The sequence below is a fragment of the Lynx canadensis genome, chromosome C1 (assembly GCF_007474595.2).
Source record: "Lynx canadensis isolate LIC74 chromosome C1, mLynCan4.pri.v2, whole genome shotgun sequence".
Taxonomy (NCBI): domain Eukaryota; kingdom Metazoa; phylum Chordata; class Mammalia; order Carnivora; family Felidae; genus Lynx; species Lynx canadensis.
Genome location: NC_044310.1, coordinates 90,025,629 through 90,097,717, shown reverse-complemented (window position 1 = coordinate 90,097,717; position 72,089 = coordinate 90,025,629).

Here is a 72,089-nt window from a genome sequence, read left to right as displayed (position 1 = left end):
TTCACTCATGTGGAATCTAAAAAACAAATGAATAAACAAAAAAATATAAAAACAAACTCAGACCTATAAATACAGATAACAAACTGATGTTTGGTAGAAGAAAAGGGAGTAGGGGAATAGGAAAAAATGGGTGAAAGAGAGTGGGAGATATAGGATTCCAGTTATGGAATGAATAAGTTAAAAGCATAAAAGGCATAGCATAGGAAGTATAGTCAATAATACTGTAAAAGCATTGTCTGTGGATGGTAGCTATCCTTGTGGTGAGCACAGCATAACATATAGAGAAGTAGGATCTCTATGTTGTGCATCTGAAACTAATGTAATGTTGTGTGTCAACTGTACTCGAAAAAAATTAAAAGGTATAATATCCCAAATAAGACTAATCTTTCAAATTAGAAACATTTCCTCAGTGAATGAAATTGCAATGGGTAGACATGCAAAAAACAAGTCTGAATCATCCATTTCTAACACAATCAATAATAACATAATTTAAATTTAATTATGGATAGTACCAGCCATATTAATGTTAAGGCAATTTTGATCTATTCTTCCAGAAATTAGCATTGTATATTTTGAACACTCATTTCATTTTATACATTAATTTATTCACCAAGAAAAAAAGTAAAGTTGTATTTATGCCAACATAAAAATCATCTTAAGGGTAGTTATAGTTCATTCAGTAGCTAAAAAAGGAGAAATTATAATTTCATTTTTGTAAACTGAATATATTACAATCTTTTTCTGTCACTTGGCTTTATTCCCCTCCATATAAGAAGATATAACATGGGGTGTCTGGGTGGCTCAGTCAGTTGTCTGACTCTTGGTTTTGGCTCAGGTCATGATCTCATGGTGTGTGAGTCCATGCCCAGAGTCAGGCTCAAGCGCAGAGCCTGGTTGGGATTATGTGTCCCTCTCTCTCTGCCTGCTCTCTCTGTCTTTCTCTCTCTCAAAAATAAATAATAAATAAACATCTTTAGAAAAAAGAATATACATCGTATGAAATAGGTGAAGGGGATTAATAGGTGCAAACTTCCAGTTATAAAATAAATGAGTTATAGGGATTAAAAGCATAGGATAAAATACATACAAAACTAAAACTATATATACAATTAAATAAACATTAGCCATATAATAAAAGCTATGAAAATACTAAAATGACATGTCAATTTCTGAACACATTCTTATTTAGCAAACATTATGAAAAATAGTTTGCCACTGGCAAACAATCTAAATTTTGTATTGACACTGAAACATCATGTGATATTTAGCTAGCTATCAACTATAAAACTCGAGAGTTGAAATATACTATTTATTGAATGTATTATTGAAGTAAAGTATCATCTTTGTGTTGTTTGTAAGAAAACTAAAGTCATTATTGCTCTTTATTACAATCAGAAATATAAATGGAGAAAGCCTATATAGAGATTCTGTAAATTTTTGGCCAAAAATGGAATTTTATCTATATATGAAAATTAATAGATAGTGGTTTACATTACAATGTTTTTCATTAAAATTAACAAATTAGTATGAACAACATAATAATTTTTATAAAGATTATTTTAAACTTATGAACATGCAATGCTTCACTGGAGATATCTAAAAAACAAAGAAGCATATATCACATGACAGAATATAAAAAAGGAGGCCAATAAAATTTGAAACTGATAAAAATTAAGCACTAAGGAATTTCACTCCAGTAGGAGCTGGAGATTATATTCTTAACACATTGAATTCAAATATAATGCAAACATCCTCAACTTTGTGTCTCATGGGGTTTATATAATTGAGGTTTAGATCCTTAACTCTGCAATTATACCACTGTCAAAAATCAGTTATTTTTTAAACAGTTTTATTAAAGTATAACTGACATATACACAGTTTTACATATTTAAAGTGTACATTTTGATGTTTTTATGCATGTATACATCCATAAAACTATTACCAAAATCAAGAAAATGACATGTTCAACACAATCCTTATAGTTCTGTCATTCCTCACCTCTCTTTCTTCCCCAGGCAAACACTTATCTTCTTTGTCACCAAGGATCAGTTTGCCTTTACTAGAGTTATATATAAATAGAATCATAAAATATGTACTTTTTCTCCCCCTCACTTCTTTCAGTCAGTATAATTATTATGAGATTTATCTTGTTGCGTCTATCAATAGTTCATTCTGGTTTATTGCAAGTAATATTCCATTGTATGGATATACAGTGAATTCTCATTATTCTCATTATTCATGATATAGAACATTATTTATATTCTATAAAGTTCAAGCAAAGACTGAATTAACAAATACTGAGTCATTGCCCCTGGGGACAATACAGGGTTAGGTTCCTGCCAGCATCTGGTCACAACATTTTCATCAACCAATCAATACATAATCCTGTTTTATATGAGTTTCTGTTTAAGGGCACCTTATTTAATATATATTTTTATTCATTAACATTGAATTTATGGCACTATAAGTCATGGTGTAAAGAAGCTTAGTTGATATGCATATTTTCTCCATGAGGCACAGCATTAGACAGTGCTTCAGTACTGTTCGGGGGCCATTTAAACAGCAAAATCATCAACAAAAAACACAAAAAATGCAAAAGACATGGCACTAAATAAAGAGCAGAAAGGAGACTTGCTTATATTATGACAGCTGAAACAAGATCTTGTTCAACCTCAGCTAGAAAAATAAGCTCTTTGGGCTACTCAAATGTTTTCACTGCTCTGCGCTTTCATGTGTCCACCAATGCTTGTGAGAATGCCAAGAGGATTCATTTGGGTGTTACAAATACAATTTAGTTGGTAGCAGAATTTGCACACGGGGAATTCCCAAATATGGAATCCTTAATAATGAGGTTGACTCTACCATATTTGTTTATCCATTCACCCATTGGTGGATATTTGTGTTGTTTAATAGATTTCATCTGTTACAAATAATGCTATCAGAAATACTCATGTAATATGATTGGTATGGATGCATACTTTCTTTCCTCATAGGTAAATGACCAACAGTGGAATGGCCCAGTGGTATAGCCTATGTAGGCTTAACTTTTAAGAAACTGTCAAGCTGTTTTCCAAAGTGGTTGTAGGATTTTCCATTCTCATCAGAGTATAAAAGTTTCAGTTGCTCTAGAGCATCGCTAACATTTGGTACAATCAGTGTTTTTAATTTTATCCAATTCTGCAGGTGTCAGGTTGCATCTCAATGATATTTAATTTGCATTTTCCTAACAAGTAGTGATGTGAACATCTTTTCATCCGCTTTTTGCTATCCTTAATCTTCTTTGTTGAACTGTGTTTTCAAATTCTCTGCCCTTTTAAAAACTTAAATTATTTTCTTATTGACATTTGAGAATTTGACTATATATTCTGAACACAAGAAAGATGCTTAGCAAGTATTTTCTCTTAAACTTGTCTTTTCATTTACTTTCTAAAAGCGTAAGTCTGTATTTTTAGAAAGTCTATTTCATCAACGTTTTTATACAATGAATTAATCTTTCAGTTCTGTATCTAAGGAATCTTAGCATAAACCAAGGTAAAGCAAACAAAAATGTTCTCTTATGTTTTATTTTAGGACCTTTATAGGTTAACGCTTGACACTTACATCTATGATACATTCAGAGTTAATTTTTTGTATATACGGCAAGTAACAAACTCAAGTGTTTTTTTGTTTGTTTGCTTTTGGTGTTGTTTTTTTTTTTGAAGATTTTCAATTTTTTTGAAGCATTTGTTGAAAATAGTTAACTTTTTTTAAATACTTTTTTTCATACTGAATTGCTTTTACAACATTTTCAAATATAAGTTGTTCATACATATGTGGATCTATTTCTAAATTCCTTATTCTATTTTTTATCTATTTGACTGCAATTTTAAGTCAAAACCACATCTCTTTGATTAGGGTTGCTTACTTCTAGTCCACTAATTTTTTTTTCAAAGTTATTTGAGCTGTCCAATATCCTCAGCACTTCCATATGAATTTTCTAACAAAAGCATAGAGTTCTATAAAATAACGCTGCTGGGACTTTTATTAGGATTGTGTTGAATCCATATATTTGGGGAAAATTTATATCATAAATACTGAGTCGTTTAAACCAGAAACATGGTAAAAATCTCACTATTTAGTTGGGTCTTCCTTAAATTATGTTAGCCATGTTTTATAATTTTAAATATATAAGACACATGTACTTTGTTAGAATTATCCCAAAGCAATATTATTTTATTCCATTGAAAACACTACTTTTAAACTTCTGACTGTTCATTGCTAGAGTAAAGTTGTGACAGAGCTGATATTTACATATGTGATGTTATATCCTGCAACTTTGTCAAACTCACTTATTCCAGCAGCTTTTCTTAAACATAGATAATGATGTTTCATACAAATAAAACTTTTCTATTTCTTTTTAAATTTGCCTGCCACTTATTTTATTTATGCCTTATCTCACTGATTACAACTTCAGTACAATGTTGAATAGAGGGGCTGAGAGCACATATCCTTATCTCATTCCTAATCTAGGGGGAAAGCATTCAGTCTCTTAACATTAAGCAGTGCCCATTATCAGACAGATGAAGTTCTCTTTTATTGTTAGTTTCCTGATATTTGTTTTGTTTGTTTGTTTAAAAGGGAATGGACGTTGGATAAGTCCCATCTGGTCATAATGTTTTATTCTAATACATATTGTTGGATTAAATTAGCTAGAATTTTTTCTAGAAGTTTTGCTCCTAGGTCTGTGAGAATTATTCTTTTAGTTTTCTTACTCATAGTACTTTATGTGATTTGATATCAGAGACGGTCTCAGAGAATGAGTTGGGAAATACTCTTGTTCTTGAATTTTCTAAAAGAGTTTGTGTAGGATTGGTATTATTTCCTTTTAATTGTCTAGTAGAATTAGTGTACGATGTGGTCCTTGAATTTTCTTTATGGCAAGATTTTCAAATTAATTATTTAATGGATATTGGGCTATTTAATTTTTATCTATTTCTCCTTGAGTGAGTTTCGCCAATTAGTATCTTTTAAGCAATTTGCCCAGTTTAACTGAGTTGATATATTGTTATAAAATTGTTCATAATATTCCCTTAGTATCCTTTAATATCCATAGAACCTGTTGTGATGACACCACTATTATCCCTGATATTAATATTGTTTTGTCTTTTCTGGTCAGTCTGAGTTATTGTCAATTGCATTAATGTCAGAGAAACAGCTTCTGGTTCTATTTTCACCAGTGTTTTTCTATTTTCCATTCAATTGATTTCTGTTCAGTTTGACCTTTATCATTTTCTTTGTATTGCCTACTTTGGGATGGATTTCCTTTTATTTATTTATTTTTTTTAAGGTGGAAGCTGAGACCCTTAATTTGTGACCCTGCCTACTTTCCAAGACAGGTACTTAGTGCTATAAATTTCCTGAGTGCTGGGTTATTCTCATTGTCATTCAGTACAAAATACTTTCAGATTTCCTGTTGATTTCTTCTTTGTTCTATAGGTTATTTAGAATTGTGTTTTTTTGGGTTTCCAAATATTTTGGGAAAATCTTCAGAGACCTTTTTGTCATTGATTTCTGATTAAGAGAACATACTTTGTATGGGTTGAATCTTTTTTAATTTATTGAAATTCAACTTATAGTCCAAATTTTGGCCTATACTGTACTGTGGATTTTGAGTTGAATGTGTTGTCTCCTGTTGTTGGGTGGAGTGTTCTGTGAATGTCAAGTAGGGCAAGTTGGCTAATAACGTTGTTCAGGTATTCTATATCTTTAATGATTGTGCATTATTCTATCAATTATTGAGTAACAGTTATGAAAGGCTCTAGTCTGCCTGAAGATATGTTTATTTCCTTCATTTGATCAGCTGTTGTTTTTGCACGCATCTTGAAGCTTTTAGATACAACAGCAAAAGCACCTTTTTCCATAAAAGGAAAAAAAAGTGATAAATTATAGTTTATCAAATTTATGAACTTCTGGTCTCTAAAATATTCCTAAGAATGAAAGGATAATCTAGATACTGGAAGAAAATAATTTCAAGTCACATATCTGGCAAGGGACTTGTATCCAGATTATTTGATAAACTTGAAACAGGTTAATATAAAGATAACCCAGTCAAGAGGTAGGCAGAAATTTGAATAGATATTTCATCTAAGAGGACACAGACATGACAAACAATTACATGAAGAGATTTGAGAATCTCTTATAATTATTCATTGGGAAATGCAATCTAATTCACCTATTAGAATGGACTAAATTTAAGAGATGTGCCCAAGCAAGTGTTGGAGCAAATGGAGTTCAGGTACCCTGCTGGTGGAAATGCAAACTGCAATCTGGAACACAGCTTGGCAGTCAGGGAAACACAAATACCATACGGTTTCACTCAAACGAAGAAACAGACTCTTAACTATAGAGAACAATCTGATGGTTACCAGAACGGAGGTGGGGTGGGGGAGGATGGTTAAATAGGTGATGGGGATTAAGGAGTTCACTTGTCATGATGAGCAAAGGGTGGTGTATGGAAGTGTTGAATCACTGTATTGTACACCTGAAACTAATATTATAGTGTATGTTAACCAACTGGAATTTAAATAAAAACTTAAAAAAGGAATTAATTATAAAGTTACCAAATGATCAAACTAATCTACTGCTAGCCACTTACTGAATAGGAATGAATGCATACGTCCATACAGAGACATATATATGAGTATTCATAACATATCTACTTACAGTAGCCAAACATGCAAAACAACTCAAATGTCCATTAACAGCTGGATAAACAAATATGACATATCCATATAATGGAATATTACCTAGCCACAAAACAATGAACTATTAAAAAACAGCATGAATAACTCTCAGGATAATTATGCTGAATGAAAGAAGAAATAAAAAGTACATTTTAAAATGATTGTATGTATTTGAGGGGCGCCTGGGTGGCTCTGTTGGTTAAGCGGCAGACTTTGGCTCAGGTCATGATCTCACGGTCCGTGAGTTTGTGCCCCGCGTTGGGCTCTGTGCTGACAGCTTGGAGCCTGGAGCCTGCTTCTGTTTCTGTGTTTCCCTCTCTCTCTCTGCCCCTCCCCCATTTGCACTCTGTCTCTGTCTGCCTTTCAAAAATAAATCCTAAAAAAATTTTTTTTAATGATTATATGTATTTGAATTCTACAAAAGACAAGTTAACCTATACTGACAGAAAACAGGTGAATTGTTGCCTGGGGATAGGAAGAAGGAGCTTGAGAGAAGGATTACCAAAGAATATGAGGAAAATTTTAGGGGTGATGGATATGTTTACTATTTTGGTTTCAATGATGTCTATGCATATTCAAACATGCCTAAAATTTACTTTAAAATTATGAGTTTATTGTATGTCAATTATATCATAATAAAATTGTCAAAGGCAAAATTAAACCAAAAAAGGAATATAGGACTTACATTTTTTCCCTTTCATAAATATCAGCAACTCAAAGAATAAGCTTTTAAGCTTTTAACTATATGTAAAACCATAGTGAGACTATCATAGATGTATTACAGACATGAAGAGTCAGATGCAGTAAACTCAACCTCCAATTCAGTGAATTAATTACAAATATTATACATTTTCATTATTAGTCATTCAATTATTATTTCGGTTTTATTTTACTACGTAGTTTAATATTAGTGATATATTTTTCTTAATTATTTCTGCTTCCTCACTTTATGCAGTGATAATATTTTCCAAGTTGTCTGCTATATAACTAAATTTTATTCAACCAGTATTTCATGTACATGGAGAATGATAGTGGCAATAATATTTTGGCTCCCTCTTTCCATGTATTTGTTCCTCAGTGTCTCATCCCTTCCCTCCTCTCCTGGTCTCCTCATACACAAACAAACTAAACAAGTGTAGAGAGATTTCTGCTCAGATTTGTCACATCTGAGGATATGCTTATATTTTTTGTTATCATTATTGGGTTGTGGTTACTGATCCATAATGATCAAAACCAGTACTTGATGTGCAGTTACATTCCTGGCGTGGCTGAGTAGACAAAGTAAGTTCTATCTGTGACAAGAACATAATTACTCATGTTTGTAACTCTTCTGCTTAGTATAGGATCTGGTGCGTAGTAGGCATTTTTTTTTAAATTTTTTTTTTCAACGTTTATTTATTTTGGGGACAGAGAGAGACAGAGCATGAACAGGGGAGGGGCAGAGAGAGAGGGAGACACAGAATCGGAAACAGGCTCCAGGCTCTGAGCCATCAGCCCAGAGCCCGACGCGGGGCTCGAACTCACGGACCGCGAGATCGTGACCTGGCTGAAGTCGGACGCTTAACCGACTGCGCCACCCAGGCGCCCCCGTAGTAGGCATTTTTAAATATCCGTTAAATGAATGAAAAGAATGTTAGCATTCAGTTCAGGAAAGATTATGCCAGAACTGATATTTCCACATTGTTACTGTCATAAACTAGTAGAAGTGACATCACAGAATAAGGTAAGTAAGCATGGTAAATTTACTCATTCTCATCTGCCTTTTAATTGCTGTTTAAGGACTTTGCAGAAAGAAACTAGTTATTGGGCACCTTCACTGAGTTCACTGCAAGAGATTTTACACGCATTGTTACAGATCTTTGAGCTGGCTCTATAAGGTAGGTAGTATTTATACCTTATCCTCCAGGAAAATGAATCCTGGAAGAGGTAGAATGCGTGAACCAAATGCAAATATTATGAGTATGTGTGTTCTAATATTTTTTTTAAATTTAAATTAAAGCACAAAATGATAAAGGTAATATCATGTACATTTACTAAATAACCAGGTAATCTGGAAGTTGAGATATTTTTCAGTGCCACATCCTTTGGGAAGATTAGTTTTTTTAAACCTAATTACATCCCTGTTGCAGCCCAGCATTTGTGGGAGTAAAATATTGCCCTGTCTGAAGTTTATTTTTTTCTTTCCTGGTCTACTCTTTCCTATCAAATATTCGTTCCCACTTTTTAGAACTTAAATTCCATACCTCAAAGGAAAATACTACTTGTATTGTCGCATGCCCTCTGGGAAACATCCTTATGCAAATACAATATTACCCAAGTGTTGTAAGGCGGTTTGCACATGCATTCCTAACTCTCTGGCTGCGGCATCTTGCTAAAAACCTATTAATCTTGGCCACTTCATTTCTCATAGGTCCTCAAATTCGACATTGCAATCCCACAGGTAAAGCATTTTCTCCTGGCCATTAACTGATATGATAATACATTTAAATATTAAATCACTCTGATATATAGGATTATTGAATCATTGCATTTTATACCTGAAACTAATATACTTGAATTAAAACAGAAAAATTAAAAATCAATTAAAAAAATAAAGAACTCATCTTAAATGAGCATCATATTCTTCTCAAGTAATTACACTAGACTCAAAGGTAAGAACATTGTATCTTTCTTTAAATCCATTCATAGAATATATAGTTTTATAAAAATACATTTTTCAACTGAACAGTTTTATGCACATTGAAGATGTATAGGATTGAAATTTCAGATGGTGAATTGCATTAATGTGACTCAGGATTGCAAACAATAAATGTCAGTAAGAGCCATCTATTTTCATCAAAAGTACCTTGAATTCGAAATATGCTATAATTATTATTCAGTTAAGTATCCATATAATTCGATTTAAAATCAAAGTAAAAGCACACTACTGACTTATGTGTGTGAGCTTTATATAAATAGGAACTTTATCCTGCAGTTTAGCAGCTAAAGACATATAGTAAATTGAATTGATTTGCAGTTGAGTTTTCAGATACGCTTCTCTTGTTTCATGTGATGATCAAAAGGGGACATATTACAGGAGTTAAGAGCTAAACTGTTAAAGAAGATGAGCTGGATTTCTAGCCATCTGAGAACCTGTGGTAATGCCGTGTATTTTCTTGAGTTTTATCAGACTGTGTGGTTCCACAATGTAGGCCTCAGGTCTCTCAGGAACTGATCTGTAATAAATATTTTATTTTACTAATACTAAGAATTGTGGCAATACACCAAACTGAACAAACCACTGTTATGTGATTTCCAATACAATGCTTTATATTTATGTGCCATAAAAGCCAAGGGTAGACATATCTAGAATATTGACCCATAAAGCTTAACTACTGAATCAGAGTGGAGAGACAGAAGTTGTCTAAATAAGTAAAAAAAGTTTAATAGAAACACTTGCTTTAATTTCTTTTATTTTTATAAACCCTATGTTCTGAAGAAAAATTTTAAAATTCACACATTCCAAAATATAGCCAAATCTCTTCATGCATGCCCCATCTTGGCAATTAATGAAGGTTTGTATTACAGTGAAATATGGTGTGTCATTTCCAATTAGCTTTTATAAAATTGAAGACCAAACTCCAATAATGCTATTGTTTTTAAGAGTCATATTGTAGGGGCGCCTGGGTGGCGCAGTCGGTTAAACGTCCGACTTCAGCCAGGTCACGATCTCGCGGTCCGCGAGTTCGAGCCCCGCGTCGGGCTCTGGGCTGATGGCTCGGAGCCTGGAGCTTGTTTCCGATTCTGTGTCTCCCTCTCTCTCTGCCCCTCCCCCGTTCATGCTCTGTCTCTCTCTGTCCCAAAAATAAATAAAAAAAAGTTGAAAAAAAAATTAAAAAAAAAAAGAGTCATATTGTAGAGTTATAATGGTTTTTTTTTCTTTAGAAATTCATAACAGTTTGACTCCAATACTCTCTTACTTAATAATTGAAGTCTACTAGTGCAAAACCAAACCCAAATTAGTTAAGAGATCCTGAAAAATTATGATTTTAGCATAAAAATGTAACCAATAAAATCAGGCAGCAGTCAATGGCTAGCCTTCATCCATAGGGAACAATGTTTGTGGGTTTTGTTTTTTTTAAGATTTTATTTTTAAGTAATCTCTACATGCAATACAGGGTTTGATCTTACAACCCTGAATCAAGACTCGCATGCTCTACCCACTAAGGCAGCCAGCTTCTGCTGTGGGTTTTTCTTGAGATTAAGTTTACTTTGAACATTAACCAAACTCTCCAATTCACGTTACATTTTGCTAGAGATAAAAAGAAAAACTACCTAGAATTTGCCATTCTTTTTCCTTCCCACAAAATTTTGTGTCTTTTCAGCTATAGTTGCTTTTAATTAAGAAAAATCTCAGTATGTTTACATTCATGTTAATTATTTTTAAAGTAAGTAAAAATGAATATAAGTATCTAAAAATGATAGTTTTCAAATTAGAAAAATAAAAAAGCTAATACTGTTACTACATTCATAGTAATTTTTTCTTTCTTTCTTTTTTTTTTTTTTTTCTGGTCATTGTAAATGCTTAAAGACCAGGTACTCTTTTGTGGGATTTTTCATGTTGCTTATTTTTAGCATTGTACTTTTTATTAAAAATCAACACAAAATTATAGGTCAGATACAAAAATATTCTCTAAAAGGTAAGCAATGACAAGTTTAATATTTTTAAAGGGTATAGAAATATTTGCTTTTTTGCTGTAGAGTGGAAAAGTTATGCCAAAATCTAGTAAATTGTTCATACATTCTTCATCTTTGTTTTCCAGCTAACATGTTTAGGGTGTTATCAAAGGAATTACATGAAGTTGAGGAGGTAATAAGGAGATAAACGCTGATGGCATGCTTTGGAAGAAAAAGGCCATCTAGAGATAACTTCTCTGTGCTTGTCGTATTGAAGTCCTCTCCTTAATTCCTCACCAAATTTACTAATCTCTGCCTATATCACACTGCATCGGAAATCTGAAAGAGATGAAATTAGTTGTCATCATGGTCATTTTTCTTCAACATTTCACTCTTTATAACTGCAGTGTCTCCTGGGACTGTCAGGCCGAGTTTACTTGGGAGCATTTCTTAAGAGATATAATAGAGATCAATAAAGAGATTGTAAACACTGTGCTGCTAGTCTAAATATTTCAGTCAAGAGGAGGAGACAAAGAGTATTTCCCCTCTGGACTATGAGATGTTTGAGGACAGCAATGGTGCTTCAATCCCCTTGAGCCCTCTAGCTCCTATCCTAGTACCCAGATGTGTCAGGAGCTAAAGTTTGTTATACTGACTTCAAACTGTGGCTTGCCAGATGAAGTGGTGAAGCAAAGGCGGAACCAGCAAGTGGATCACAGTGCAGAAGCTTGGGGGTAGGGCTAATAAAACCAAGAAGCTGTAATGATATGAAGGCAATGACATTGGGGCAGGGCACAAGTGCACAGAATTCTTAACTTGGGATTCAGGCAGCAGTATCCTTGCTCTAAGGAGATGGTGGGATGTTTCAGGGAACAGTTTCTGATTCTGCTTTTGTCTGTGCTATAAACATTAATAAGGATATAATTTCTCTACATTTCCCTCACCATATAGCCCCAGCGAAATGTCCTAGTCAAGTCAAGCACTGTAGTTGACTCCATATCCCAGCATATCATCCTCTACCTTTCCGTTGCACCCATCTCTCTTAAAGAAGTTACCAGCTGGTTCCCCCTCCCCTCCACACCTTTTCCAGGTTGGGGTCTGCAATAGAGTATGTGGGTGAGCACCGGGAAGAAAAAATGGTAAAGATCCTGTGAAATGATTTGATTTTTTTTCTATGGTTGGGTTTAAGCAGGACTCACTGTTACCAGAGAAGGGAATGTGATTCTGGCAATAGATTTAGTGGAAGGCAGACAGAAAGAAAGCAGGAAAGGGAGCTGCCAAGAATGACCAGCAAAAACAGAAAGACAAAACATCTGGGGCCAGGAGAAAGAAAAATAAAGAAAACGGACATCTGTGAGAGAAACTGAGGAAGAGAGGAAGAGAAACATCTTTGGGGATACTTCCAGAGTGTCCACCCTGCCATTTTTTTAGAGTTGGAAACTCTGAGAATATTTTTTGTAATTTGCTTTATTACAGGTAATTACATCTAATAAAAGTCACCAGTGTTACGTGTATAGTTCTGATATTTGACAATATATGGAGTCATGTGACTACCAACACTATCAGAAGAGAGAAAAGTTCCACCAATCCAAAATGCTCCCCACCATGACCCTTTGCAGGCAATCTTCTCCTCACCCCCATCCCTGGCCTCTGTCTTTCTTTTGCTATTAGTAATCCTATATTAGAAAATAATTTTCAGAATCCAAAAATATGTAACGAATAATGTAAAAACTTGCCCACACTGTTACTGACTGGCTTTGTCACCCATAGCACTTTATATTTGCTCTCTTTTTAAAAATCCAGTATTACACATAGAGTTAAAATCCATGTTCTCCCCTTTCAAATTCCTCTCTTTCAGGTCCTACTTTTGCATTTTTCATTCCTGTGCATATTTTATTAATTTACTATATACCTCTGTGTCTATGAGTCATGTATGATCAATTTCTATTTTTAATCTCTATTTCTTTTGAGATGTATTACTGATGCCTAGTACTATAGATCATTCACTTTATCCACTTTAGAATATTCTGTTCTACTCCCATGTATTTATCCATTCTCTATATGGATCATTCAGATTTTTTCTAATGTTCTACAACTGTAGCTTATAAAACAATAAACGTTTTTCCATGTATATTCTTTTTAAAATTTTTATTTGAGAGACAGAGAGAGAGAGAGAGACAGAGAGAGAGAGAGAGATGAAGGGGGACAGGGGCAGAGGAAGAAGGAATCCAAAGCAGACTTCATGCTCAGTGAGGAGCCCAACACAGGGTTCAGTCCCATAACTCTGGGATCATGACCTGAGCTGAAATCAAGAGTTGGAGGCTCAACAGACCGAGCCACCCAGGCACTATACATATTCTTGTACACAAATACAAGAGTTCCTCTAAGATGTACATCTGGTAATAAATTACTGACCCATAGAATATACTCCTCTTAAATTCTCCCAGATGTTGATAAATTGCTCTCCAAAACAAAATGAAGATATTTATACGAATTCAAAAGTATCTAGGGGTGCCTGGGTGGCTCAGTGAGTTAAGTGTCCAACTTTGGCTCAGGTCATGATCACTTGGTTGGTGAGTTCGAGCCCCTTGTCGGGCTCTGTGCTGACGGCTCAGAGCCAGGAGCCTGTTTCAGATTCTGTGCCTCCCTCTCTCTCTGTCCCTCCCCCACTCACACTCTGTCTCTGTCTCTCTCAAAAATAAACATAAAAACATTTAAAAAAGTATATAAGGGTACCTGTAGTTCTATATATTTACTGATGTTGATATTGTTAGTTTGATATTTCAATGGGTATGAAAAAGTATCCCCTATACGTATATATAAACCATTAGTGTCTTCTTTTTGAAAAGCCTTCATATACTTTGCCATTGAGTGTATTATTTTTTTCTTATTGTCTTGTAGCAGTTTTAAAATAGGTTCTAGATACTAATTGTCTGCCATTCATATGAGTTGCATCTGTTTTCCTTCAGTCTTTGACACAGATTTTCACTTTGACTCTTCTCCCTCCCATGGAATTAAGGGCACCCGGATAATCCTCCCTGGAGGTGGTGGCATCAAGTCTTAAACAACATAAAAATATCAAGGAAAAAAAAAAAAGAAAGAAAACTGTCAAGGAAAATGCCTCCTCCATTGTTGGCATTGATGCAATTCTGTTGGAGTATTTCAGGCCACAGTATTTCTTTTCCTTCTTTTCTTTTTTTAATAGGTGTACACAAAACAGAGTTCATCTCCTGAACCTATCTAATGGGGAGAAATAAGATTTCCCAGGCTCACCTTGTATTTTTCTATTAGAAACTATGCCACAATGAATAACCCTGAGCATATGTCATTTCATTTGTACAGGTAGAATTCATTATTTATTTTCTATTTATTACCTTTGATCTGCCTATTATTTCCTTAATTGTAAAAATATTTAATTTTAATGCATGCACACATAAAATTCATTTTTCTTTACATAGGTTCATTTAGGGTTTAGTTTTAAAAATGCTTTAGTCCTCAGGCGCCTGGGTGGCTCAGTCAGTTAAGCATCCGACTTTGGCTCAGGTCATGATCACTTGGTTCATGAGTTTGAGCCTCACATTGGGCTCTGTGCCAACAGCTCAGAGCCTGGAGCCTGCTTCAGATTCTGCCTCTTCTTCTCTCTCTGTCCCTCTCCCACTTGCACACACACTCTCTCTCTCAAAAGTAAATAAACATTAAAAAAAATTTTTTTAAATGCTGCAGTCCTCAACAGTCATAAACAGTTTTTCTACACTTTTGATTTTTTTTTAAATTTTTTTAAAATTTTTTTTCAACGTTTATTTATTTTTGGGACAGAGAGAGACAGAGCATGAACAGGGGAGGGGCAGAGAGAGAGGGAGACACAGAATCGGAAACAGGCTCCAGGCTCTGAGCCATCAGCCCAGAGCCCGACGCGGGGCTTGAACTCACGGACCGCGAGATCATGACCTGGCTGAAGTTGGACGCTTAACTGCGCCACCCAGGCGCCCCTACACTTTTAATTTTTTGAATTATTTTTGGTTGTACATTTCGGTCTTTAATTCAGTTGTAGTGCGACTAGGTCTACAGGAAAACATACAAATTTATTTAGTTTTTCTCATGCAAAGAAAAAATTATCCAAGCACTACTGACTGAACATTTCCCCACTGAACTGTAATGCTGCCTCTAACATATATTTGGATACTCTATATGCATGGGCCTGTTTTGCACCTATTGTTTCTCTTCCATTGGCTTATTGTCAAGATCACACAGTCTTATTAATTAGCATAGAATTAGGATAACTCCTGAAGTCCAGTAGACTAAATCTATCTCTCACTCTTCAGAATTCTCCAAGATATTCTTGGTCTTTTGCTCTTCTAGACACGCACATATATGTTAGATTTATTATTAGGAATTTTAAAAACTTTGTTTCTACTGTGTACAATATTTATTTACAGTTACAATTTCTAATGCTTTGATACTGATTTCTAGAACAAATATTACTGATTATTAATGGTAATGTTTCAAAACCTTGCTAATGTCTATAATAGCTTGTGGTACTATGGGACTGTCTATATGGGCTATCATTTTATATGCAAATAATGGCTTCTTTTCATCCTCTACAAATAGCATACTTTCTTTATTTCTTTCTTAATGTGTTGTTTAGAACCTGCAGGACAATATTGAATAAAAGTGGTGTTGTTAGTTATCCTGTCTCATTCTTGATTTTTAAAGGAAATGTTTCTCATGCTTCTTTGAAAATGAATTTGCTGAGGGGCACCTGGGTGGCTCAGTTGGTTAAGCATCAGACTTCAACTCAGGTCATGATCTCATGACCTGTGGGTTTGAGCCCCGCATCAGGCTCTACGTTGACAGCTCAGAGCCTGAAGCCTGCTTCAGATTCTGTGTCTCCCTCTCTCTCTGACCCTCCCCAGCTTGCAGTCTGTCTCTCTCTCGCTAAAAAATAAACATTAAAAAAATTTAAAAAGAAGAAAATTTGCTGAGATATAGAAGATCAATTTTACTTAGTTGTAGAAATTCACATCTATTACTAGTTTGCTAAGAATCATTTTTAAGTTATTAGTTATTTTTGGAATTTTTTTGTCTGCTCCATTTATCAGAATGATCCTATATTTTTTCTTTTTTAAATGGGTACATGTGTGATGCAGCTTGATTATAATTATAAATATGCATACCCATATAAGTCTTTCTATTTATACACACATACTTGCATATAATATATATGTGAGCATACACACACGTACATTTCTACACTTGGTTTTCTAAAATTTTGCTTATAATTTTTGCATCCATATTTACAGGTGATATTGACCTCTTTCTTCTCATATCTATATATAGTATTGATATCAAAGTTTCACTATCCATATACAAGTGATTTGGAGACATTCTCTGAATGAGTTTGTATGAGACAGAATTTATATGTTTCATTAATATTGGGGCATGTTACCTGTCATATAGTGGGAATAAAACAATAAAGTAAAACCTTAGATTGTGAGTAGCTTGTTCTGTGAGTTTTCTGCAAGATGAGCAAACATTTCCAATAAATTTTAACTTGATGAATGAGCCATGTCTTGCAATACGAGTAGTACGTGACACCAAACATCACATGATCACAACTAAGCCAACGGTTCTTCTTTCTCTCGTTCTTTGTGGGATTGAGGGTAATTTTCTCCCATGCTTGGATGCTCAGTGTCAGGCTGTGGTGTTTGGCAGAAAGCAGTAATTTTTCAGAACGTTGAAAGGTGCCCACAACTGGCACTAGTGTATTTTTGGTCACTTCAAAGCACCTATAGACAGCTCTTTGCTTTTCCATACAATAGTGAGCCTAGCTTTGCTCCTTCTAGGTCAGGCTGCCTGCAGATATAGACCCTTTCCTCTGCTGCCTTATTGCCAGTTACATTAAATACAGTATATGGCAAGAGTTTATTAATACTACACTGTAGTCAGCATCTGTTCGAGCGTATACAATGGTCCCCATGTAAAAAAAAAAAAATTCCACTGAGCCAACAGATAGCAGTGATTCCATTAGTGACAATGAAAATTATCCTACACAATAAACTTCCTCTCTCTTGTCTCACTCACACTAGCCACAAAGGTTTTCAAAGGTAAGTACAGGTTAATTTGTTTATTTTGATTTTTTGTATTTTCTTTATTATTTTGTATTATATTACAGTATTGTAATAATTTTTACGTGAATATTTTTTGGGGTGTGGAATGAATCATCTTGAGTTTCCATTATTTCTTATGGGGGAATTTGCTTTGATATACAAGTGCTTTGGATTACAAGCATGTTTCTGGAAAGAATTATGCTCACAAACCAAGGTTTTACTGTATATGAAGCTACAACATAAATCCCAAACCTCAGTAGCCTTCTAACCAGGGGGACCTACTCTTAATGTTACCAGCAGACTAGAGAGATTATCCTGTCAGTTTCCCTGTGAAACTCCTTTTATCATTTTTATGGTGAGATATTTCTGGCCTCTTCTGACTGTTTTGGAGTTAATTTCTGCTTCTAGGATAAAAGCCCAAAACATTTCTGAGTGTTTACTCCGAGAACACATAAGTCAATTTTAATGAATTCACTTATTTCACATACAAAGCTTACAGTAAGCACTTTATAAATATTTATTTAAATCTGAAAAAATTTTATGGGGATAAAGAAACTGAGGCACAGAGAGGTCAAGTAACTTCCTAAGGTCACTTAGCTCATAAGTCGGAGGCCGGAGTCAAGCCTAGGCATTATGTATCCTGAATCCCTGCTCCTGTATCCACACAAGATATTACCGCCCCTCTCAGTGTTCCAGGTATTGCCATAGCAGAACCTTACTAAAGTGCAGAGCCTGTCATGGGGCTGGAACTCAAGAACCTTGGCCTTGGCTGAAGCTGGAGCCACCCAGGTGCCCTTAAAGTCAAATTTTTGATACCTAATACAGGTCAGATGACATACCATATTTTCTAAATATTCATAATAAATAAGTTGATGAAGAGCAAGATGTTACAGTTATGGGTATTTGAATTTCAGTTAAACTAGAAATAAAAACTTTGCTTTGTATAAAACCAGTGCACTTAGTTGATGCAGAAAGCTTATTGTATTTAGAACATTCTGAGCTGAGAGAGAATGGTGTTCACACAGGGAAGTATATTGAAGAAGTTAAGAAATCAGGTACTTTATATAGAACGCATTGCACGTGTTTGTGATTTTGTGAATTCTTATTACTTTAAATGGCAAGTAGAGTTTCAAGGCCTCTGGAGTTGTTATTATTAGTTTCACATCTAAATAAACATTGGGAAGAAGAACCCATGTAGGGTACTCCCAATTTAGTGTGGCCCAGTTCAGTAGCATCATCCCTGGAGTCAACTCACTAAAAATCAAATGGATTAAAGAAGCATTCTGTATAGCAGATCCTTCTAGTTCCCAAGCCAGATCCTCTTACACTTTCCATCCAGGTCAGGCCCCTACTGTCTCCTGCTGGCCCCCGAGACTCTAGGATTGAAGACTTTTCTCAGCTGATACACAGGCCAGAAATGCTGAAGTGGTAAGTCTGCTATAAGTAGTCCAGTTCAGAATGTAAGTCAGAGCTCAAATACCTCCAGCTTCCTCACACCTTTATATGGTGATTAGGGCAGCTCTGAGGCATTTTCTACTCTGTCAAAGTCCTCAAAGAAAACTAGCCACAGTTTTACACAATGCTACCCTGTTCAAAAAAAATGGTTCACACCAGTTTTGAGTAGAGGGAGGGGTTATAACTTTTTTGTCTCTCTTTCCAACTCTCTACTTTGTGTTTCTTGAGATCACCTCCCAAGTAAACTGTCTTCTCATTACTACTATAACCTCCATAATTATTTTTTATCTCTAATATTCAAATTATCATCCTGAGCACCACTTATATATACCTACTTGCATATGGGGCTCATTGCAAAATGTAAATGCACAGCCCTTTGTTCAAATAGCAAGAAAAAAGTGCCCCTAATGTTACTAAAATGTAAAACCTCTTCTTTTCTTCTATTTCTCTTTCAATCTGTCAAGGTGTTTTTTATCTACAAGTTAATGTTGCAGAGTGCAGACACTCATTGCTACCAGACAGCCTCACCTTGTGACTCTGCATGTTCACTCAGTCCACTGATTGCTGGGTTCCTCTTCTCACCAGTCAACTGATATGCTATGCCCTGGCCAGGGACAGAGAAGTCAAGCTCCCTTCCCCATGGCATGGCTGTTCCAATTCACAGTTGGCAGGAAATTATGAAGGAATTATGACCTCTGCAATAGGAAACACAGGGTCCTTGGATTGGGGTTGAGCTAGAGGCTCACTCCCACCAAGTTCCCCACCAAACATGCTATGGTGTTATAAGCCCTAGAAAGGGATGGGCACAGCCATGCCCAGCTAGCTCTGAGATGCCATGGGGCATGCACATCCTGCCTTGGCTCTCTCCTTCAACCCATGCCCCCTCCTCTACCAAGGACAGAAGGCAGTAGCAGTGACTGGATGAGTGTAGGGAGGGGGAAGCCAGGCAGGGCCTGGAGCACCAGGGGCAGGAGGTGGGAGCTGTCATGGAGAGAGGGGAGTAGGTAGTGGGGAGGAAGAGGCCAGGAGGGGCACAGTGGCTAGTGATTGATGGAGCAGGCAGCACTGAACCTTTCCTGGAAGGGTGGAGGGTAGAGGGTTCAGTAGGAGGCAGGGCTGCATGCGAGTTGAGGCTCCAAGCTGTTGGCATATGTTTTATTGTCCCGTTGGACTTTACTCACAAAACACAAATTCCAACGTTAAATTATTGAGAATTTCATGAAGGTGACCAAAGAGCATTCAATGCCAAGTTCAGCACCCTTCTGAGTAGGAGCCCCTGTAGTGACTGCACTGCTCCTATATCCATGAAGCTAGCCCTGCTGAGCACAAATCTTTGATCTCATTCTCCCCTAATACTGCATTCCTCTCTTTCTCAATCGTATCTCACTGATCACATCCATCACCTTGCAAATCCCTTATGTTGTAGATTTTGTGATTCTCACTTACCAGTGGGATTAAAAGACAACACAGACAGACTATTTAGTTTACATTACCTACTTCCAAACCACTGTTATACCACTTCCCCTCTTTTTAAGTACATGGACTCTCTTACAACACTGAATTCCATTCTGTCTCTAATTGTCTATCAACTTAAAAAGATATTCTCCTACTGTCTTGATGCATGTGGGTAATATATATATATATATATATATATAATATATATATAATATATATATATTATATATATATATTATATATATATAATTTATATTTATATATAGATCTAGCTATATATAGCTAGATTTCTATGTCAAATACATTTACACTGAATACTTTCTTTAGTTCACAGCTAGATTCTTGAGGCCAACCCTTAGAGCAATGCTCTCATGATCATTCCTATTCTGTTTAAGGTCCTGAGCTGGTCACTATCATATGGGGTACTGTAGAGATGGTGGTGGCTCACCAGGTATTCACCTTTAAGAGGTGGCCACACATCCAGGGCAAGATGTGGAAAAGCAGGGTTATTCTGAAAATGAGCAGTCAGTGGGGTTGAAAATCTAGGGAGGCTTTTAGAAGGTTGTATTTCATCTGGGTCTTCAAGATAATTCCTGTACCAACAAGATCTAATTCTAAGGAACTTCATAATTCACAATATGTAACTCCCATTTTCCCTACTAAACAAGGTTGGAGACATACAGGAAACTGTCTCGACTAGCCTTATTATAAGTCTGTAGTTTCATTAATAATTGGCAATACTTTTGCTCCTCTGTAAGAGACTCCTTATTCCCTGGTTTGTCCAACTTTTTCTATTCTCATTTCAAACCTCTCCTCTTACTTAGCCTAGATAACTGCATGCCATTCTTCTGGAATCATCTCATCCTTCAGCCAGCAGGAATCTCCCATGGCATTCAAGTGCCAATCAAGTCAGCCACCAGTCTGGACTGGCTACTTTTTCCTTGGCTTCCAATTACTCTGTGAGTAATGGTCAACAGTGTTAAATGCACATGGTTCCTCAATTTAGTTATTTCCATCCTCATTTAAAAAAAAAAAAGTTTTGGTTCCAACTCTACTAAGAAAAAGTTCAGGTGACTGAAGGTGCCTAGCTTTGTCCTGCAAGTCCAACTTTCCATGTCTTTAACTGCCTCTGCTTCCTCTTTAAGGTTAACCAGTCTATAGTCTCCTATCATTCTGATAAGCAAGTAACCTTTTGCCTAATCCTGCAGGAAAAATCAAATTAAAATTGGCTACTAGATTATGAACTAAGTTGTAATCTATTAGGTGGAGCACTGAGGTTCATTCCACCTACTGGGAAAAAAATTAAATTGAAAATGATTTTATATTATTTTTAAAATATTGAGTAATATACCTTTGATGTATACATTTTTGGCACATTATTGTAGGCATCTTTAATGACACAGTGCTGAGTTCTTACTGGTTGGTTTTTTATATTCCGGTTTTTCTTACCAGAAATTCTTCATAAATGCATAAGTATATAGATGACTATAATTGCTGAAATGCTATAACTAATAGGATGCCTTTTGTAGGATTCCTTTCTTCTTTAAATGAGATATTATCTAAAATTCTTTTCTTACTTAGTTTTATTCATATATCCTAATGTTGGGCAACATAGATAAGACAGGGCATATGTAACTATTTTGATTATCAAAAGTGCAACGTAAATGTATGCTAAAAATTTTCTCTTTTATCTTTATATATTCCCTGAAGTGAAATGCTAGAGGTGATAAAGTGAGAGAGAAAGAAACTTGGTAATAATAGGAACTCAGCAGACAGCAAAGTTCACACTTTTCCACCTTCATGTTCTAGCACTTTTAGTCTGAACTGTTAATTGTTCTTACAGCCTAACTCCTTAGTGCAAAAAAAAAAAAAAAAAAAAAAAAAAAAAAAGTTAGGTAATATATTCTTGGAAAATACTTATCAAATTATCAAATAATTATCATTACATTTATAGAGCAAGAAAGATTTTCATTTTAAAAAGTTTTTCTTGGTTTTTGTTTACAAAAATAAATTTAAAATTTCACATACTGCCCTTTGCTAACCTAGTAGTCTGCAGAATGGTTGGAAGCAACTTAAATATTTTTTTCTTAAGAGGTGCTATAGAAAGATGAGTTATGTACCTGTGTCTCTCCTGAAATTAATTCCATAGAAACTAGAAAAATAATTTTCTTCCTAGTATAAACAACTTTTTCAATCTTGAAATAAAGTTCTAGAAAGATGAGTTATGTGCATGTGTCTCTCTTGAAATTAATTCCATAGAAACTATAAAAATAATTTTCTTCATAGTATAAACAACCTTTTCAACCTTGAAATAAAGTTCAGAGAGGTTAACATTTTCTTTTAATTGGAAACAAAATTCCTCAAAAAACAGCTTTGATTTTGTCAGTTCCTACTTAACCTTTTCGTTTTCATCAAAAGAACCAACCATTTTCTCACTGGATCTCCCTCCTTCACATCTGACTTTTTTCCCTCTTTAGATGACAGCATTCAGGACCAGCGGAGCCCTGTCTTTATCTGGTCTGCAGAAACCAGTTTGGAGTCTTCACAATCTCAGCTTCACACCATGCCAAAGTCAAGGCCCTTCCAGATGGCTGACTGAAGTGGTTTTAGGAGAGACTGGGAAGAAAAATTAAGGGCAGTACTGCAAATTATATAATAGAAGCCTAGAATTTAAGCATACACATTTTCATATTTAGCACCTCTTCAAAGGAAATTTTTATAATAGAACTGCTTTATATTTAGATCTGTATCATCCTTGGTTGCCTTGTCTTGTTCCAATCCTCTAAGGGTACTCTATAAATAATAGTGACACAGAAGCCTCAGCATCTTTTGCAGAAGGTAAATGTTCTCTGTATACAAAGCTGTTGTTGCAACTGGCTCATCCTTACTAGAACTTTTACTGTGCCTATTTTTAATGTGTCCTTGCCTTTGACTTTTGTAATAAAACGCAGAAGAAAATAGGGATAAATATGATTTCTGTAAACATAAAATCCATGATGTTTGCTCATTCATCTTTGAATGTCTGGCACATAGTAGGTGATCAATAACTATTTGTTGAATGAACAGGGCCATTGTGCTCTGACCAAGTTAAGACTATGGTCTTATCACAGTATGTTAAGTAACTAGGTTTAAAAACAAACATCCCACATTTCCTATTTTATTCTTCTTGAGGCTGTCTTTATTATTATTATTATTATTATTATTATTATTATTGACATTCTTATATAGTGCAAAGTAATGGAATGCATTTCTCATTTTCACTGATATATATTCTCACAGAGCAATTAATTCATTTATTTATCTCACAAATGTTTAATGGAGAATCTGTTAAATAAAATGCATGGAGAACATAGCCCAGTCTTTAAATAGCTTATAGTCTAGAGGAGACGAGGCAAATTAAACCATTACCTAAAGTATTTTAGTCACAACAAGTTCTATGAAGGAAAAGTTCAGGTATTATGATGGCATTAAATAGGAGAAATGTGCTTTGCCCTTATGTTCTTATTGAATAGATGCCACTTTAATGGATGACATTTATCATTTGTTTCATTTCTTATCATTTGGAGCCAAAGCTTATTAAAATACATTTCTGATAATTTTACAGCTCATTCCAATCGAGATGCTGCTATACAGTTCGCAGTAGTCATACTCTTCAATAGTCCTGTTAATATAGTTTTGAATATTTTACAGTACTTAAAATCATCATTTATGTGCTTTCTTATTTGAAAACTAAAACCTACTGTGATTACAGCAAAGATGCTCAGTTTTTACTATAACACCTAAGTTAGTCTAGCTACAGATAAGAAAATCTGATTATTCTTTAATTACCAACAAACTATAAAATGTTCCCTCATAGAAGGTCAGGTTCTTGACTGATACTCAATCTGGGGTCTGTCATGGTTTCCCCAAATCTTGCTCTCTACTCATGTGTAAGAAAGTGATGTTTTGGAAGGGCCTAAACTGTTGTCTGCTAAAATAGAATTGCTGCACAATGTCATACATACTTATTATAAACAGAGTTTTATTACTTTTATAGCATTTCATGTAGCTTTTAGGATATTTGAAAGTGTGTACTTTAAATGATCGTGAACTACTTCTTTCCAAGAACAGCTTTTTCAGAATAACAAAGAGGAAAAGTTCCCTCAGAACGCCAATTTACACTCTATCTCTTGTACCTACAAGTTTATCTTTCTCTGAACAATTTTCTGGTCATCATTCGAGACCTTAATAACTGAATTGCAGCCTTCCATTACATTGTTAGAAGACTGCTTCCCTTGGTTTACAAATTCTACAAGTATGTTACACTTGTACTCTGAAAGGGTGGTTTAAATTCTGCATACACCTGCATGATAAGATAGTAGCTTCTTATTATTAAAATTCATATATCTACCATATGACTTTTGAAGATTACATAAACATGCAAAAAAATACATGAGATTTTCAGAAGCTCATCTCCATTCATTATACTTTTTTCCCCAAGAGAAAACCATAGTTAATATTTGGTGTATATCACTTCAGGCTTCTAGTCATCTCTGTGTGAGCCTATGCCTTTGGACTGTGAACTTCACAAGTGTTTCTGTTTACTTCTTTCTACGTCCTTAGTTGGGACAAAATACTAGAGTGGGATGGAGTTGGGTATTTTCCTTTCCCAGGTCAGTTAGGCTCTGATAATACTTTGACAGGTTATGTTTTGGTTAATAAGTTTCCCCTGAGGGCAGGCCTTGTTAAGAACTCAGTATTCTATATGGTACTGGCATAAAAACAAACACCTAGATCAGTAGAACAGAATAGAAAGCCCAGAAATAAAACCACAATTATATGGTCAGTTAATCTTCAGGAAGAATATGCAATTGGAGAAAGACAATTGTCTCTGGATCCCCTGGGTGGCTCAGCTGGTTTCGTGTCCAACTTTGGCTCAGGTCATGATCTCATTGTTCATGAGTTCGAGCCCTGTGATGGTCTCTGTGCTGACATCTTGCAGCTCAGAGCCTAGAGCCTGCTTCAGATTCTGTCTCCATCTCTCTGCCCCTCCCCCACTCAAGCTCTGTCTCTTTCAAATGTAAATAAACATTAAAAAAGTCTCTTCAACAAATGATGCTGGAAAAACTGGACAACTATATCCAAAAGACTGAAACTAGACCACTTTCTATCATTACACACAAAACAAACTCAAAATGGATTAAGGATCTAAATGTGAGACCTGAAATCATAACAATCCTAGAAGAGAGAATAGGCAATAATTTCTCTGACATTGGTCATACAACATTTTTCTAGATATGCCTCCTTAAGCAAGGGAAACAAAAGAAAAAATAAACTATTGGGATTACATAAAAATAAAAAGTTTCTGGACAGCAAAGGAAACAATCAACAACAACAATTAAGGCAACCTACTGAATGGAAGAAGGTATTTGCAAATGACATATTCAATAAAGGGTTAGTATCCAAAATATATAAAGAACTTTATACAACTCAAATACAAATACCCAATTAAAAGACAAATAACCCAATTAAAAATGGGTGGAAGATATAAACTGATATTTCTTCAAGGAAGGCAGACACACGAAAAGATTCTCAAATCACTTATTATTGGGGAAATGCAAATCAAAACCACAATGAGATGTCACCTCACATCTGTCAGAATGGCTAAAATCAAAAACACGAGAAATAACAAGTGTTGGCAAGGATGTGGAGAAAAAGGAACTCTTTTGTACTTTTGGTGGGAATGCAAATGGGTGCAGTCACTGTAGAGGACATACAGAGGTTCCTCAAAAAATTAAAAAAAAAATAATCCTATGATCCAGTAATCACACTACTGGGTATTTACCCAATCACACTACTAAGACCAAGGGATATATGCACCCCTATGTTTACTGGAGCATTATTTATAATAGCCAAATTATGAATGCAGCCTAATTGTCCAATTATAGATGAATGGATAAAGTAAATGTGGTACGTGTGTGTGTGTGTGTCTAATAAAATATTATTCAACCATAAAAAAGAATGAAATCTTGCCATTTCAACAACATGGAAGGATCTAGGGAGAATAATGCTAAGCAAAATAAGCCAGTCAGAGGAAGACAAATACCATATGGTTTCACTCATATGTGGACTTTAAGAAACAAAACAAATGAACATGGGAAAAAAAAGAGACATACCAAAACAGACTCTTAACTATGGAAAATAGATGGTTACCAGAGGGGAGATGAGTGGGGAGAAGGGTGAAACAGACAAAGGGAATTAAGAGTACACTTATCTTGACAAGCACTGAGTAATATATGGAATTGTTGAATATTGTATACCTGAGAATAACGTAACACTGTATGTTAACTACATTGAAATTAAAGTAAAATAGGGGCGCCTGGGTGGCGCAGTCGGTTAAGCGTCCGACTTCAGCCAGGTCACGATCTCGCGGTCCGGGAGTTCGAGCCCCGCGTCAGGCTCTGGGCTGATGGCTCAGAGCCTGGAGCCTGTTTCCGATTCTGTGTCTCCCTCTCTCTCTGCTCCTCCCCCGTTCATGCTCTGTCTCTCTCTGTCCCAAAAATAAATAAACGTTGAAAAAAAAATTTTAAAGAAATTAAAGTAAAATAAACTTAAAAAAAAAAGAACTCAGTACTCTGGAGTACTGGCATCCCCTGATTTTCAAAAGTTCACATTATACCCCTCTATGAAAGACCCATTTTAGTACTTGTTTTCATTAATTGAAAGAATTCTGTTGAAGGTTTCCGCTTTTATGAAAAAAAGTTAAAATAGAGTTCAACGCCTTTTTAGCTGCATGTAGTACCCTGGGCAGTGAGAGTGGCCCCGCCAAACTCCTTGCCCACGAAACTACACTCAGCATCTCCGCATCTAGCCATGAGAGTTTTGAACTGCGTCCGTGAGCATCTGTGCTTTATCTTGATTTATTTTGTGCTAGATGGATTGGGAGGCAAGCTGGAGCCTTATAGTTACCCTAGTTTGGGATGAGAAAGCCCAGAGTTGGCTCGGCACTTGGGGATTGGCTGACTGGATATACTGTGTTTTGGGTCAAGTGGTAAAATAGAATTTATTTAAGTTTCAGTTTGCTAACACAGCACCCTGGGCAGGAGTGGCTCCATCTTGGGCCTAGAGTTATTTCAACACATCCTAAAAGATGTAAAAAGCTGAATAGACTGAAAAATTAGCAACTTTTTGGTGATCCATAAGGGAAAGGAGGACACAGGGCAGAAGACTAGAGAGATAAACAGGTCAATATAGGAAGTCACGGCTTCTCAGAGCAGAAAACATGACAGGAAGCAGTGCTAGGACAGTGAGACCTGACTATAATAGATGAGTTGCTGGTGAAAGAAACCAGAATATGCCACCCCAAAATATACCTTGTTGACATAAAAATTATTTTGAGCTGCAGGTAATTAAGAAGCAGTTTACCTAGAAAAAGTTTCCCTTTTTCTGCCTAAAGGCAGGATATAAATTGTCCTTCTCCTGGAGACAGAGTCCTTTCAATCAGAGGATTATGCAAAGAAACTTTACTCCATTAGTTCCCTCCTATATATTTACCTCCCCGAAGTCTGCCACTCTTGGGAAGCCTAAAACTGCTTTCATATCTCCTGCCATTTTTTTAGAAATTCTTTGTTGAAGATGCTAGATAAGCTAGACTACTTTGTGCCACTTTGAGTAACTTTTCATTTAGGTTTCTTCCACGCAATTCTTTCCTACTCTTCCACGCAATTCTTTCCTACTCTGGAAATTCAGTGCTGTCAAAGAAACAAACTGCACACTGAGAAAAGCAGACAGATGAGCTTATGGCAAGGGTTCTGACCTGCAACTCAAGGCAATGGGAGCAATGAATTCCGAGTTGTTCACACACTCATTGGGTTAAATATGTTTTTTTAATGTTTATTTTTGAGAGAGAGACAGAGCATGAACAAGGGAGGGGCAGAGAGAGGGAGACACAGAATCTGGAGAAGCCTCCAGGCTCTGAGCTGTCAGCACAGAGCCTGATACAGGGTTCAAACTCAAAAACCCTGAGATCATTGACCTGAGCCAAAGTCAGATGCTTAATCCACTGAGCCACCCAGGCGTCCCATGTATTTAAATATGTTTTAACAGGTGAAATGGAAACTTCCACACTCCCTACATGCATAACCCAACCAATGTAATTCACTCTTCTCTGTGCATTCATAAAAATGTATAAATATAGCTATAGCCACAAGGATACAACATCAACATCAGTGACTTTATCCCCTTTTACTTCACTGTATTATCTCCCCAGAATATTCAGTACAGATTGACACCATTCTTTCACGCATATAATATGCCATAGTGTTGACTTCAATGATATGTTAATTATGTTATTAATGGACATTTGTGTTGTGAGATCATCTCTTTATATTCTTGAAACATTTTAGTGGTAACTGAACAAAATAAGTGTTCTCTGCCATTTGGGATGCTAGGTAGAAAGGCCTTACCTAATGTTTTATGTGACTTGTACAGTAGACATCTCATTGGTTTTGCTATAATGAGCTTTTGCTAGAAAACGTTTTGTAATAAACTGTCTATTTTGGCATTTAGCAAGTAGGCGTTTGTAAGAGGTACTGCTTATAGGACGCAGCATGAGTGGTAAAAAGAAGTTCTGCATACCTGTCCTCCCCTCAAAATATCACTTTGCTTCACTTCTTTAGAATAAATCATTTTATTGAAACAATTTCATTAAGTATAAATGCACTATCTGCAACAATTTAAATGTACAGTTAACCCAAACTCATAAGTAGGTTAGAATATATGTTCCTGATAACAAAGTAGATAACTGGAGAGAATGGGATACATGTTTTTTGATGAAGGTAACTAGTGAACATTAATGCCTTATTTCAAAATAATGCATTTATTTCAGGGTAGCTAATTTTGGAGATACTTGTTTTACTATATTTTTCCTTACAGAACTTAGTAGGATTATCTGATATTCATCTTCTAAAAAAAGTACCACTTGACTTTACCTATTGTCATGTCTAAATAGATACATCAAATCAAATATTTTGTTCAAGTTTTATAAATTTTAGTATTGAATTTCAGCACAAACAATTATACTAAGTAATAAAGCTACTCTGATATAGCATACTAATTACTCTTCAATGTGATATATGATTTTCAGGACATCATATACCTAGGCCTTAGAGTATCAAATTACAGTATAATAAATTTTGCTATTTAATTGAAATTTAATGCTACGGAGGAGAGGTTGGCAAAATTTTACTTAAAAGGGTCAGATAGTAAAAATAAATTGTGCAATAAGTAAAGCAATACCTGTTGCAATAACTCAACCCTACCATTATAGGGTGAAAGCAATGATAAGCAATATATAAACTTATAGACATATCTGTCTCCCAATACACATTATGCATAAGACTTTATGCTGGATTTGGACTATAGGCCAAATTTTACTGATCCTTGTTATACCTCAGAGTGGAGACGGGATTATTAAATGGGTGTGGTTGGGTATAAAGGGATCCTCATCCTAAAATCAAAGTGTTAGGTATATTTTTGAGCTGAAATATTTTTACACAGCTCTTTGTATCTTGATATGAAAATAAACCAGTTCTAAAACACTGGTTTCAGATGATATCAGTGGGTCTCAAAAGAAATTATATCTCTATGTTAATACTTTGTGCTGAACTTTAATATAATTGGTAAAAAACATATATATAACAAAAATAAAGAATAAAAATAACCAAACAACAAAGTTACTCATTGGTCTCAAATTATTGTACTTGGCCATAGGAGATAAGATATTCTGAGGTTAACAGTATATACTGGTCTTCGACCAGTTCTGGATTCTACACCCCAAGGGTGAAATATGAATATTTTATTTCCAATCTACAGTACATTGCACCACACTCTGAGAGAATATTATGCTTCTCTACTTTATTAACATCAGGCTGTGGCATGAGATTTGATTTAGCCTATGATATATGAATATAAGTGCCATATGTCACTTCCGAGCACAAAATGTATGATCTATCAGTTGATTCTGCCATTCCTTTTTTTGTTCTATATGAGAATCTTATGTCACAGGTAGGATCTACTTCTCTGGCCTACATCCCAGAAAGAAGACATCTGGAGCAAAGTCACAGCTGACCTACAGCCAGTACGTTATGAGAGCAAGAAATGAACCTTAGTTATTGTAATTTACTACACTTTATAGGATATCTCCTTCCGTAGTATAACCTATTGAAAGTTGACATGAAAATGGCTTACAGAAGTTGTTTGCTGGTCTAATAAAAATACTAAAGTGTGAGATTGATTTTAGAGCCCAGCAGTAAGCAACAAAGGCTGGAAAAATGGCAACCTATGTTATGCATTTGGGGAGCATTGGATAAAACTATTTCTGCAACTACTTGAAAAAAGATAATAAACTGAGAAAGTTGGTGCCTTCAGGCAAAATTGTTGTGAAATGAACTGGTACTAATATGTGCTGGTAAACACTGGTTGTACTTGACAATACATAATGAAAAAAGACGATTCCAGAAAGAAGTAGATGGTTTATAACTGGGGTATAAGGAGAATCCAGAAATTCTGGGATTTATAGGATGAAAGAGGCAACTGTTTCTCACATATAACTAGTAAAAGATAAAAAAGAATTGTTTTAAATGAAAAAAATAACAGTTTAATAGAACTTTGAGATAGTTCTTTGCCTGTGGTAACATCTCTGAATGTTTTAAGATACTGTCTAGTAAACTACTTTGTTGATAAAACATCTCAAGAAAAAAAAATGACCAAAAGGTGTGGCTCTCCTATTTTCCTTTGCAAAGCTCATGGTATTGGTAAGATGCCTAGAGAGAGAAGCATATCTGGGAGATAATTATGGATGTGGTTTTGCACATACTGCTGATCGGAAGCAAAGACATTAAACCAAAGTTCTGAGAGAGTCCTATTTCTAAAAGAGCTATTCACTTGGATGAAACAGAATGCAATTGCTTGAGATTTAAGACACATTCTGAACCTCTAACTTTTCATGAGCAGAAAGCGTGATAATAAAATTGCTCAGCACTCAAGATTGGCATTTTCTCTAATAGTTTCTTCATATGTGGCCAAAAATTATAATGGTAAATGAGGACTACTCTAAGAATAAACAAAGAACTGTGTGGAGCAATAAGCTGAGGAGAGCTCTCCCAAGAGAGAATTTCTTTCTTTTGATCTTTGTTCTTTAATGCTTATCTATTTATGTTGAGAGAGAGAAACAGAGAGTGTGGGGGGGGGGGGGTAGGGAGAGAGAGAGCGAGAGAGATAGAGCAGGGGACAGTCAGAGAGAGAGGGAGAGAGAGAATACCAAGCAGGCTCCACAATGTCAGCACAGAGCCTGAGGCAAGGCTTGATCTCCTGAACCATGAGAACATGACCTGAATCAAAAATCAAGAGTCAGATGATTAACCAACTGAGACACCCAGGTGCTCCCCAAGACAGAATTTCTTAACACTGGTAAAGGAACATTTCCCACCTCATGGCTCCTTGCAACATTTGTCCAAGTAGGTTTTTAGAATTGCTACAGATAAGAATATATACTATTGTGAGACCCTGTGTATTCAGCTTCTGTCATGCCTAGATGGGACTTTAGGGAGAAGTGAATGCATTTTAGCTGAGGGAGGGAGAAAACCACTATTTGTGACCAAGAGGATAAATTATTTATGACCAAGATCATATAGTTGTGTCCAATCACTTGCTCTTCCCCCAGAACAGAATTATCTTTTTCCAACATACTTCTCCAAGCTTTGCTGTGGCCTTTTTGGCCAAGGAAATGTCAGTGGAAGAGACAAATGCCACTTCTGAGCAGGAGTTTTCACAGCTATCACATGGGCCTACCAATGCCCTTTCCCTCTGCCATGAGACACATGAAAACAAAACTAAACAAACAAAACAAAAAAACAAAAAATAGAGCCCCATCTTACAGTAACAGGTGAGTAAGAGCCAGCCACATACACTAAGAAACATCTCATCAGGCATTTCCATTCTACCAAGCATAATATTGTAGAAATTATCTAAGAAATTTGTAAAATCTAACAAATTCTACCAATACTTAGTTTAATTGGAAATTTAATTTGTTTATTTTTTCCTGCATACCTATGATTTGCTTATCTAAGTCATATAATATTAAATCACTAGATTAAAGGACATAGTAAGACCTGTATTACTAGAAATATTGAACGATGCACAATTCAAAAAATCTTAAGCATGTTGGTTGATGATTACTAAGAAAACACTTTTTTTTTTCCTTTCTCATTGTGGTCCAGGATGCATAGGAAGACAATCACTTTTTTCTCTATATAATTACTTAAAGTTAAAGCTGCTCTATGAATCTGAATTATTGAATAATTAAACCTATTTAAAGTTCTGAAAGAAGGTAATGCTGACTAGTTAATTGGTGTGTTCGCCTTCTATTTAAAGCTTTGCCAGGCTTTCTTTTTAAATACTCACATTAAAATTACTCTGAAGCTATCTAAACCTTGTTGTTGTTTTTAACAATTGAAGAAATACGTTTTTAGAGTGTATGCAGGAAAAATAAAACCTGATAAATTTAATCTGGACAATTGCATATATAGAACTGCCTGCACAATTTGCCTCTTCTATATAGTTTTAGTTTGTAAGTTACATCATAGTTCTTAAGTATTTATAAGCTAACAAAAATGGTCTCTTCTTATATAAATATAATTTTAAAAATCTTGGATAAAGGCTGTAAGGATAGCTATTTCCAAAGCCTGAAATAAAACCACAATTGGAAATCTGTTAGCTTGTGTTAACATTCTATTTGCTCGTGGCTTCACAAGAGCACTCAAGTTTATTTATGGATGTGTCTCCATCTCTGTAGTTCAACGATCTACTTCTCATTCTTTTCTGTTGTGATTATCTCTTTTTCTGAAAGTTAATACTTTGTCAATATAGCACATTTTTAGAAACTAGGTTTAGAATATGATCAAACTAGAAGTTGAAACAACACTAGAGCTCTCTCACAGAGGCATTTTTTTCAGAGTTTATGCCAAGGGATTCTTATACATAGATTCTTCTAGAACTTTTGGTAGCTGAAACAGTACGATATCAAATATTTTTTATGTGTTGAATTCACACTTCTCTCAGGATGAAAAGCAGCTACTGAGGACACATTTGTTTAATTGCAAATTCTTATAATCATTTACTTATCTTATGCCATTTGTGTCAGATTCTTGTCATTCTATCCTTTCTGTTCTTGAAAGACCATGTTGTGATTATTCTTATTACAATGTAGGTAGGGTAACCTACCTTTCTTTTTCCCAGTTCACTGCCAGATGATGAGCTAAAATTAAAATTAAAATTTCTTTTTCAGAAAATTCTATTTATTTTGGGGGATCACCAATAATTTAGAATTGAATGTAAACTTCAAGAAACTACTCTGAATATTCCTTCTAGAGCAGTGAGTAGTTATAAAGCAAATAAAACTAAAAAGAAATGCTTACCGAAACCATGTACCAAGTAGTATTATAGTAAAAGTTGCCTAACAGTTTATGTTTTAAATCCCATCTCAAAATGATTAACCTGGAACCTTCCAGTTCATCAAAAATGCTTAAAAATGTATATAAGATGGAGACTAAATGAAAAAGGCAACATTGTTTTTGCCTCACAAAAAAGTAGGTTCAGCATATTCAAGGTAAAACATATGGCAGCAAAATTACTTTTTTTTCCAGCAATCACAGTGTCTTAACATCATAACCTTATTTTTAGTGAATGTGTCAAGGTTGGTAAATCTTGGAGTAGACATGTATTCTATGTTATCCCTATCTTACAAAAATATCCATGTAGTTTTCTTTTCAAATAAACACAAAGTCAAATTATTCATGGGGAGGGAAAAACAGAACAATACAATAACAAACTTTAAAGAGTCTTGGGGTTATTGCCCTTCACAGAAAGAAGCCTTTCCTGAATGCTTGATTATACACCTGAGAAACAAAAATAATTATAAGCACTTATTCCAGTTTCAAAGATTCTGAGGGGCTGTTCAAAATAACTGTGAAAAAATTATTTTACCAGTTTTGAACATAAAATAGTGACATCACCCTGATTAAGTTTACTGCTTCTAAACTTGATATTAAACTATACTTAATTAGTAAGATGTAAAATAACACCTGATCTACCATGTTTTCTGTTTTCAGTTAGAAAGAGTTGCCATTAAATCTTTAATCAAAATATTAGGAATCCATTTCTGATAGTAACGAATATTTGTTCAACATTTGAGTTATATGATTTCATTTCAATTATGATATAATTGCAAAGTCATTCATAAGCTGCCTTTTATTACCATTTCTTTTCTTTTTTTGAGAGAGGGAGAGAATGCATGCAAGTGCACATATGCATGCAGGGGAGGGGCAGAGAGACAGGGAGAGAGAGAACCTTAAGCAGGATCCAAGCCCAGCACGGAGCCCACAGGGGGCTCTATGTCAGGACCCTGAGATCATGATGTGAGGTGAAATTGGGAGTCAGATGCTCATCTGACTGAGCCACCCAGGTTCCCCTTGTCATTTATTTTCAGATAGATGAGAGATAGATAGATAGATAGATAGATAGATAGATAGATGCGATGAGAGATATGATACTGGCATTTTTATACAGATTTTAAGTCCAAGTAAATCAAATGATTTTTTTTGTTACTTGCCCTATTTACATTTCAGTTATTAAAACATAAAGAAACTGACAGTTTATGTCCAACTAACCTGTACAAATAAATCTAACATTACAGAAATGAAACCCCCAGGCCTCCTTAGACTTTTTTTTAATATGTACATTTATTTTAGAGACAATAAACCAGTGAAGTGCTAAGCAACAACCACCACAAAAACAACAAACAGTAAAACCTTGTGCATCTTATTTGCGTAGGGCCAAGGGATGAAATCAAACCCAGTGGTTAAAGACAGTCTTGGAGCTGTTGATCAGAATATGTTGCTTTCCTTGTGGAGGTGGAGTAAAGCATTGCAAAGTGGAGCCCACAGCCAAATAACTGAATAAAACATATGGTTCAGGAGCTCAATATATACTGAAGCTTTAACTTTAGTACATTGATTTTTAAGCTTCCTCTTCTAAACTTTGGTATAATCTGAGAATTCAAATTCAGAGTTACTTTTAATTTTTTTCTGGAGAAAGAGTGAGAATTGGTACTTTCACTTACATTTTTACCAGGCTGTTCAGATCCAGTTTTTCTGTCCTTCATGATACACATTAGTCCTTGAGGAGGGGGGAAGGTATCTAAAACATGCAGCACATCTGTCCTCATGTTATTTATACTAAAATGATGAGAACAATATCTACAATGTAGAATCAGAGGCTATGCCTACTGCGTCAGTTTCCTTCTTTATCCTTTATTAGTATGAATTGAAGGGTAGTTTGAGAAGGCTTTAATGTTTGGTTGTGTTAACATAAACTTTGGCACTCAAACCCAAAATCTAGCAGTCAGTGAGATATTGGTTCCTAGGGATATGATTAGCTGCTTTAAAAGTAACATAATAAAATAAAATAAAATAAAATAAAATAAAATAAAATAAAATAAAACAAAATAAAATAAAATAAAAATAAAATAAAATAAAATAAATCTTCAATGTTCAATAGGTTTGGCAAATGCTGTGTGCTAATTTCCCTTCCTGGGGAATCATGATATTAATATTTTAAAGGTTTTGAGCACTCCGCTTGCAAAGAAATATGAGGAAATCCCAAACAAGCACAACCACAACAAATTTGTGCAGGGAGTACTTTGTTAAGACCTTGAGGAACTGCTATTCTCCATAGCAAGATTTGGGCATTGCTACTATAGAACATACAAAATAAGAACTAAATCTGCTGCCCAGACTCCTTTTGAGAGAATCAATATTAGACATTGTCTGGACCATAATCATGTCTTCAGCAACATTTACTTTATACATTATGAGCCTGACCTTTTGACATACAGAAAAATAGTGAACCCTCTCCAAAAACTACACCCTCGATTTTGGCCAATCATCTTACCAATGCATTCTTTGGTCAAAGTTGAAGTAGGGAGAGGAGGGGACTCTAGGTGAAAGACTCAATCACTGCAAACTCTTTGTTGTTATTAAATAAGTAATAAACTGGAAAGCCTCCTTTCCCTTCTGTCTCTCCCTCTCCATCATTCCCTTCTTCCCCTCTCTTCCCATACATCTAAAAATCTATAAAAATTACACTATTGGCCAAATTCTATTGTGGTAAAATGCAAATGAGAGCCAAAACAAATTCCTCTTTGTATGAGATTTCATATTCTAATGAAGGAGACATTAATGAAATAACCACAGAGTTAAATGTAACTGGTAAGTTGAGTCTAAGTTTATAATGGTAGACTAGAGGATCTGCCATTGTTGGACCTGGGGCGGAAAGTGGCTAGGGACAGAGGGCAGCGGTTAAATATCAGAGATACTTTTCCCTGAGGAATGACTTTTCAACTGAGATCAGTTTAAAGTGGTTGCTTTTATAATCTTAGTAACCATTTGAGAATGAAAAACGAAAGCACAGATTAAACTTACTAGAAACAGCTTGTCTTTTATATATACCGAATGAGTTATTTTCAATCAGGTAATCAATAATTTATTAGTGGATCCAACCGTGAGCTCAATACCAGGGGAGATACTGAAGGTGAGTAAGGTTTGGTCCCTATTTCAAGGAGTTTGCAAATTAACAGAGGTGCTAAAATGGAGGAGGTACATGAAATATACATTAGTGTTCATGGACACATTTGGGAATGCATATGAAAGAATTCGAAAATCCTTTAAAAAATGCATTACCTCCATATCAGTTTATAATTTCATATGTCTTCTTGTAAACTTTAGCTATATTGAAATTAAATGAATGGAATTCTTGAGGAAAAGAATCACACACGAGCTTCAGAAATCCATACGATGCTTTACTAAATCTTGTGAGAAGACTGCTTGTCACTTGCAGTTGTGCAGGCTCTCACTTAAGTCTGACAACTGCTTACTGATGGGGTAGAATGAGCTCACCATACCTTTGACATATTTTCTGAGAAGGGGCACCCGGGTGGCTCAGTAGTTAAGTGGCTGACTTGGGCCAAGGTCATGATCTCATGGTTCGTGGGTTCGAGCCCCACGTTGGGCTCTGTGCTGACAGCTTGGAGCCTGGAGCTTGCTTCAGATTCTGCGTCTCCCTCTCTCTCTGTTCCTGCCTCCCCATCTCTCTCTCTCTCTCAAAAATAAACATTAAAAAAACCTAAAAATAACATATTTTCTGAGAAAAAGCATACCCTATGCACGGTTTTCTTAATGATGTATGTTGTTCTTCTTCCTCTCTGTGACACTTAACTGTTATTAAAACGTGAAATAGATTATTCCTAGCTATGGAAAATGTTTAGAAGCTCAGAACTGACATCTATTTTGCTGTTTTGAACTTTACTGAATCATGATTGTCTCTCCCTAGAGAATGACTGTTGTCCATAAGTCTTCCTTGGATAGCCTCTGGTATTTTGGACGAAAGAAATTTTCAAGACTCTAAATTATCCCTTCCCCACTCCGGCCCCCAAAATTACTACATTGAGAAGGGCAATGTAATCAATCGCTCCCTGGTCTTCACTCTGCTTGATTTCATTTTTAACATTTTGTCTATATCTAATTTGTACTTCAGTCCTTAATATGTTTTTTTTTTATTTCTTGCTGTTTAGAAAACGTATAGAAAAGACCCTCAGTTTTGAAGCTGGCAAAATCGTGAAAATAGTTACATAAAAAGTTTGCTGAAACAGTCACAGATGAAATTGAATTTGATTAATCAGTGTCAATGTACATTTCTGTGGAGCAGCTATAATAGCAAGAGAGGGTCTTGACACAGTTAAATGATTTTCAAGGAGTGCCCTTAATGAACATGTGAATTCTATAATATCATTTGTCTTTATAATTATAGAGATATTCTTCCTTAAAACAGCAAATGTATCAAAATCCAGTACAAGTTGTAGATACAGCACTGTATTTTTAGTTCACAATTATTGAGTTTATTTCTGTCATCAAATATTCATATGTTGATTTTCTTAACTTATAAATTAAATGATGTTAGGCAATTTTAGCTCTTCCTGAAGACATGAGTTTTATTTTATTTTAAATTTTATTTTTTTGCTTTTCAAGCTACATAGTTTTTCAGACTAGTATTGCTAGTTTACATATTAATTTTCAGACAGAAAATGTTCCTGAAGTGTGTCTACTGCTCCTTTGAACAAGTCCCCAGATCTATCAGCAAAATTACTGACAGGCTGTAAAATAAGTTTTGCTTGTTTTAGTTTTAAATAAAGGACTTTATATAGAGGGTTAACTAATGACTCCTTATGAAGGTATCTAAATGAGAGGATGATTAGTATGTTTAAGTATTATACTTGTATATCTGTAAAAAAATTATATAATCTATGTGAGCATTGTAATTCAAAAAAATATTACTTCTGTGAGGTAATTCTTGACTAGCCATTGATTTTCCAGTTCTTTTGCTTCTATGCTACCCTAGAAAAACCTATCAAAAGAGCAGAAACAAGGCAAGCTTGAAAACTAAAAAAACAAGACAGAAAGAAAGTGCTGGGCCACTGTAGGCCATCAAGTCATTGATGGATCTGGTGAAATTTAGCTGCAGGAAACTGAAACCATTCTATCCATCTTAATGAAGAAGGTTTAAACATAGGAAATTAGGTTCTTAAACAACAGTTGGAGGACAGCAAGAGGCTTTCTAAGCTGACCTCCCAGAAATCACTCCAGAGTTCCACAAACCCCCATAGGAGAGAATACCACTGCCACCGCAGGAGATGGGGCTTCAGGGGACTTCTGCTGGAAACTTTCACTCAAAGAGCTTCCTGCTGTCTCCACGTGTGGAAGCTCTCCCACCTCTGCCCATCTGCTTCAGTCTCACCTCTGCCTCATCTTCCTCAGTCCTCCACAAAGCTAATGACTGGGCCACAGCTGAAGAAAATCCAATACTTCAGTATCTGTGTACATCATCAACAAAGAATCATCATACAAAAAATATATGTCCAAAGCCATAGATGTCCCCACCTGCCTTCCAACTCTCACGTGAGTACATCAAATTGGAGGAATAATTTACGTATGGAACACAACTGTTGGGTTGTCTGAGGAATATAGTTTACCAAGTTCTCATATTTAGGAAGACACAATCAGAGGAGATTAGGGCAATTCAACATAATCACTACAACTCATTTTTTTCTTTCTTTTTTTATATCTGTGCATTCCATTCAGAATATTTTATCCTTTTACCATTGTCGTGTAAATTTAACTGTTTTCAACTGGACTTTTGAGGCCAAATATGTTAGAAAATCAGATGCTTGTGTTTAATTAACTGGGTAAAATCTGATACTCCTAGTGTTTACAAGCTACTTTTAATTCGTTCACTGGGGACTGGAAATTAGTGATCACATAACAGTGTTATTTTCCTTAGGAAAATGTGTAAGTCATCTGAATCTTTTCCTAGGTTACATAATAGCCATATTTCAAAATACTTTGTATTCAATTCACTTGGTTCATAAAATTTCTATTGGAGTCACAGTTTATGCATTGGAAACATTTTCATTTATCAAAGACCTATTTGTATTTCCCTGATAAGGAGCGACGCTGAACATCTTTTCATGTGCCTGTTGGCCATCTGGATGTCTTCTTTAGAGAAGTGTCTATTCATGTTTTCTGCCCATTTCTTCACTGGGTTATTTGTTTTTCGGGTGTGGAGTTTGGTGAGCTCTTTATAGATTTTAGATACTAGCCCTTTGTCCGATATGTCATTTGCAAATATCTTTTCCCATTCCGTTGGTTGCCTTTTAGTTTTGTTGGTTGTTTCCTTTGCTGTGCAGAAGCTTTTTATCTTCATAAGGTCCCAGTAATTCAAAACCTCACTCAGGTATCACCTCACGCCAGTCAGAGTGGCCAAAATGAACAAATCAGGAGACTATAGATGCTGGAGAGGATGTGGAGAAACGGGAACCCTCTTGCACTGTTGGTGGGAATGCAAATTGGTGCAGCCACTCTGGAAAACAGTGTGGAGGTTCCTCAGAAAATTAAAAATAGACCTACCCTATGACCCAGCAATAGCACTGCTAGGAATTTATCCAAGGGATACAGGAGTACTGATGCATAGGGGCACTTGTACCCCAGTGTTCATAGCAGCACTCTCAACAATAGCCAAATTATGGAAAGAGCCTAAATGTCCATCAACTGATGAATGGATAAAGAAATTGTGGTATATATACACAATGGAATACTTTGTGGCAATGAGAAAAAATGAAATATGGCCTTTTGTAGCAATGTGGATGGAACTGGAGAGTGTGATGCTAAGTGAAATAAGCCATACAGAGAAAGACAGATACCATATGGTTTCACTCTTATGTGGATCCTGAGAAACTTAACAGAAACCCATGGGGGAGGGGAAGGAAAAAAAAAAAAAAAGAGGTTAGAGTGGGAGAGAGCCAAAGCATAAGAGACTGTTAAAAACTGAGAACAAACTGAGGGTTGATGGGGGGTGGGAGGGAGGGGAGGGTGGGTGATGGGTATTGAGGAGGGCACCTTTTGGGATGAGCACTGGGTGTTGTATGGAAACCAATTTGTCAATAAATTTCATATATATATAAAAAACAAATATAAAAAAAAATAAAAATAAAATAATCATTCATAAAAAAAAAAAAAAAGACCTATTCTCTTGATCATTCCCACCTCTTCCCCTCCCCCCCTCCAAATCCATGCCAAAACAATCCAGGACAAATTCAAAAAATAAACATTAATTTAACTAATATGATATGGTGCTTTCAGATATACACATGTGTAAATAGTTTGATCCTCCTACTACAAAGTTTAGAGTTTAATGGAAAGCTTAAAATGTAATAGCACTGTAATATAAAACAAAAAATAGTGTCTATAAATTATAATTTCTTTCCTCCACTTTACTTTTTTCACCACATGCCTTGTGGTCTGTACCTCTTTTGCCTCATTTTTGTTTTAAGATCTATTCTTTCAACTTAAATATGTTGATATTTTTTTTTAATTTTTTTTAACGTTTATTTATTTTTGAGATAGAGAGAGACAGAGCATGAACGGGGGAGGGTCAGAGAGAGGGAGACACAGAATCCGAAGCAGGCTCCAGGCTCCGAGCTGTCAGCACAGAGCCCGACGCGGGGCTCGAACTCACGGACCGCGAGATGACCTGAGCCGAAGTCGGCCGCCCAACCGACTGAGCCACCCAGGCGCCCCAAATATGTTATTTAATATGGCAGTCAGGGCAAATAAATAAAACCATAAGTAACAACATAAAATTGCTTAAACTCAGAGCTGCAGACAATAAAGATGCCTGCAGATATAGCTTTGAATTCTCCCTTGCCAGTATTCAGACACAAAGCACAGATGATATGTCCCTTAAACCACTGTTACTTTTGTGTGTTTTTTCTTTGTGCTTCAATACCAGAGGCTTGGCCTTAATGACTCGTTAAACTCCTTTCTCCCAGCTTTCAGTTTCTGTATACATGATGGTACCTGTTTCTGTTTTTCTCTGCTTGTCTTGTCTCTGACTCTACCTCTCTCTTACAATTCATGCTGCAAATCCTTGTCAAAAAGAATCTTCAACAAATATCACTTTCTGACATCTTCATGCTTAATAGTTTTTAGTAGTTTTTTGTTCTCCATTGGATCAAATCATGGACTTATAAAGGGATATATTAAAATTATTTATCTTGTAATCTCATCTTGCACGTGAAGAAATAAGCCTCAGAGAGTGGGTAAGTTTTCCATTCTCTTCAACTTAAACATTTAGTGGCCTCCATATACCCATTCATTCAGCATTCATCAAACATTTATGTGATACCCAGACCGATTCAGCCATGAAGCACACTTTCATCCTGGTCTCCCCAATGCCTAGCAGTGTACCTGACTCCTATAGTGGGTGCAGGTAATATTGATCACATGGATACATGGGTGTACAGATGGATGAGTGACTGAGTGAATGTGAAATTTTCTGGGAATCCAAAAACTGCAACAATCTTCCATCATAACTCAGTATTCATGGCTCTACCCATGTGTCAAAACAGAAGACACTTAGGTTTGGGAACATGTCCAAGAAGGTGAGCTAGATTACTGATCTCAAAGCTGCATCTGTACAGCAAACTGCCCTTACATATTTCAGATTGGTTTAAAGAATTTAATGGAACTTAGGGGTAACATTTCCCAAGCTAACTTTTGGGGCCACCACTGCCAATGACAAGTCCTGTGTTGCCTTACAAAGAGACACATTTCCAGCATATATTATTTGTATTCATTCATACAATACATATTTATTTAGTGGATAAAAGATTCCTGATCTTGTGGAGATTACATTATAACACAATAAACAAAAATAATAAAATATTTAATACACTATGGTAGAGGTTGATACATGCTAATAGAAAAAGGAAGCATAGTGAAACAAGTTTTATTGGGTGTTCTGGGCAAGTGAGGGGGCTGATTATAGCATTAAACTATATGGTGAGAGCCAGTTTCATTGACGGAGTGAGAAGTGAGAGCAGAGGCTTGAAGGCAGCAGATCATGTTTCAGGCAGAGGAAATCATTGAGCAAAGATTTGAGGTAGGACTTTGCAGGTGGTGTTTGAGAACAAAGAGGCAGTGTGGCTGTGCAGTAAGGGGACATAGTACTAGGAGACAAGATGATATTCCAGGCATAAAGCGGAAGCTCATGTTGAGCTTGAAAAATATGCTACTTTGAGTGAAATAAAGAGTTATTTCAGGGTTTTAAACAGAGCTCATTTCTGCTTCTGTGCCATTGATTATGCTACCTATTCATTCATATATTTATTCAGTCATTTTCCATAAATATGTATCATGGATTGAAAGACTGAGAGACAGTGAAAAGTAAGGCAATCAATAAACTTGAATGAGAGGAAAAATATGATGAAAGAATTCAAGTGATACAAAGATATGAATTTAGGGTCAAACAGACATTGGAATTTATGATTTCTGAAATGGAAGGGTTCCAGAGATAACAAGAAATCTTTTCCTATTTTCTTTTGGTTCAAAGTTGAAATTGCACTGGAGTGCTAACTTTTGTATTATCCTAATTAATCTAAAGTAAGACTAATCTCATCTTCTCTTCTGTTTTCCTATAGTTAAACAGTTTGTACCCTTGAATTAATTGAATTCAACTCAATACATTCACTGAGGCTGTGTGATATATTGGTGAAAAGCTCCAGTTTCCCATGTCAGTCTGCCTGGTTTTAAACATTGATTTTACAATTTATTCGCTATGTAACCTTGGTGGACCACTCTGTGCCTGTTTCCTAACCAGTAAAATGTAGATAATTATAGCACCGTTCTCATAAGGTGTTTGTGAAAGTAAAACGAGTAAATACTTGCGGAGTACTTAAAATAGTGTATTTCCCTACAGACAACAATGATGCTAATGATACAGATGACCATAATACTCCCACCACGTGTATTACAGTGAATTCAGAGATTCCTTAAGGAATAGTCCCTATCTTCACAGCATTTTAACCTGTTACCTCGATATGTCTTATGTTTCATCTAACCTTCTACATGCATATTCTATTTTCTTAATCAGATGACATGTTCCAACAGGGTAGATACATCATAACTCATATATATGCTATTTATATATTGTGTATATTTATTTATCTTATCTATTTATACATTTGGATAGGAAAATATAGATTAGTTATACACTGGATTCTATTAACTTAATTGCTTTATTTCTTTGAAGGTTATTGTTATTTATTCTTTTTTTAAATTGTTATTTATTCTTGGGCTGATTCATGTTTTCACTTCTGAACATCACTGTGTGATCCTGAAAGAAATGCTCTGAATATCAAAAATAGAAACCAAACTGAAATTTCAAACTTAAGTCTTGGGTTTCTTGAATATACTTGTTTCTTTTCCTTGTAAACTACTTGCTTTGTCAGGGTCCTTGCCCCTGGAATGAATCGTCAGATCTTCTGAAGTAGACATTTCATTGCTCATTGTCTTTAAATACTTAGTGGTGAGGGGCGCCTGGGTGGCTCAGTCGGTTGAGCGTCCGACTTCAGCCAGGTCACGATCTCGCGGTCCGTGAGTTCGAGCCCCGCGTCAGGCTCTGGGCTGATGGCTCAGAGCCTGGAGCCTGCTTCCGATTCTGTGTCTCCCTCTCTCTCTGCCCCTCCCCCGTTCATGCTCTGTCTCTCTCTGTCTCAAAAATAAATAAACGTTAAAAAAAAATTTAAATACTTAGTGGTGAAATTTGGGGGGGATTTCCAGCAGCAGTGCTTCCTGACCTCAGCTCTTTGCTCTATAATTATTTCATTTCTTTACAAGCATCTTCCCAGTAGAGTTAACAACTTCCTTTTTCCCCAACATCTATATGTTTTAGGGCTGTAGCAATACAGCTACATATAGATATGATATAAATATTGATATTTCTATGTTGACGAACACATTTCCCTTCTACTCTCTCTTTATCGGTGTCTTCAGATTTAGATCTGTCCATTTTGGATCAGGGCAATGACATAGTAACTATCATAATTTTGCCACCATTTGGTCCCTATGGGTAGTAACACTTAATAACTCTTCAATTATAATATGGAAGTGTTACAAACACAGATAGGCAAAAGGAATAATATTATGTCTATCACAGTGGCAGTATGGCAACTGACATTGATGACTTCACCAAATGGCAGACTGGCAATTTTAAGAGTCTCTTAATAGCCTTAAAACTCTTAGTTATTTGCCATCTGAGTCATTTTTAGATTTTATTAGTAAGACACAGGATTTAAATGTCTCTGCAAATTCATCAAAAGATCAACAACAATTATGTGTTAAAATAGCACATTTCTTAAAGGAAATTCAGGCTCAATTTAAACTATATTCTCTAAATGTCTCTGAATAGAAACAAATAAAGGTACATTTAATAATGCATGTATCATTTTAAACATTTGCTTAAAATAGGGATGTTGATGTTACATCTTACATCTTATGAAAAAGACTCTACTATGTTGTTTGGATAGAGCATTATCTTGCCAAATGTCCCAAGCACTGAGGAGAGTGCCTTGCACAGAGTACTCCCTAAACATTTTGAAAAACTGTATGAATTCTATCATTTAATATGCACTCCTTCCCTGTTTCATTATCAATTTACATATGATTCTTGTTCTTATCTCCTAAATATTACAACCCCAGAATTGACTTAGTGCCTATAAACTATGTGCTATGGAACACATTTTTCTTATTTTATGAAATAATATCCTAATTATGTTCTTGCATTGATTTTCCATTTTATTTAACACATATTTATTGAGCATCTACCATGGAGTCTTTGCCTTCTAGAAGCCTATGAGGTTATGATGCATTCAGGCAATAACAACACAGGCTGAATGTGTTAAGATAGGTTCATTATGCAGTGCAATGGCAGTGTGAGGGGCAACCAAATAATAAAATTCAGGAGGAGAGGATAAAAAGACTTCTAGAGGGAAATAACAAAAAACCTAAGATGGGGAAGATAAGTAGGGGTAAAACAGAAGAGAGACTGAAAACAGGTCTTTTTGTTTATTTGTTTAATTCTCTTGTACCCCTGCCCAGTCTACTTCCTCTTGCATTCCTGGTTGTGACAGGGGGAAAGAGAACTGAGAATAATGCCAACAGAGAGAAATAGCATGCACAAAGACCTCCAGGCCAAGACCTCATGCCTCTGGCAGAAACATTCAATATGGCTGAAGAACGGCATTTGACATGGAATGTGTTGAAGCTGGCAAGATAAGCAGAAACCATATCGTAAAATGTTCAGCAAACCATGTCATGTACTATATACATTACAGAAAATACATTTGGAATATTTGGGGGAAAAATGCTTCATAATTTTGAGTGTACGAAAAATGTTAACTTGTTCAAGAGAAGCTGAATGTCCTATAACTTTCATCTACATACCATTTCATTTTTTCTCCGGGGAGGAACAGCAGTGTTGCTTCTCTTACTACTTATGATAGGTAGTTGCCCTTGGAACTGTGCCTCTCGTATTTTTTTTAATGTTTATTTATTTTGAGAGAGACAGAGAGAGGACATGTGCATGCACATGTGTGAGTGGGAGAGGAGCAGAGAGAGAGGGAGAGAGAATCCCAAGCAGGCTCTGTACTGACAGTGCGAGTCCCATCAATGTGGGACTCGAACCCATGAACCATGAGATCATGACCTGAGCCAAAATCAAGAGCTGGACCCTTAACCAACTGAACCACCCAGGTGCCCCAGGTGAATTTAAAAAATGTCACTATTGGCATTTGTTTAACTGTCTGCATATAAAAATTGTCACTGGCTTTCTCTGTGTGCAGATGATAGTTTCAAATGTTGCCCTTCTTTTACCTGCTCCCAGGAATAATTCATTGTTTTTACATAAAGTGCACTTTTCTTTCCCTACTATTCCTGTTTTCCCATACAGATGGTAAACAGTGATGAGATTACTTAATTTTCTCATTATCATGACAAAGTCAGAAACCAGAACTTCCTGCACAGAGACAGTTTTGCCTAGAAGAATGTTTTCTCTGTAATTTATTGTAGCCATTCCCAGATAATTTGAGGCTGTCTACTACATGAATGGAAAAACACAGACAAATGCAGATTGTTATTTTGGGATAATTTCCCTTCATTCTGATCTGACTAGCAAGAATTCCAATCCAGAGCATCTACCAGTCCTGGACCAATTACCCTTTGAATTCTATTTAGACACCCCAGTTATTAACCTAAGGCTGAGTGTTTCCTTCTATTAATGGAAGACAGTAACATTCTAGTGCTCATAAGAATCTATTTCTCTGTATTTACCTGTCCCGTAAGAGTTTCCTGCCTTTTATTTCAACATTTCCAATAACATGGAAGTAATTTTTTGTTCCTTATTTGTATTTGTTATTAGAGTTGTTATCTTTATCTTTTGCTTATGTGTTGTTACTGGAATTTTCCATCGTTCTTACTATTTATACTTATTGTACGAATTTGTATTACGGTCTTTATACTTTTTAAGTTGCAGAATTTCCCAACTTGAAAATTTTGTTACATTTCACACATATTTTAAAAGTTTTATTTAGTGTTGTAGAGATTGCATGGCCACAACAGTAATTCTCCATTTCTCTCATACTGACAAAATTTTCATCTAGGCACAAAGACAACAAAGAAAAAGGATACATTTCCAATACCCTCTTGCAGTTATGAGTGGTCCTGTGTCTAAACCCTGGTCAACTGAATGTAACTTGGATATCATGTGCAGTTTACAGGGACTTCTTCAAGAGACATGGTCACATGCCCATTGCCCATTATTTCCCATTATGACATAATAACATAATTTCCCATTTCCCATGTTTCCCATTCAACATCCTATTGTTGAAATGCAGATGACTCCTTAGACATTAAAATTAAGGGATGGAAGAGTGATAGATTTGATGGAACAGACTCACCATATAAGCCATAAACTTCATTACCTCCAGAATAAGCTTCTAATATGCTTAATCCACTATTAACTTTTCCTCTGACATTCAAACCTGAACACCGTTTTAATAATACATGCAGTTAAACATATTTTTTCTTTATGAGTTTTTGTTCCTTTGCATTCATCTTAAGACCTTCCACCTTAGTATCAATACAACTCTTAAATTACGAAATTATTGCACAGTTGGAAGACAAAGATTTAGCGAATGAGAGAAAGGAATCAAAATGGTAAGAGAAAAGACCATACATTGTTACAGAAGGGATGAGAGGAAAATGTTGCAAGAATAAGGAAGTAGTTGACAGTATAAAATGCTTCAGAACAAATGAGCCTCAGAAATGTACACTGAATTTGGTATTATGAGGTATTTTGTGATCTTCAAGTATGCAGTTCTACGCTGTGTTCTGGGCTGTTCCATGTTAGCACTGATACCCTGTCTATTCAGTTTGTATAGCATATAATAATATAGTATATACTAAATATATATTATTAGTATGTAATAAATTTTGCATTTTTATTCACAATGCTTTATATTTACATTATATATAAATTTATTGTAAGTTTTTTAATGCATAAAGTTTTCACAGAAATTGCTGCATCCTTTTTTCCCATTGCCATGGTTTTCTCTGAGTGGAGTACACAGCCTAATATTGTTGATGTTAGGTTTAGCCATGTGGCTTGCCTTGGCCAATGGAGTAGGTTTGAAAGCCTAAGAGGTGTCATGTGTTTCTACTCATTTCGATTGCTTTTTGCCATCAGAAATAAAAAGAACATGACTTGAGCAGTGAATCTAATGCACAACCTAAAGCAGAGCCACCCCAGACAATCCACAGATACAGGAGAAATTTAAATGTTGTCATAGTAACATTTAGAAGCTTAGAGGTTGTTTGTTACATACCATTATCACTGCAATAAAGTAGTAAACATTTGGTAAATATTTATGGAAGTATAGTGATAGTAATAATTTGTGCACAATAAAAATCCTTTTAAAAGAAATCATATAAATGATTATACTTCTGCATTACTGTAATGTTTACCTTAACTTTTGGGGAAAAAAACTATGTAATTATGGGTATTAGTTTAGTAGTACTATTGTAACAAAATTACTACAAGTTTAGTAAAATTAAAACAACCAAAATTTATTATCTTGCAGTTCCGTAGGTCAGAAGTCTGACACATCACACTGGGCTATAATCAAGATGTTAGAAGGCCTATATTCTTCTTGGAGGCTCTAGGAAAGAAGCAGCCTTGTCTTCTGCAGCACCTAGAGGGTGTCCGCACTCCTTTCCTCAGGGACTCCTTCATTTATCTTCAAAGCCAAAAGTGTCAGGTCAAGTCCTTCACACACTGAACCTCTCTGACCTACTCTTCTGCCTCTCCTTCCACTTTTCAGGACCGGGTTATTACACAGGACCACCTAGATAATCCAGGGTACTCTTTTTTTTTTTTTTTTGAATTCTATTTTTTTATTTTTTTCAATATATGAAGTTTATTGTCAAATTGGTTTCCATACAACACCCAGTGCTCATCCTAAAAGGTGCCCTCCTCAATACCCATCACCCACCCTCCCCTCCCTCCCACCCTCCATCAACCCTCAGTTTGTTCTCAGTTTTTAAGAGTCTCTTATGCTTTGGCGCTCTCCCACTCTAACCTCTTTTTTCTTCCCTTCCCCTCCCCCATGGGTTTCTGTTAAGTTTCTCAGGATCCACATAAGAGTGAAACCATATGGTATCTGTCTTTCTCTGTATGGCTTATTTCACTTAGCATAACACTCTCCAGTTCCATCCATGTTGCTACAAAGGGCCATATTTCATTCTTTCTCACAGGGTACGCTTATTTTAAGGTCGGGTGGCCCCATCTGCAACCTTAGTTCTCTTTTTCCTATGCAGTGGGGTGAATGGTGGTCCCAAATATATGTCTATTTGGAACCCATGAATGTGACTTTATTTGGGAAAACGGTAAACTTTGCAGAGGTAATTAAGGATCTCAACATGAGATCGTTCTGGATTAGAATAGGCCCTAAATTCATGACAAGTATTTTTATAGGGAAGAAAAGGGGAGAAGACACAGAGGAAAAGTCCACGTGAAGACTGAGGTAGAGATTGAGTTATATAAGCCCAAGGCAAAGAATGCACGAAGCCACTAGACACTGGAAGAGGCAAGGAAGAATTTCCCCCTAGACCCTTCAGAGGGAGTATTATCCTATCAACACCTTGATTTTGCACTTCCGGACTTTAGAGCTGTGAGATAGTAAGTTTCTGTTGTTTAAGTAACAAGTTGGTGATAATTTGTTATGTGATAGCCCTAGAAAACTAATACATCATATCCAGTAGCATAGTCGCAGGTTCTAGGCATTAGGACATGGCATTTAGAGAGCCATTATTTTGTCTACTATATTATATAACTATACTAAGTATCTGTAACTATACAAAGTAATGTCATCATACAAAATTATTTTAATTTTAGAGGCCCAGAATGTGTGTGTGTACATATATATCTCGGCTCAATGTCAAGATTCATTGCTTCAACCCAGACAAAACAATAAAATAATACCACCTTATTTTATTAACACTAATGACTTTATTAATTTAATGATTTAATTATTGATTTTATTAACATGAATGATAAATTATATTATAAAAATATTCTAATATTATCTCTTTCATTATCTGTTGCTCTGTAACAAACTTCTCCATGACTTAATGGCTTAAAAGAATAATTATTTTACTTTCTCATTATTCTGTGGGTCAGGAATTTGGTCAGTGTGTGGTTGGGATCATTCAGATGGTTGCATTCAGCTGGTGTCTTGCCTTGCCTGGAAGATCCAAGAAGACTTCCCTCACATGTTTGCCACTTTGATATTTATTCACATGGCCAAACTCTCTCTCTCTGTCTCTGTTGTCCTCTTCCTAAGTGGCTAGCTTTGGTTTCCTCATAGTATGGTGGTCTTAAAATTGGCAAACTTCACTCATGGCTTCAAGAATGGTGAAAGTGTTATGGCACACCACCACTCTCCCATGTTCCATTATTCAGTGCCAGCCCCAGGGCCAGCCCAGTGTCAAAAGGAGGAGGAGCTGGCACAGCGTTTTATCAGAGGAATAGGCAAGGAGTCATGCCTTATTTAACCTACCACACATAGGGCCCCCCTCACAGGTAATGACTTATTTGGTTGCACTGGGCTTCATCTCTGAAGGAACTACACTTGGTTTAATGAATCACTGTGTTTACATTTCTGATAAATTTTGAACAATGAGTCCCACATTTTCATTTTGCACAGGGTACCACAAGTTAGGTAGCCAGTTCTCACTACACACATTAATCAGAGGGATAAAAAAAGTATTAAACTATTCTTCTGGTGAGAAAACAGATCCATGGATGTGAAATAATTTGTGTGAATTTCCATATACAGCAAGGGGTAGAGTTGGATTTCTAATTTCAGATCCTGTATTCCTTCTGCTACTCTATTTTACTTGATCTCTTATTATAGGAATCTGCTCTTTTTTAAGTATAGAATAAGAATTTCAAATTTTATAATGTGTCTATTATTTGCCGACCTAGGAGCTTGAAAATCTTGTATGTATAAATAATAACATGATTCTTTATCACTATTGTGTTACAAGGAGAAAAACCCTCTTTCTTCAGAAGCCGTAGCAGTCCCCACAAAAGACCCAGGTTGGCTCACTTTGGTCACATGCCCATCCCTGGTTCAAAATGTGACCTAGGGAGTAGCACATTCTAACTGATCAGGTTTGACTCTCTTGCCAAAGCCCCAAGCTGGAGGTTGTGCTAAGTACCACGCAAATCTTATGAACTAAGATGGAAGGACAACTGGATCGCTAAAAACATGGTTGACAGGCAGACACAATATTTCTACTAAGTAGTTAAGATGGAATATTACACCTTAGTTATCATGTCAAAACCTGTAGTCATTTTAAAACCACAATGTAGATTTCTGGGGCTAACTCTGTCATTATTACCATCTTACAGTTCAGTTTATTTTCAGTGATACTATGTGGAATGATTTGCCTGTGTTAGAAAAACTCCTATATGTATATTCATGGCTTAAATGTGGTACCTCATAGGATATTTAAGGAAGCAAGTATTGTTAGTAAGTGGGCTATCCTAATTCCTTGAGTTTTTATGTGATTCGAGGTGTATTTGTAGTTTATATACTTTATGATATTTCTGTGTGGACAGAGTCTGAGATCATGGTCACAAGAAAAATGTTATTGCAATGTGACTGTAGAAAAATTAACTGCCATCTTTCCCACCTTACTTTACATTTGTCTCTATACTAGGTAATTGTTTGCATTAAGTCATTACAATGATGTTATTCTCAATCACATATGAAAGCTAGAAGTCTTCTTTTCATCATAAAATATTTTGGCTCAAATCAGTCCTGTGGGTTTTTCTTTGTTCAGTGTAATCTTATTTCTTGTAATTTTTTGTGAAATATATATAGTCATTTCCTGGGTAGAAATTGACAGATACATACTGTGGACATTCTAAGTGAAGTTTTACTTTTGAGACATGATCCATTTGTACTAGAAACAAGTAACAAAATATGTTGATAAAATATTGAGCACAAAGTTACTTAAAACTGATATTAAAGCATAACCAGAAAACACATTTTTAGACATATCACAGCTGGAACTTGTTTTGAGTTGGTCATGGTGAACTCCTGAGTATTATGCTTTTTATTCTTGTTTTTTTTAATCAGAAAGATAAGTCTTTGCTATCCTTTCAAACTAGTTCAACAACAGAGTAAAACAACTATCTTGCAGATTAAATGATCTTTTAAACCTCTTTATCTTCTTATAATGATGGAGTTTACCACTGTGAATCTAGTATACATTCCTCCTACAACCCTTCTTGGTTTTATTTGGGTGGAAAAATGCAATGATCATAACAAAAACAGACAAAGGAGGAAAAATTCACCAAGTCATCTTTTCAAATAGGTTGGACAATATGGAGCTGAACTTTCTGGAAAAGCTTTTTAAAAGGGATTTTCTCATCTGGGAATGGCATCCTTAGTGCTTCTTGCAAGTTGTACCTAATGGTAGGAGTTCCAGGAACCATCTTGTGTCCCTGAAGTTGGAAACTATGGTAACTGGAGAGATAGAAGGCCTTCAAGTCTTTAAAGTGTTTGTGGAACTGCCATAGCGGCCCTGGAATGGCCACGTCTGTAACTCTTTTACATGTGAGACACAACTGATATTTAAGGAACTGAAAGCTTTACCAATTTACTGCTTTATTACTTTTTGACTGCAATTCCCAGGTTATAAATTTGTTCTCTTTGTGGATCTGAAATTCTGTTTTGTTTTTACATACTTTTTTCCTTTTTTCAATATTCAAATCATCTCTCCACACTAACATCAATAAAACTAATTACTGTGTTTAGGTTCTATTCAGATTTACATATTTTTTTTCTTAGAACACAGTTTGTGTAAATGTATTAAAAAATGTAAATTGCTTATCCAAATGGATTTGATGCCACAAGTTAATTGCTGCTTCCAGTAATATATATTTAGGAACGCACAAATGCTTCACAAATACTTGTGGATTGACTATAACAAATTTTTTTTAAATCTATGGATTTAGGACTCTTAGAAATTCTAAGCTATAGTTGCTATTTATAAAGAAAAGTGTGATAGCCTTAAATCTAGATATACAGATGGAAGGATAATGATCAGCCACTGACAGTGTCCTACTCCCTGAAGCATATGCAGAGTCTCAGTTGTGCTTTACGCACAGCTCTTCAAAAGATTTTTGATCCTTAGATAAAGAATTTGCTAATACTTTAAAGTTTTAAACTTAAGATCTATAAAGATTTTTCTTTTTCTGAGTCTCATATGTGATGGTTTTACTTAAGCAAAAAAAAAAAAAAAACCCAAAAAACAAAACAAAACAAAAAACACCTTACAATATCTAGATAAACACTCACCCCAGGCATTTTTGGGACACTAATATTTCAGTGAAAAAAATGTAGGAGATGTCCAAAAAAATCTAGCTAAAGATATAGTGTAATGAAAAAAAAATGACCTGAAAATTGGGTACTTTATGAGTTCACAATTAGGGATATTTAATTATTTTCCTATCTTTAAAACTTCCATTATTGCCCCCTCACAGTCTTGCCTTAGGGTGTAAATGTAATACCATGTTTCATTATAAAAGCTCTTTTCAATATCTCTTAATCACAATGAATTTAATTGTTTTTATTTCTGTCTCATTGCACATTAGTTTTGACTTTTCTTCTGGAGCCTATAGCATTTTAACCTACATCATTATCTGTAGTTTTCCTTTTCTTTCTTATTGGATTTCAAGTTTTCAGAACCTGTCTATATTTTATTCTTCCTTGTAATGTCCACCATCCATTTTCTTTCAACTCTAGCTGTTCAATTAATATGCTTGAACACATCCATAAAAGACCAAAAGAAACCCCTTACCATAACTGCATCTAGAGAGGAAAGTGCTATTACAGCAGGTGTGGGTTGAGGGGGATCTTAAAGTCCACACACTCTAGCACTCAGATAGTGTTTGTATCTCAGGGGATTTCTCAAGACATCAAACAGCTGGGATTGCTCTTTGTGGTGGCACTGACATTGCCTGAGGGATATGAATGGTGAAAAATCATTTTTTGTTTGTTAGATCATTCTTCACTAGGCCTACAAAGATATTTCTTTAATATAAATATTCCATCCCCCAATTCTGATGCAAATATTATGGAATGAAGCCCTGGAATCTGAATTTTTCAAAAACAATTAGGCATTACTGACATAGATGACCCAGGCACTCTCTTTTGGGAAACACTGTTCTAATTTTTTTCTTCCTTATATGGTTGATTGTTAGCTTCTGAACATATCCCAAATTGCCTTTGTGTCACTTACAGAAAAAAGAAAAAAATGAAAAAATGAATTTGGCAAAACTCCAATTGTAATGGCAGTACAATTATTTGAAAAGAACTCAAACAAAATTATATATATATATATATATATATATATATATATATATATGTATATTTTATCAACCCAGCTACAAATGAATTCCATTTGTGAGCAAAGTCACATATCTTATTACTAATACTTTCATAATTCACAACTTTTTTGATGAGGAAACCAGGATAGACTGAATTCTGGATATATGGTTGAAACAATAACGACCAACCACTGGCATTCATGATTTCAACTCAAAATTACAATAAATTCAATATTAGTGTAGTTTTCTTTACAGAGAATTAAAAAAAAAAAACAAAACCCTAAATCTTGTTTTTAGAATGATACTTCATTTCATGAAATCTAAATCTACTACAGGGATATGGAAAAATGGAATTCACATTTTTGCTTCCTATTTAATATATTTAATGATTTTAATATTTAAAAATATAAAGTTTAAAGCCAATAGCAGTATTTGCTCAAGGGAAATCTCTATTTTGTTTTTAAAGTACAGGTTGTATAGGGTTACATTTTGCATTAAAATATTATTTCTTTTCTGACATTTAATTCCCTTCAGTAAAATTAGAATTCATTTGGTATCTTTTGTTGGTTGTATTAAGATATTAAATGTATTTTTCTGTTTATATCTTATATAAAGTGATGTAACAGAAATTTAGACCATTTTCCTTGTGGAAATAGTCTATTTTAAAATTTATTCGTATTTGATAGTGATATATTCACTTGTGTAATTGTAGAAATATTTCATAGAATTTTTTATGTCATATACATTCATTTAAAAAATGGTTTTGGTAAAGTATTATGGGATACATTGATTGCTAAGCTGTTAATCCATTGCCTACATCATTTAAGTAGATATTGTGCTTGCAAATAACAAGTTTCTGTTCAATAAAGATTTTTTAAATTCTTGAATTATTTTCTATATAGGTTTTCCCACTGGTACCTTTTAGTTCTCATGATATTCCTGAGGTGGAAAAAAATGTAAAAAGTATGTATGGTAGAATTAGTTTTATTTTCCATGAAACTTCGAATTTGCAGTTAATGATCAGTGGAGCTAAAATTTATTGGCTGCCTAATATACCAGATTCTGGGCTAAGTGCTTTACATATATTATTGTCTTTACACTTTCAAATACCTCATAAAAATAGGTACTATTATTAAGTGCATGTTACTGATGAAGATAATGGAGTCGACTCACGTAATTTCCTGCAGGACACAGAGCTAGCAAGTACTAGAGGTAGGATTTAAACTGGACTCCATGGACTTCACTGTATCTGCAATAATGATGGGTATTTGTATAAAATCCATTTATATTATGGAAAGAGAAAATTTCTTCTTTCTAGTTTTATATTTTGGAGGTATGCTGTCATATTTTGTGTGTTATATCACCTATTCTAGTATTAAAAAATGACTCAGAAGGGGCACCTGGGTGGCTCAGTTGATTAAACATTCAACTTCGGCTCAGGTTATGACCTCACAGTGTGAACTGGAGCCCCACATCAACTCTCCCTCTCCTCTGTCAGTGCAGAGCCTGCTTCAGATCCCCTTCTCCTTTTCTCTGCCTCTCCCCCAGTCTCTCATGCTACCTCTACCTCACGCTGAAAAATAGACATTTTAAAAAATGACTCAAATACAAGCATTTTGAGAAGAGTAGTTTATGTGGGGAAGAAAATGCAAGTTTCGGGCTTTTGAAGTATTGACTCACAGATTAAAAAAAAGCAAAGGTATCTGTGGACAAAAACAAAAATTCCAAAAGAGTATGAAATGTTGAGTTAACATTTAGCTGTTCTGAAGGAAAAAAAAAGTTTCTCATAGAGTTATGACATCTGCAAACATATAGCTTCAGATATTGCTATTCCAAAAGCCAAGGATGAAATTATCTTTGCTAGGAAATATAGGGAAAAATAATAAAGTTTCATTTAATTTGAGGATGAAAACCAGACAAGGTGACCCAGGGGTCTTTAAAAAAAACAAAACAAAACAACTTTATTTTTAATTAGCAGTGCTGATGCTTCTTTTTTTCTCCTCATTTGTGGGATGTTATCTGCATGTCTATTTATATTGTAGGCAGGGTAAGAGGTGTCAATTTTGCTTCCCTGTTAGTCAGCTTCACTAGACAACATCATCAAGCACAGTGTCAAAATAGAGCCAAACAGAATGTCATTCAGTTTATTGTATAATATGGTCATAGGCAAACTCAATTGAAAAATACTCTCATTGGCTTCTGAGGTCAATGTCCAAGAGATAATTTACAAAGCTCATGGATCCAAGATAATTCACAAAGTTCATGTATCCAAGGTGATGTTAAGGAATGGAAAAATGGTCTCATAAAAAATTGGCAAAAACATTTATATATCAGACCATAGGGATATGGACAGGAGCTTTTAGTATGGAAAAGCGGAGAGTCAGAAGCTCTGATTTCTGTGGGGATAGCTTCATTCTTTGAATTAGACACTTAGAATGTGCGATCCCTGATCTTTTGGGCTGTAGTAGTACGAAAGAGAGATTCTTATTTAATGGGGATAGCAATGGGCAGATGAGACCAGCTCTGATTTGTGTTTTTGGGAAAACCACTATGTTACTTTTTCTTGAGGTTGACTTTCCTCAAAGTCTGACACTAGACTGACATTGCCTCAAGATTGTGAACCTATCAAAGTTTACAGTCTCCTTTTTTTAAGACTTTTTTTTAAGTTTATTATTATATTTTGAGAGAGGAAGAGAGAGGAGGGTGGGCAGAGAGGGAGAAAGAGAATCACAAGCAGGCTTTGCACAGTCAGCATGGAGCTCTGAGGCTGGGCTTGAACTCACAAAACCCTGAGATCATGACTTGAGTCGAAACCAACTGGACGCTTAACCAACTGGGCAACACAGATGCCCCAAAGTTTACAGTCTCTCAAGTCAGGCTCAGAGACGCATGCTACAGGCACCAGACTAGTCTTCTGCCAAACCCTACCTAAAATGATGTGAGTTGAGAGGTTAGTATCTCTCACTAATGTGTATGTCTTTCAAATTTCAAATCATGAAAAAAATCAGTCACAAAATTGGGAAAATGCAAAAAAAAAAAGGTTTTCAGGCCATAAACAAGAACAAGAAATGCTGATATGTGGAGTCAAATAAGATTGTCATTTATGGGAACAGGGACAGGGGCACATCATAGAGAAGCTATTAGGATCTAATCAGCCACCCATGTAGCTGTTGCTATGTAGTATGTGTGTACTTGTGATTATGTTTGCTGATAATGACAAGTCATTCTTGTAAATAAAATAAATTAAATTAATATAAATAGCTAAGATTAATAGGTAATATACATAGATTAATTAATAATGATACTTAATAGATGATATAAAGCTTATGAATGTTGTTCCAAGAAATAGAACTGTTTTGAAAGCAAAACAAGTTATTAAATTCACAATTATGACATGTGATTCTGTGTACTGCTATAAACCTTGCTAGGAGACCTTAACTGCTATTCATTTTTTAAAATTTTTTATTTTATTTATTTATTTATTTATTTATTTATTTATTTATTTATTTATATTATATGAAATTTATTGTCAAATTAGTTTCCATACAACACCCAGTGCTCATCCCAAAAGATGCCCTCTTCGATGCCCATCACGCATCCTCCCCTCCCTCCCACCCCCCATCAACCCTCAGTTTGTTCTCAGTTTTTAAGAGTCTCTTATGCTTTGGCTCTCTCTCCCACTCTAACCTTTTTTTTTTTCTTTTTTTTTTCCTTCCCCTCCCCAATGAGTTTCTGTTAAGTTTCTCAGGATCCACATAAGAGTGAAAACATATGGTATCTGCCTTTCTCTGTATGAAGTCATTTTTTTTTAAGTAGGTTCCATGACCAACCTGGGACTTGAACTCATGACCCCGAGATCAAGAGTCACATGCAGTACCCACTGAGCCAGCCAGGTGTTCCAAACTGCTATTCAAATCTGATAATGTTCATTCGTATTTTCCAGTGTTTGAGTTATTCACTATAAGTTACAGTTCTTTGTAAAACCTGTTAATGTTTATCATTCTTCACTAAACAGTTATCAGATATGCCTAATAATTAGTGAAAAGTATGAAAAAATGTTGGGAATGTATTTAAGAAGATATAAGAAATCCATTAGTTTATTGCCAGGTATGTTTTAAATAACTGCAATGTAAACATCATTGACTAGTGCACTTCAAAGACATTTTGAACATTCTGAGAGCACACAAAGGGCACAATTCTGATAATGATCCTTTGAGCCAATGCCTACTGCTTCTTAGAAATCATGCACAATTTGGTAGTATATCAAGGGACAGTATTTAGAAAAAAATAGTAAAATACTTTCTGTAGTAGACATTATCTATCAACGCCACCTTAAAGATGAGTGAATTCTCAGGGCACCTGGGTGGCTCAGTCGGTTAAGCGTCTGACTTTGGCTCAGGTCATGATCTCACAGTCTGTGAGTTTGAGCCCAGCGATGGGCCCTGTGCTGACAGCTCAGAGACTGGAGCCTGCTTCAAATTCTGTGCCTTTCTCTCTCTCTGACCTTACTCTGCTCACGTTCTTTCTCTCTCAAAAATAATGAATAAACATTAAAAATTAAAAAAAAAAAAGATGAGTGAATTCTTGAGAATTCTCTGGAATTCTGATTTCTTGTTTCTAAATCCCAAAGAAGAATATTTTTTGGAATTTTGGAAACACTAGCTAAGACAAAGTAGGTACTGCCCAGGTTAGGTGCATGAAAATCTTTGACTTCTGAATGAACAGAATGCTGACCCAAAAGATTTAGGTCTCTGATGCTATTTTTCAACATTTATTGAAATTGATATTTATTGGTTATTTTAAAAATCTCTTCTTCTATCCTAATATTTTCATTTAAAACTATATATTGTCTTCTAAATGTGTATTTTGCAAATCAAACACATTTTCATATACATTATTTCCACTGTTACTCATTTTGAAATATTTTCTAAAACTCATTGTAATTTCTTCTTTAATCTGTAGATTTCTTAATCACAAATAATATAGGGAATTTTATAGCTACATATTTGTTACTGTTTCTTATTTCCATTGTGGTGATAAAGCATACTTTGTATAACTTCAATTCTTTGAAATTTTTCGAGACTATATTAATGGCCCAAGGTATGCCTATTTTTTGAGAATGTTCCAAGTATACTTGTAAAGAACATGCATTATGCCTTGTAGGAAGTAGTGTTCTGTATTTGAATTCGACTTTTTGTTGTTGTTGTTAATCATGCTTCTTCTCTAAACTTCTATATCCTTGTTGATTTTTGTGTAATTATTCATAAGGTATATTAAATCTCCCACTACTAATGTTGATTTGTCTGTTTTCCCTTTTATTTGGGTCTATTTTTGGTTAATCTCTAATAAGATTATGTTATTAGTTACATACAAATTTGTAAATGTTAAATCTATCTGACAATTTGATCCTCGTATTACTATGAAGTGTTCTCCTTTATGTCTCAGAATAATTTTTGCTTTAAAATCTACTTTTCTAATATAACTTTAGTAGCTTTATTTGATCAGTTATGTAGCGGTGATATTTTTTTCCTTTTTTACATTTGATCTTTCTGTACTTTTATATTTTAAGTGCTTCTCAGTGTCATACAGTTGATTTTTTAAAAATTGAGGCAGACATACATGTACTTCATCTATTTATATTTAAGTGGTCACAGATAATTTAGTTTAAATCTACCCTCTAAGCATTTGCTTACTATGTATTCCTTTTATTTTATTATTTTTTCTTATTTTCTTCATTATTCTGGAATGACTGAGCATATTTAATTACTTGTTCTCACCACTCTATATAGACTATTAATATACTCTTTTAACATCCTCTGTGCAGTTCTTCAAAAAATAAAAACCTACATCCCTGACTTATGAAGTGGAATGTGAATTAATATTTTCCCTCTTTCTTGATAAAGAACATTTTAACAGTTTAAAATAGTGTTTCCTCATGTATGGACCTCTCAATTTACCTGTTTTAGGGCTTGTACTTGAATTCTTTATATGCCTTTAATAAAACATGTTTACTGCTGCTTATAAGTAATTCAGACTTAGTCCCATATTTAGTCTTTTTTTGTTTTGTTCTTATATGCATATCCACCTTCCTTTTGAAATTATCATTGTTCCTATAAAACATTAGTTTTTATCTTAAAACAATCATATTTGACCTCTAATTGTGCAGTATCTTCTTACTGAATTAAATGTTTCATGTTTTCAAAAAAGAAAATAAATCACCTTTTAAAAATATAATTCCATTGTCTTTTTCCTTATTTTGTTTCTTATTAGAAACCAGATGCCTGCAATTCTACTCTTTTTGAATAGTTTATCAATTTTCTCTGGCAGGTATTGTAATTTTCACTTTGACTTTTGCAATTTTACAATGATATGATTATTTCACATCTTTAGTATATATCCTGCTCTAGGTTCACAAGCTTAATATTTTCCTAGGGTTTTGAAAAGTTATCAGCCATTACTGATTCACATAATGCTTCTGGCCTCATCTTTTTCCTTTACTTCTAGGATTTTATTTATATGTATGTTAGGCTTTCTTGTGGTATCCCCTATGTCTCTTTATCTCTCTTTTGTATTTTTCTTTTGTCTCTCTGGGCTTCACTCCCATGATTTTCTTTTGATCTTCCAATATATATTTCAGTGCAATTATTATCTCTTTAGCTCTAATTTCCTGCTAAAACTTACCACTGACTTCCATGTACTCCAGGAATACGTATCCTGATTACTTTCTTACTTTATTAGATGGTTCTTTCCACACTCCTTTGACAGTTAATCCTGCTTTACCAAACCTTTGAGTGTTAGGGTTCCTTGATTCTTGATCTTAGCCTCTCTGTGCTCTTAGTCTGTTTGGATTAATTATGAGAGTCATAAATTCAAATATTATCTATTTTTAAATCCCTTATTTATATCATCTTCATTTTTTTTTCTGAGATGAATGTCAATGTATAAAAAAATCTCAATTCTTTAGGAGTCTTGTCCCATATATTTTTTCTTTCATTTATGTTTACTCATGATTTCTATTTTTACTGACTCCTTCCCCTCATAAGTTAAAATGCTTGTATCTTAAGAAAACCCATTCCTAACCTCAAGTCCCTTTTTAACTAGCAATTTTTCTCTTTATTCTGTTTCATATTAAGCTTTCTGATAAAATTATCCTTACTCATTGTCTCATTTTGATATTTCTTTTGTCCTCAATCAGTTGTTATCTGATTTGTGTCCTGATCACTTTATGTGAACTTGCCTAATAATATAGACAATACTCATCATTATTAAATCTAACAGGTGTATCTGAATTCTTATATTTCTTGCTCTTATATTACTAGCTGCATCAGTTTACACTTTTTCAATTATTTTCATTTAAGCACTTTGTTCATTTGGCTTTCTTGACAACACTATCTGGTTTTTCTTTTTCCTCACTGGCCACTATTTCTTAGTATCCCTCATGTCTCTCCTTGAATCAGGTATTCCCAGGATTCTCAATTTATTCTATTCAAAATAAATTATGTAGTGTGTGTGTGTGTGTGTGTGTGTGTGTGTGTGTGTGTGTGATTCAATAGTGCCCTTTGCATACTTTTAAAATGGCTGTGTCGGGGCGCCTGGGTGGCTCAGTCGGTTGAGCATCCGACTTCGGCTCAGGTCATGATCTCACGGTTTGTGGGTTCGAGCCCCGCATCAGGCTCTGTGCTGACTGCTTGCTCAGAGCCTGGGGCCTGCTTCAGATTCTGTCTCCTTCTCTCTCTGCTCCTCCCTCGCTCACGCTTTGTCTCACTCTATCTCTCAATAAAATAAAATAAAATAAAATAAAATAAAATAAAATAAAATAAAATAAAAATAAATAAAATAAAATAAATAAATAAAATAAAATAAAATGGCTGTGTCAAACTGTATTGGATCTTTTTGTCTATTTATTTTACCAGATGATAAAATCTTTAAGGAAAGATATTGTGGACTACACAATGTTGAATATATCCAATTTTGGAATCATAGTAGAGTTTAATATATATTTGTTTAATGAATGAATGAGTCTCACAGCCAATTAAAAGTTGGACACACTGACATTGTCTACGCCAGGAAGAATAGGTAAAACTTAGGCGTCCTAAAATTAAATTTAATATTCTTCCCTTTAGCATGCTTTTAATATCCCTTCAATAGTCTTAAGTACCAGGGCTCTCACTATCTGATTACCACATCCACTGTCCAAATAAGTTGACTAGTATTTTTTTTATTGAGTATAGTGTATATGGTTCTTCAGAGAAATGAATCCCAGACTTCCATGAGCTTATAATCTATTTGGAGACAAAAGATGCACAATTGCCAAAATTTGGCTGCAGCGTATCACATTTACACAAACAGTTCAAAATAACAGTGGAAAAGAGACAGTGGTGCTGTCAATGCTGCCTAATAGAATGGATATGCAAACCATATATATAATTGAATTTTTTCTAAGAGTTACATTTAAAAGTGAAAATAAAAAGATTTAAGTTTAACATATTTTACCTAACACAATATATGTAAAATATTAGCTCTTCAACAATATATACAATTTTGAGGCATTTTGCATATATTTTTCTAATTCTTTAAATTTTAGTGTTTATGTTATAATTATGACATCTCAATTAAGACTGAATTTTTTTATTTAAAAATTTTTTTTTCAAAATTTTTATTTATTTTTGAGAGAGAGTGTGAGACAGAGCGTGAGTGGGGGAGGGCCAGAGAGAGGGAGACACAGAATCGGAAGCAGGCTCCAGGCTCCGAGCTGTCAGCACAGAGCCCGACATGGGGCTCGAACCACTAACCATGAGAACATTACCTGAGCCGAAGTCGGATGCCCAACCGACTGAGCCATGCAGGCACCCCAAGACTGAACTTTTATGGGAAATTCATGACATATATATATGTTTCATAACATTTATAGTTAAAAAGGTAGATATCTATACCCATTTTTCTAAATGTTTTACTTCAAAATTTTCAAAAAAAGTCAAATATCAAAAATATAATAGTTTCTTTAATATCCACATCCTATCTACAAAATGTTCTCTTTTTTTAAAGAATTGATTTGGATTTGAACCAAAAGCATAACCATTTAAAAACGACATATGTCCAAGCTGCACAGCTTCTCTAATTCTTTTGTTAGCTTAGTGTTATATTCATCAAATTCAAAGGGGTGCTGCCTAAACTGAAGGACAGTTCTAACTTTATCAATACTGAAAAAGCCCTCTTAGAATTTTTCTTCTTTCTGTTATAGGCAAAGTATATGAATCTGTGGATTTCAAGAAAAATCTTTTGCATACTGATTCATGTTAGAAAAAAATGTGTGGAATCACTACTATTGATTGAATTATGTTTGGTTTCAGTTTCAGCACTGCCTGGTATATGACACAACGCCATCTGCTTACTTAGATCACGATAAGGTTTCCACTTCACTGGTGCTACGAAGTTTCTTCTTTCCATATACTGTGATATCAGTGAGATAACATAAATCATGCTGTAATTTTTTGGTGTTTGATGATTAAATAATTGACAATAATTTGTTTCATAAAAATCCTGAATTTGAATTGTCATACTAAATCTTTGTAAGACTCCTCACAACTGAATCAATGACCGTTGACAACAGATACAATTATCAGTAAAAACACTCTTATTTCTTTTAGTGGTTCCAAAAAATGGTGATTCTTTTCATAGCATTTGCATGTATATACTGAAAAAATTTAACAACTTATATCCCTGGCACTTTTTATATGTTTTACTTAGTAAATCAAGCACAGACATTTTCAGTATGTATCATACAATGCAATAAAGCAACAAGGTGAACACTAGTCTCTTCTTTTAAAATCTTAGTAAACCTGGAACACAATCTTCCACAGCAATTTTTCTTTTACAGATGTAAGGGTAAATTTGAAACAAAAAGTAACCAAGATATTAATTGATCAGTGTTTCTTATATGGTACAATCTATCTAAACCTAAAACATGCACATTTTAAGTTTTTTAATCCATCATTGTTATTATTAGAAAGATCCTATATTATGGAACAATGTTTTGGTGATTTAATTGATAATCTTTCACTTTTGGTAAAATATATATTTTTTCCTTTCACTCATAATTTTCAAACACAATTTCCACAACAGAAATAAACATTTATTTTTGCCATCTCTCCATATAATCATAATACCTTATTATTTTGAATGAACTTTGAAGGTCAGTTATTTAAGTAAAAATTAAATAACTGGGACTGTGTACTGTTATAAAGAGGTCTTATAATTTGGATTTATGTATCTTGATTATTTATCTTAGACTATGGTTTACCTTATCTTAGGTATTTTATTACCAAAGATTACTTAAAGTACCTATTACTGCCCTTAAGTTTAGGAAACTCAACAACTATCATCTTTCTGAAACAGACTCATATTAAGTGTCACAAAGAGACTGATGTATTAAACTAAAAATTTTATGCATTTATATTTAGTCTTAAATGAATTTGTCACATGGAGGAAAATACTGGTTTCAGTAAGCGTGGAATTCTAACTTATAATCAGAAGATTTTGGGGGGAAGATATCAGAACAAGGACAATTAAATAACTCAACCTTATAAGTCATTTGACTTTGGATTTACTTGACCAATCAAATTAGAAACACTCGAAATGCCCATACCTCCATAGATGTCTCCACAACACAAAGAGCCATAACATTAGCACTGAAGCCTCTGGTTCTTGTCCTCCCCATCAATTTTAGCTCTTATCCCCATGAAGGCCTGGATGAGAATTTTTGACTAAATTTACTTTCCTTCCTCTATGGGCCCAAGGTTGATCAAATCACCTCCACCCTCAAGACTTTTCCTTTCTCCTATTTTTTCATTAGTTAATGTAAATTTGATAAGGACAGTGAGTCTTACAAACTTGGGAGTTAGTTTCCTTGGGATGGCTTTGTTTGGATATTAATGTATTATTTTTATAGCTTAACTTTTAGAGAATGTTCTTAATTTCATATTTCCAATTATTTCTGAGAAAAGCCTCAGTGTAATTTTCTAAGTCCTGAAAAAAGGACTGAAGAAAGAAGGTATATACAGGAAATTCAACACTTCTCTGCAAGTGCTAGGTGTATAAAATACATGTATGAGATCTGAGAAGTATCTGAAGGTATCAGTTGACCTGACCCACTGTCTTTACTTTCTCATATAACAACCTTTACCCATGAAATATCTTCAGACTGAGAGGCCTTTTGAAGAGTCATTCCCAGGACTGGTTTCAGATAAAGAAATGCGGACAAATGGTTAGAAACTGTCTCCCAGTACTTCCATAAAGATTTGAAACGAAACAAAACAAAACAAAACAAAACAAAACAGAATTTGTTCTAAATTGTCTTGTCTTTCCTCTTTTTTTCTTTCTTTGAATACCTAATGAGTATTATTTATGGCAAGAGCATAAATGTGATGAAAATTAGTCTTCAGAAGGAATTCAAATCCAGAATTTCATTCACCGAACTTATAACCTTTTAAATAAAAGCAAGTTAGAAAAAGCCAGTGTTATTTTTATGCCACTTTTCTGTTCCATTTTACCTAGCATATTTAATAAGTAATTAAAAATAGTATCATTTTTAAAATACCGAAGTATACATTGTGATCTTTAAGAAAAATTGTTACATTCGTCATCTATTGGGCTATAAAGAAATATTAATAACATTTCTGTATTCTTTTATTTTTTATCAAAGAATATTATGCTAGCAGTTTAACACCTTGGATTCATGGCCTATCAATTTTGAGACTGTTTCCTATACCGTCAGTGCTTTGTTTCCAAGTTATTTTACTGCAGCAGGCAGGACATCTAACTGAATACATTGCTTCACTGAAACAGCCTGGACTTTAATTCTGTAACAGTCCTGTTACATTACCATCTTTCACGAGGCCTGTCACTAAGCCATGGCAGTAGGAAAGAGGAGCAGGAAAGGAACATTGATGAAGGCAGCTGCATTCTGGTGATTTCCCAAGAGAAGACAAACACCAATCTACTGAAGGACTTTGGCTGCCAGCAGGTAAAATCAGGACATGGCCTTTATTTCCAGCATATTAGGAATGTTCATTTCTGCCTTCCTCAGCTCGATGGAGAACATGCTGACAGACCCTGACCTTTCATTAGGGGAATCAGGGAATCTGAAGGTTATTATAGGACTACCTAGCGACAAATTCATAAGCCTTACAATTTCTAAGAATGAAGTATCTGGCTTCCTTATTTAGGGAATATAGTAATCTATTTATTTCTGCTATAATTTCAGAAAATAAATAACATATATCTTACAATATTTGTTGGGATTTTTCTCCCCTTTTTTGTCTATTAAATGGAGGTGATTACTCTTACTTTCTGGCGTGCACTGGCCCATTTTACAGTAGGTAAGAAATGTATTAATGTCGTCTATATCCTCAAGATGCAAAACTGGCTTACTCTGATTTGTGCATATTATTGACTGAGGCTTATCACCGCCTCGTCGGCATCTTGTCCTATGTTCCGCTATGACTATCCTTTGCTACATTCACACTGAAATTGTTCCCAGCATCCATTGTGTGCTGTTTACAGCTTCACGGTTTCTTCACCCATGTTGCTCCTCTGCCTGGAACATTCTCATTTCTCTTTGCCTGCTCTGTTAGACCACACTTCAATTTCTCTAGGAATGCTTCTTTAAATGCTAAATCTGATAAGGTTAGCTGTGTCTCCTTTGCTCTCATGGCATCTACTATATTAGGTTATCCTAGAACCTTTTAAGTAAACTAGCTGTTTATTTCGTGGGAAGTAAAGATCATGTATTTGTCTTTTTGTCTCCAGTGCATAGCATACTTGCTGAACTAGTGTAGGCTTGGAATAAATGCATAATGATGATTTGCTATTTCATGTTTGTTAAAGAAGAGAATAATTGTTATAATTTTACCCTTAATTTAAAGGAGGCCTCATTTCTAATTTTAAGGGTTTTTCCTAGACAAAAGTGCATTAGAAAAAAGACATATATGTTTTATTTCCATATTAATAATATGTGCTCTAAGGTTTAGAGAGATTTACTTCCATCATTTTTAAAATTTTCAGTTATATTGGGGTGCCTGGGTGGCTCAGTCAGTTAAGTGTCTGACTCTTGGTTTCAGCTCAGGTCATGATCAAGCCCTGTGTCATGTCAGGCTCTGCATTGGTGGCACAAAGCCTGCTTGGGATTCTCTGTTTTCCTCTCTCTCTGTGCCTCTCCTGTGTGGTACATGTGCTCTCTAAAATAAATAAATAAACAAACAAACAAACTTTAAAAAATAAATGTTCAGGGGTGCCTGGGTGGCTCAGTTCGTAAGCTGAGTTTAAGCCCTGCATTGGGCTCTGTGCTGACAGCTCAGAGAGAGCCTGCTTCAGATTCTGTGTTTCCCTCTTTCTGTTCCTCCACCACTCACACTCTGTCTCTCTCTCAAAAATAAATAAACATTAAAAATTTTTTTAAATAAATAAATAAATATTCAATTACATTAAAATAGTTAAATAAGGCTAAAGTTGTATACTATTTATTTATTCATGGATTTTATTACTTTCTTCACTGTCTCTCAAGGTCCTTCTGTCTTCTGTTCTGTCTTTTTAAGAACACACTCTGACATCTATTGGAGTGACAAAAGCCCAACCTTCATTAAATCAACCCTGCCAATTCAATTCCACTCAACTGGCCAATAGACCCATCACTTGATCTGTAATTTTACTCTCTCCTCCGTTTTCTCCCTCTCTTTCACTTTCTATCTTCTGTTTTTACCCCTTCCAGATGAATAATTTCTCCTAAGCATGAAAACATGATCTCTTCTATCTCTAAAAGTATTTTTCCACTCTATATCCTCTCCTGTTGTTAATTAGTTTATTTCTCCTCGTTCTTTTCTCCTCTTTAGATCAAGAACATAGAAGTCATCTATGCTTATGAATCCAATTCTCTTTATTCATGCTCTCTTGAATCTTCTTTGGTCAATTTTCCTTTATACCACCCAACCTAAACTGTTCTGGTCAAGGTCACAAGTGGCTTCCATGTTGGTGATTACAGAGGTTAATTCTCAGTGTTCATCTCAGTATTCATTAGAACTAACCAATAGCAGAATTTAACATAGTTGATTTTTACCTCCATTTTAAGATAATCTTTTAATTTGACTTTTATAACACCATATCTCTGGTGTCTAAGACAGAGGTGTTTGCCTGGGTATAGTCAGAAACATATGCATTATTTCTAGAGAGGTTAAAATTAATGACAAAACTTACTAAAATGCTATGTTTTGATTGTCACAATTCATTAGTAATACTTTCCTTAAAAATTATATATTTATTTATATATTTCTATTTTGCTATGCTGATGTTTAAGAATTGCTCTAGTTAGCATAGAATGTTAATAATTTATAATCTTTAAGTCAGCTCCTTCTCAGCCCTGACTCACAGAGACTCAGCTTACAAGCCTTTTTTACTCAGAGTAATCTTGTGATAATTCAGAATTGTTTGAGCTCTTCTCCAGGGTGATTTGTATCTCCAAACCCTGGGGATTCTGCACATTTTTAAATGTGGATTCAAATAAGAGTGATGCATGTAAAGATGAAGAAACAAGTCATGAAGTACTTCAGTTCTGTTATTCTGTGTTACACTGGGATTTTTAACTTGTGTATAGAATTTAAAACAGTGAAATAGTGACTACACCTCAACATGTTTTTGTTTGCTACATGTGAGTTTTAGGTCGTAAGTGAGAGTCTACAGAATCCAAATAATATCTTTAAAGTTGGATTCAGTCTTTTTAAAAATGTTTATTTATTTATTTTGAGAGAAAGAGAGAGGGAGAGAGAGAAAAAAAAAAAAAAAGAACAAGCGGGGGAGGGGCAGACTGAGAGGGAGAGAATCCCAAGCAGGGTCCATGCTGTCAGTGCAGAGCCTGATGCAGGACTTGATTTCACAAAACATGAGATCATGATCTGAGCCAAAATCGAGAGTAGGACGCTTAACCAACTGAACTACCCAGGTGCCCCACAATTTCTTCTTATTTTAGTTGTTATTTGTTTTAAAAGTAAGGAATGAATTAAGAAAATAGAAATTGCATTATTATAAATTACTGTGCTATACCAATGTGTCTTCCTTATTTAAAAGAAGTTATTAAAATTACTAATCTATTTCACTATTTATACATAAAATTATGTTTTATGTTTTACTTTTTATTGAAATTTATTACTTAAACAATAGAATTTAATATCTCTAGAAGTGAAAAATCAAGATCACAGCAGGGTTGGTTCCTTTTTAATTTTTTTTAATGTTTATTTAGTTTTGAGAGAGAGAGAGAGAGAGAGAGAGAGACAGAGTGTGAGCTGGGGAGGGGCTGAGAGAGAGGGAAACACAGAATCTGAAGCAGGCTCCAGGCTCCAAGCTGTCAGCACAGAACCTGACGCAGGGCTCGAACTCATGAACTGCAAGATCATGACCTGAGCAGAGGTCAGATGCTTATAAACAGAATGAACCACCCAGGAGCCCCAGGTTAGTTCTTTCTGAGGGCTATGAGGGAAATCTCTGTTTCAGGCCTCCTAGAGGATATGTCATGTCATCTGCATACAAAGACAGTTTTATGCCTTCTTCCCTGATTTGTATACATCGCTTATACCATTTTCTTGTCTTATTGCATTAGCAAAAATTTCAGTATGATGTTGAAAAAGTGGTAAGAGGGGATATCCTTACCTTGTACCTGAAATGAGAAAATCTACATGACTGTGAATATGGTGATACTTTTTTGGATATAACACAAAAGGCACAATCCATAAAAGAAATAGCTGGTAAGTTGGGTTTCATTAAAATTAAATACTTCCATTATATGAAAGACAATGTCAAGAGAAGTAGAAGACAAGACACAGACTGGGAGAAGATATCTGCACAAGATATTTCAGATAAAAAACTGTACCCAAATATATAAGGAACTCAAAATTCAACAATAAGGAAACAAGCAACTCAAAAACAGGCCAAAGACCTTCACAGACACCTCATCAAAGATGTACAGATGGGAAACAAGCATATGAAAAGATGGTCCCCATAATATGTCATGATGGAAATGCAAATTACAACAATGAGAGACACAACTATATACCCACTGGAACGGCCAAAACCCAGAACACTGACAACACCAATGGATGTAGGACAAAAGAAACTCTCTCTCATTGCTGATAGGAATGAAAAATGGTACAGCTACTCTGGAAGACAGCTGGGTGGTTTCTTACAACTAAATATACTCTTACCACACTCTTTGGCATCTACCCAAAGGATGTGCAAACCTGTTTCCAGAGAAAAACCTGCAGCTCTGTTGAGACTAGGCCAAAAGGGTAAGAGTGTAAGAAAGAAGGCCAGTTGTATTAATTTAATGAAATATTAAATTTCTGTAAGATTATGGTCTAAGTCACCATCATCTCCTGTTTGAATATTTCATTAAATTAATACAACTGGTCTCTTTTCTTATACTCTTACCCTTTTGGCCAAGTCTCAACAGAGTTGCCAAAGTAATGTTTAAAACATTAGACATACATGATATTTCTTTCTCAAAACATTCTAATGTTTTCCCATTTTCCTTATAGTAAAAGCCATTGTCCTTAAATTACAATGGGCTTCAGGGTCCTGGGATGTCTATTCCTTATTGCTTTCCTCTCTCTTCTGAACTGCTCTCACTGCCATTTACCCAGTTTCACATCCATGTGTATCTTTACTGATCCTGAACATATCAGGAATGCCCTCTCCTTAGGGATTTTGCCTCTGGTATTTAATATTTTACATTTTTTTCTCCAGAGATCCAAATATTTTCTTCCCTCTCTGTTTTTAATGAGATTTCTATAACTAATCTATTGAGAACTATAATATTTCCTCCAAGCCCTGTTGCTACAACAATGCCCTAATTTATTATTCCTCTATATTTTATGTAGCACTGATTTACCATACAGCTTATATATGTGTGTGTGTGTGTGTGCGTGTGTGTGCGTGTGTGTGTGTGTATTTTTACGTAGTTGTATCTTTGCAACAGCTTTGCTAACCTCTAGTAAATGAACACTTCAGGAAGACTTTTGCCTGTTTTTTAAATTCCTTTATCTGCAAGGATTTAAATGGCACATTGTAAGTGCTTAATGAATACCACTGAATGAGTTGGGGAAAAATGTGAATTTAGAAACAACATTAAAATTTTGAATAGATCTCAGTTTGTCATACACACACACACACACACACACACACACACACAGGGATTCTAGTTAAAGTAACA